We start from the raw sequence: 62,682 nt of genomic DNA on the forward strand, positions 1-62,682 counted from the left end.
ATATTATTTTAAATATTATATTATATTTTATCTTATCTTTGGTTTAGGTATTTTAGTTTAAATAGTTTTAAGTATTTTAATTAGGATTTTATTCTTTAATATAGGATTTATCTTTACCTTGTTTTTAGGATTTTGAAGGCTAAAAATACCCTCTCAAGGTAAGCCTAGAAACATATCTCTCCACAACTGAAAATTTACTCTTCTTCTTCTCTATAGCTTTATAAAATTCTCTCTTTATTTCCTTTCAAGTTTTTGACCTTTTATTTTTATTTAAAAGTTTTGTTTTCAAATATGCTAAGTATAACTTTGGTCATGCTTAGCTAATTTTCTTTTAAGCTGAAGAGTAAAGTGATGACTCCATTCCAAACGTGAGAATTATAAGGCACTTAAATCACTTCGGATATCTCTCTCTGTTTTCTGGGCTTATTTTCAAATCAAAACGATTTTCAAAACCAAAAGCCTGCGTTTGTCTGGATGTTGTTATGGTTAATATGGGAGGAAGAATCGGCTTATTGAAGCACATTCGACTTCCTGTGAACACACTTAGCAAAATTGTTTGCTAAGAGGAAACTGAGATATGGATCAGTTATTGTTGAAACAACATAATCCGAGTCGGCAGCTTTTCGAACTTCAACGTTTTAAGATCTACAACATTGTTGTTGCTTAGATCAACTCACAAACTAAAATTAAAGATTGCACTTGGATATTCGATATAAAAAGCATAGTCATAAGGATTCGTCCCTGTAGACAAGTAGCCGATGTGAATCTTGAAGTAAAGATCTATTTCGATGATCTAAGGAATTTGAGGCAAAGCTGAAGCCTGAGGCTGTTTTTACCATAAGTTTTCTTTATCTCAATTTATTTTAATTTTTTATTTAATCTTTATCTCATTTTATTTCTTTAAAAAATTTAAAAACTCTCCCCATTTTATCTTTATCCTTATATTATAATTATTTAATTATTTATTTTTATTATTTTATTCTTATCTTTTTATCTTTATCTGAAATTTTATCTTCTTCTAAAAAAAAAGTCCACTAAATCAGAAACACCAGAGTCCCTGTAGATCGATCCTGCTTCTCTATTCTACTCACTTTTTACTTATTAAGATGACAAAATTATTTTGATAGCAAAACGACAGTTATCAATTTGGCGTTGTTGCCGGGGACTAACGACAAGTACTGTTTTATTTATTTATTACCAGAAGAAACCCAAGCAAATTAATAGATCTTGACATGGAGATCGAAGCACGAGCACAAAGAATCCACGCACAAACGCTTCGAGAAAAAAGAAAAAGATAAGAAGAATAGGAGCAGAGTTCAGAAACAGAATCAAATCCGAAGAAAAACTCTGAAACAGACGTATAAAATGAAGATCAAATCCCAATGGCAGAATAAGAATAACAAACGATCCGAGAGCTAGCCGCAGCTCCTGTCACTCAGACGCCATTATGCATCATTTTTCCTAATGGCAGGACTCCATTTCAGTTAAAGATGGGACTTCTTCCCACTTTCTACGGACTTCCCAGTGAAGATCTGCATAAATACTTGTTGGAGTTCTACGTGGTTTACACTAGTATGAAACCACAGGGAGTTACCGAACATCAAATTAAATTGAGGGCTTTCCATTTCTCTTTAGCCAACTTGGCAAAAGATTGGTTATTTTATTTACCTTCGAATTTAGTTAATTCATGAGCTGACATGATTCAAAAATTTCTTAATCGGTTCTTCCCATCGGCTAAAGCAAGAGAGTTACGAATGAGCATTATTTCCATTCAGTAAAAGAGAGAAGAAAGTCTTTATGACTATTGAGAACGCTTTAAAAAACTTTACGCACGTTGTCCGCAACACGGATTAAGTGAGCAAACATTACTTCAATACTTTTATGAAGGTTTTTTACCAATGGAAATGAAAACTGTAGATGCTGCCAGCGGAGGAGCATTAGTTAACATGACCCCAACAACAGCAAGAGAATTGATTTCAACCATGACAACCAACTCTCAATAGTTTTCAAGTAAACCCAACCGACGGGTTCACAAGATAAGTACATTTTCCATTGAAAATAAATAAGATAAATTAACTGAAATAGTTAATTCACTTGTTGCAGGAAAATCTCGGGTAACAAGAGCATGTGGGATATGCACGAAGCTGGACCATCCGACAGACTGCTGCCCGATGATACAAGAATGAGGCAATGCAGAAATTAATGGCGTAGGAAACTTTCCAGGTCCTCCACAGAGACCATACAACCCATATAGTAATACTTATAATACGGGATGGCGAGACCCCCCAAATCTCAACTATGCGTCAAATCAAATGCCAACTTTTCAACCAAGACCTCCTCCTCAACAACAAATATGAAAGACATCATTGGAAGAAATAATGGAAAAGTTAGCGATTTACCAAGAAAATCTGGTTACATCTCAGGAAAAATTTCAAAGTCGAACCGAAACACATCTTCAAGAGTTGGATAAACAAGTGAGTCGACTGGATCAAATTGTGGGGAAATTAGAATCACAATGAAGACTACCTTCTCAAACAGAGTTAAATTCGATAGAGAATGTTAGTGCCATCACACTCCGAAGTGGAACATTCATCTCACCCGAAGCTCTAGAAGAAAAAGCTGCACATCAAGAAGAACAAGAAGAAATGCCACCTCCAGATATACAAGATATGTCTAACGCACATCCACTTCCTTTTTCTTATTCTCATGAAATCGCACCACCCTTCCCATTAAGATTGTTAAAGTGTTATAAAAGAGCTGAAGAAATGGAGATCTTAGAGGTGTTTAGAAAAGTTCAAGTTAACATACATCTTCTTGAAATAATTCGACAAGTACCGAGGTATGCTCGATATTTAAAGGAGCTTTGCACTACAAAAGAAAATTAATGGGGCACGAAAAGGTAAATTTGGGAGAACATATTTATGTAATTTTTCAACGAAATCTCCTATCAAAGATGAAGGATCAAGGTATGTTCGCTATACCTTGTAAAATATGCAATTTTAAAATTAAACGTGCAATGTGTGACTTAGAGGCTTCAATTAACGTTATGCCATTTTCTATTTATAAAATGATTACTAATGAGCCTTTGAAGGAAACAGGAATAATCGTGCAGTTGGTTGATCGATCCGTGATCTATCTAGTTGGAGTGATGAAAAATGTCCTAATAAAGGTCAATGTATTATTTTTTCCTGCAGATTTTTATGTCATTGACATGAAACATGATAGGTCAGATTCTTATTCTGAAGTACTATTAGGCCGACCCTTCTTAAGCATTGCACATACAAAGATCGATGTTAGAAGTGGTATACTAACAATGAAATTTGATGGTAAGATCGTTGAATTTGATGTTTACAAAGCAATGAAATACCCAGATAGAGTTGAAAGAATTAATTATGTTAATATTTTAGATCCTTTAATTAATGAATATATTGAATCAATTTTTTTATAATCTTTCCAAGGATCTTGAACTTTACCACAAAGAGGAAAAAATGAGTTTGAAAATATTTATTCAATTAATTCTGATTTACTTTTACCTTCCTCTAAAACTAAAATTTTACCTTCTGTTTTGCAGGCACCTGAGGTAGAATTAAAGATGTTACCAGAACACTTGAAATATGCATTTTTAGGCGAAAGTAGAACCTTACCGGTGATCATCTCAAGTAAATTATCCGAAGGAGAAGAGGAAGCTTTGGTAACGACGTTGCGTACGCACAAATAAGCCATATGATGGACCATTGCCGACATTAAAGGATTAAGTCCCTCGACTTGCATGCACAAGATCAAAATTGAAGAAGAAACAAAGTCATCGTGAGAATGACAACGTCGATTAAATCCACCGATGATGGAAGTGGTAAAGAAGGAAATTCAGAAACTCCTTGATACTGACATAATCTATTCGATATCGGATAGTAATTGGGTAAGTCCGATTCATGTGATTCCCAAGAAAATGGGAGTCACAGTGGTCGAAAATCAAGAAGGGGAGTTAGTGCCAACAAGAGTTTAAAATGGATGGTGAGTCTGCATTACAGGAAATTGAACTCTTTTACACGAAAAGATCATTTTCCTTTTCCCTTTATAGATCAAATGATTAAAAGATTAGCTGGGAAAACTCATTACTGTTGCCTTGATGGTTTTTTAGGTTTTTTCCAAATCCCAGTAGCGCCCGAGGATTAAGAAAAAAAAGACTTTTACTTATCCCCTCAGTACATTTGCATATAGATGAATGCCCTTTGGTCTTTGTAACACACTGGCCACCTTCCAAAGATGCATGTTGAGTATAATTTTCAACTATGGGGAGAAGGGTTTCAAAGTCTTTATGGATGACTTCACGGTTTATGGTATTTATTTTAATGAATGTCTTGATAATTTAACTAATGTGCTTAAAAGATGCTTAGAATATAGCTTGTTTTAAACTATGAAAAATGCTATTTTATGGTTGATAAAGGGTTAATTCTAGGCCATATTGTTTCCTCAAAAGGGATTTCGGTTGATAAAGCTAAAACAGATATTATACGCTCACTTATTTACCCCACAACTGTAAGAAAAATTCGTTCTTTTCTTGGCCATATAGGATTTTACTGCAGGTTTATTAAAGACTTCTCGAAGATAACACAACCTTTATGCAATCTTCTTCAAAATGATCAAGACTTTGATTTTGATTCAAAATGCAATGCGTCTTTCAATTCATTAAAGGAAAATCTCATTTCATCCCCAATTGTTCAGCCACCATATTGGAATTACCCCATTGAACTTATATGTGATGCATCGGATACTAGCGTTGGAGCCTTTCTTGGCCAAAAAATAGGCAAAGAGCCACATGTCATAGCTTATGCATCCCGAACTTTGGACTCGGCTCAGAAAATTATTCAACTACATAAAAAAACTTTTTTTCTATAATTTTTGCTTTAGAAAAATTTAGATCTTATTTGCTTGACACTAAAATTATTGTTTATTCCGATCATGCAGCTTTAAGATATTTGATGAGAAAAAAGGAGGCAAAACCAAGGCTTATCCGATGGATCTTGCTTTTACAGGAGAAAAAATGGACAGGACAAAGTATCAAATTAGGAAATTAAAACAATTCTTGAAAAAATTGTTAAACTAGACCGAACGGTTTGGAGTTTATAATTAACTGATGCAATTTGGGCATATCGAACCGCTTATAAAGGACCCATTGGGATGTCACCATACCGGCTTGTTTTTCAATAAACCATATCATTTATCGGTTAAGTTAGAACATCGGGTTTATTGGGCCATTAAACAGTGTAACATGGACATGGATGCGGTTGGTGAAGCTCAGAAATTACACATTCAAGAACTTGAGGAAATCCAAAAAAATGCCTACGAAAGTGCTCGAATATTTAAAGAAAAAACAAAAGAATTTCATGATAATCAAATTTCTTTTAAAACATTTTTTTCGGTCAAAAAGTTAAATTTAAACTTTTTGCTGGGAAACTCAAATAAAAATGGCTCGGACCATTTACAGTGACTCAAGTATTTTTCTCACGGCTCTGTTGAAGTTGAAAATAACTCAAGAGTTTGATTTAAAGTTAATTGTCAAAGATTGAAGCCGTATTATGAAAATGCTCTGCTTGGTCTAATAGAAGAAATCAATTTAGAGGAACACACAGTATGAAAAATCAGGTCGTCGAGCTAACGACGTTAAACAAAAGCGCTTGATGGGAGACAACCCATTTCATTTTATTTTCGTTTTAATTTTTTTAGCAAACTTTATTTTATTCCATTTATTTTATTTTATCAGATGCTCAATTTTATTTTATTTTTCTTTGAACATGTTCAAATTCCAATCGAATATATAATGAAGGAGCAGTGTCTCACGTAAAGAAACAAGAAATATGAGCACGTTAGCATAGCCCAATCATATGTGGCGTACGTTAGCATTCCCTAAGTTAAATTTTTTGGTTCACTCTTCTGCCGAAAATTTCAAATTCTGGGGAGTTAATTTTTGTTTCAAAATTTTTGGTGGGCCCTACCTTATCTATCACTATATTCACCTTTACAATTTTAAACCAATCCCAACACATCCATATCTTTCCATTCTACATTTTTAGTTTGACTCAAAGTCAAACTCTCCTTTTTTTCTCTTTTTATTTCCTACGTGACCTAGCCCCACTAAATAAACTCAACAATTTTTCTCTCTTCAATCCTTCCAGCCACACGCCCCTCCTTCTTTCTTTATTTCTTTTCCGATCGGCCACCTCACCATAAACCATAAATTGGCACCGGTTATGCCAAGTTTATACTTCGACCGACGCTCATCGCCTCCTCCACACGTCGACTACTCTCTTTCTTTTCACCATGGTACGAACACGCAACCAAGAAAACCAAGGGGTTCTGTTGCCGCTCAACCTTGGAGAACGCCGCCGCCACGCCGCTCCGACTATCATCGACGTTACAAGTGATTTCGACCCACTTCCCGCTCCAACTCTATAACATCCGCAATACCGGGTTAGTGACCAAATTGTAAAATTTCAGAATTTGGTGACTAAAGTAGAAGAATAAAATAGTTCAATGATTATTGGATATATATGATGAAGGTTATTTAGTAATTATTAAAGGAAATAAAGGGCAAAAAGGTTAATTGACCAAGAAATGAATTAAAAATGGGATTGGTAAGGATAAATACACATGGAAAGGGAGAGAATTCTCCAGAGTTCTCTTCTCCTTTCTTCTTCTTCTTTACGTGGAAGCCAAGAGCAAAGGTAAGTTTGATTTAGCTTTTGATTTCTTGAAAGTTTTAAGTTGGATTTGAGTCTTTGGGGGTTATATAAGCTTAAGGAAAGCTTATATAAGTTTAAAACACCAAATAGAGAGAATTAGAAATGAATTTCTATTAAGGGTTTATAAATGAACTTTTGTTATAGAAAGGTTTTTGAAGTTCTAAAGTTGGATTTGACTTGTCAAGGGTCTAATTAAGAAGTTAGAAGCAATTGAATGGAATTTGGAACATGTTAGAAATTGAGTATGATTCTTGAATTTCATAAGGAAGATAGGATTTTAAGGTTAAAGATGATTTACAATGGATATAAGTTGGTTTAAGTAATGGTAGTTGAGTTTTATGACATATTAGAGGCTTAAAATAGAAGAATTAAGGGAAGAGTTGATGATTTTCGTGCTAAAATGCAAATTCTGGGCAAGGTGTATCGATGCATATTCAATGTGCATCGATGCACTCTTTAAAGAAGAAACATCAAATGCAATTGATGCATAGATGCATAAGGAGTGCATCGATGCATCCCCTTAAAATGAAAACATCGAAGGTAATTTGTGTATCGATGCATTGGTAGTGCGTCGATGCACATGTTAAAGAATGTATCGATGCACTGTAGAATGCATCGATGCACTTCAAGAGGAAATTGAAATAGACATTTCTTTTGGTCTAAGAAATGATAGATTAGAGTATATCAATTGGATACTGATATGTATCAATATGTGATTATGTAGATATCGAACACGAACAAGTTTCGGAACGATCATCAAGTTAAGATTCGATCGAAAGAAATGAAAAATCATAAAAGTGTATTTGAACTTAGTGAGGCTCAGGTGAGTGCATATTAATTCGTTTATGGTGCTAAATGGAAACAAGACTTGTGACAAGTCTATTTCCTATGTTGAATGCATGAATATATGATTATATGTATATCCATGACATAAATTGTATGTATACATGATTATATGTGTTAACATGCTTTTGAATGAATGATATGAAAAGTGAGATAAACAAAGTATGGTTGATATAGAGTAATATAAGAATAGCTCATAGGTTATATGATAAAGATGGAACCATATAAGAACATTAATTGAGTACTTGATAATAAGTCATAAGGTTATATGCATAGGTAATATAAGTTATAAGATGAGAATATATAGGAATATCAAATAAGTTATGAGATAAGTTATGTGACATGATATATATGGTTACACATACATGTGGTATTTGATAGAAGAGAAATAACAAGTGATATTAAATGTTATAAATGATAATGCCTATGTTATGTGATATGAGAGCTAGGGTATAGTTGGCATGCCAAGAGTCGAGGGTTTACCTATGTCTTTCGAGACATATGGACAGTTTACCTAGGTTCTTAGGGACCTATGGACAGTTACCGAGGATCTTTATGACCTCTGGATAGTTACCGAGGATCTTTATGACCTCTGGATAGTTACTGGGGTCTTTGTGACCTCTGGATAGGTCCTTCGGGACATTTATATGAGTTGTGGTGACAGCATAGTGGTGCACAACCTCAATAGACTCACATATCTATAGTTCTCATAGGTGCACATGAGCTAATAAGAGATAACATGGAATGTAATGTATATGATATATGTGTGTTAGTGATTATTTTATATGCTATAAGATATATGATATGAGCTTAATTGATCATATAAACAAGAGAATAGAAATATGAAAGGTGATAATATGATAATGATAGGAAAGAAGATAATTATATGTATGCGTGGATATATATATATAGATGAACATATGAAAGGTGCATAGTAGGAATTATTATATGTATATGTGGGTGTGATGCTTGCATGTGATATGTTAGTAGAAATTGTTCAAGCATGATTACGAGTTAGAGTTTTATTATATGTTTTATGCCTCACTAAGTCAACGACTTAGCGTGTGATTATTTCACACGTAGGTTACAGAAGTGAGAAGAGTAAAGAGCTAAGAGGAGCAAGACAGGTCAGCATTTTCCTTACAAAGTTTCAGATCAGAAAATAGATGATTTAAATGTGTATGGTTAATCTGAATATAGTTGGCATGTACTAATTGATTGAGCTGAACATGCTCTGATCGATTTTGGTTATTTTGGTCAATTTATGTAAATACACAGTTTTTATTTTAATGAAAGTTTTAAATTTTCTTTGAATTTTGTCAAGAGTCAAAGTTTGAAAAGTCAATGTGACACCCCAAACTCGTATTCGGGTCGGATACGGGTTGAGGGTGTTACAAACTCCTCGTCGTCGTGGTGGACACTGACCGCAAGGATCTCCACCAAGAATTCCAGTGCCCACGTATGAAACCGCCGCCTCTCCTCCGTTCATTAGCCGTTCTACCCCTTTCCACCATCACGCTGTCGAACCAAGCAATACACGACCGTCTAGGCCTTCATCACCAGTGACCCCAACGTTTTACTCCATACCGTCGGGCTCGGGAACGCGTTCCACACCAGATGTCGAGTTCCCGTCGTTTGCTACACCTGAACAACCTGAGGTAAATTTTGAACCTATCAATATTGAACCGTTACTAATGTGGCACCCTATTTTTGGCTATTCTGAAGATTTTAGGAACGGATTCAATTTCCTGGGTGGTGTACCACCACAACCGAGCCCTGCGTCCTCACATGAACCTGCGCCTTCCTCGCCGCTCATCTAGGAAGCCTCAACTTTTGTCCTTTGACGCATGCTCGGATGAAACTGAAGGGTCACTAGACAAAACATTCGATCCTTTCGATGAAAAGAATCGAAGAGGATGAACCTTTTCTGTACCACCCGAGGAGCTGCTGCAAGGTTACTTCGATTTTGATGGTAACGACGCAAGGAGTTTTGATAGTATTTGTCACCATAGGTTTCAAAGTTTGTAAGTATATTTCATCTCGTACACTGGACACTTTATATTTATGTGATGTTGTGATGCATTATTTTGATGCTATTGGTTAGACTCTCTATTCAAATATTAGATGTGATACTTATTACGAGTTAGTCTTTGAGTTCTATACCACTTTTATTTTTCTGCAGCGTTGTGCCATTTCTATGAATACACCTGATATTATTGCTTTTCGACTGCTAGGACAATATTTGAGGATGTCGTTAAATGATTTCAACTTCTCTATGGAGTTTGTGATTGATGTCGCAGACCATGATTAACTGAAATCTTTACGTGAGATTCCGTAGGACTTCGATACTGATATGGCTTATGAAGCACTTACAGGATTGCCAGGCGTTCAATTCGATGCACGTATTACAAATGCGTGGCACATTCACAACCCCACTCTCCATTATATACATCGGTTCCTTGCTTACAACTATTCCGATTGTAATGATACTACATCTTGTTTAAGTAAGGTTGAATTGTTTTTCCTATGGTGTATGCAAACTGGTACGAAGGTAAATTTAGGATATTGGTTCGCTCAAGCCTTCACGCAAGTTATACGAACCAATCGACCCTTAATCCTTAGACCTTATATTACACATTTAGCATCCCTTCTATTACACATTTACCATCCCTTGTATTTTCATTGACCTTTGACACTGTAAATTTCATTCATGCTTTTGCCATGGATCCAATTGATGGTAGGTGTTTGGACTCAATGGGACTTCTCGTAGGCACTCTCGTTGCCCCTCACATTATACCTCCCATCACCATTACACCTCGTAATGAGTGTGTTTACATGAGGATGACTGAACCACCTCTGACAAGAAACTCCTAATCGGATATGCGAGTAAAGATGCAAAGCGTGTCTGTCACTTTGACACTATTGAAGTCAACCTTGCCGAGGTTCTTTCTTACCTTCGCCCGAGCTCGTCTCGATATGGTTGTGGCCGTGATCGCCACTAGATTAGGTAGTATTATTTTTCCCTCTCTATGTTTTTAAATTTGATATACATTTTGGGACAAAACAAATTAAGTGAGTAGGAGAATGATAAGCATGTCAAAAAATTTCCTTGACTTGTTTAATTGTTTGAAATTGAGTTATTCTGATATTGATGTGTTGGGATTGTTGGTTGCTATTCTTAAACTTCACTTTATACTCTTACTTCCTTTTGGATTGTGACCATGTTTTGATTGAATTTAATTTGCATGATGGTGATTGGTATAGTTAGTGAATTTTTTTGTTGAGTATAGTTGTTTCATGCTTTTGTTGATAGAGATGAACTTGACTCAGTGCATATACACTTTTGTTGTAAGATTCAAGCCTAAACGAGCATACATTTTCTTTCTTACTCATTGTTTGATTTGAGTGTGTCGGACTAATTAGGATATTCTAGAACTTGTAATCACAATGCATATTGAGACTACATGTTGAACGTAATGTTTTAAGGTGATAGGGCACCTATGATAAACCCACTTTTCCAAAAAGCCTACCCATTTATATATCCACTAGTGAACCACATTTGAGCCTATTTCCCTCTTTTTGTTTTACACATCATAATTAAACTCGAAGCCTTTCTTTATATTTTTCCTCTCTTCTCACACCCTTACTGAGACTTGAGATCTTGTAACACTCTTATTCCACACAAAAAGGAAATGAAAGAAAATTTTGAAAAAAAAACAAAGTTGTTCACTGTTTCGAACAGTAGAAAAAAAGAGGGAAAAAAAGAAAAACATACATTTCTTTCGAAAAAAGAAGAAAAAATGATCGTTTCAACTGCCTTTCATATATTCTTTTTCCTTATTTTGGTATTCATTGTGCTTCATGTTAATTCATGGATTGTTCTTTATTATTTTGATCTCTTGTTTTGGTATTTTAAACATTTCTTTTTGACCTTTTCCCTACCCTAACCTAAACCCCGTTACACCTTATTTAATACCCCTTGATTATTGCATTAATTTCATTTTTAGTAGTGGAGACTTGATTGGATTCCAAGCCTATGGTAATAATTTGGTTAGTTTCAGTTTGAATAATTTCATTTACCCTAAACACTTTGAGTGAATATGTGTGACTCTATGTGAGATATTGTTGGGATTTTTGGAAGATCGAATCGACAATCAGAACGGTTTGCAAAGAGGGGTCAGAACGGTTTTGTGTTTAGGGAGTAAGGAGATTGAAAGATAGAGAATTGCACATCGATTTATAGTGGTTCGACTTTCTTAACCAAAGTCTATGTCCACTACTTTAGCTATCCACAATAAGGATTTTCCAACAAATTCACTAATTTGTTCTTTCTTTTGAGGATAAAGAGTAACCTTACAAACTCCCTAGTTTTTCCGGGCTAAACTAGAACCATTCCCTAGCTTTTACACGGGCTAAGCTAGAACCTTTCCCTTTTACAAAAGGAAAAAAGATATAAACAAGAAAACCTCTCTAAGGTAGGTGTTTACAAGATTGAGCTCACAAGAACAAAATATTTACAAGAGAAAGATGAAATAAGAATGAAAAACTCTTCTCTTGTGTTTGATTGCTTGGATAGTTCTTCTTCTTATTCTTCAAGAGTCCTCAGCTTGTATTTATAGCTTGAAATGAGTTTGAAGTCGTATATAGCCGTTGGGGATGTTTTGGAGCCGTTTGGGGATGATTTTTCTACTCAAAAAGGCTACCCACGATAGGGGGTATCGGTACCCCTTCATAGGGTATCAGTACTCCATAAAATTCAAATTAAACTAGCCGTTGCAGCCAGGGGGTAAATAGGGGGTATAGATACCATCCGAGCAATCTGGAATTTGAGCCTTCAGGGGGGTATGGATACCCCTTCAGGGGGTATTGGTACCCCATAACATTTTTTTCTCAAATTCGAATTCTAATGGACTTTGAATTATTTTTGAAACCTTTTAAAACTTCAATTTAAGTCCAAAAACATTTTGTAAATTCAATTCAAGTCCAAAAACATTTTTCCTTAAATTATTATATCAAAACATAGTTCAACAATCTCCCCATTTTTGATATAACAAAACATTTGAAAATTTGTTTTTGGAAAAAATCCCCCTTAATAAATTGTTTAATGAAAAAGATATCAATTGTTACAAAAGGATACTAGTTGTTAAAAAGATAACCAATTGTTACCAATTGTTAGAAAATATATGAAAATGTTAAGCTCCTCCTTTTTCATTAAGAAATTGAATTTTTCAAACCAAAACTTCTCACCATTTTTGTTATATCAAAAATAATTCAATCTTTGAAGTTCAAAATAACTTTGGAGAGTAAGTGGTAAATTTGACATTTAAAAATCATTTGAAAAATCAAAGCTCCCCCTCAATAAATGCATTCCAAACAAAATCAAGCTTTTAGGATCATGACACTTAAACAAAATTGAATTTCAATATAGAATAACAAACATGTTAGTAGTACATGAAATTCAATGTATCCAAGACTAAAATACTTTATGCAATTCCAATTGTTGAAATTTGATATCAATACCAATTGTTAAAATTAAGTGCGTATGCGTAAAGTTTTCTAAAAATGTTATGCATTTTAAAAATTTTGATATCAATTGTTAGAGAGATATCATTTTCATTTAAACCACATGCATAAACATTCAAATTTAGGTCAAAAATTTTAAAATTTGTAAAATCAAAGTATTTGAAAAATTGATATCAATTGCATTAAAACCAATTTTGACCAAAATTTTATTATGATGAACTAAAAATTCTTAAAAATTAATATAACTTTAAAATGTTCATTATAATCATCTTTTCAACATACATGAGATTAAAAACAATGATGCATAATCATTTAAAACCAAAACTCATGCATGCTTAAAATCAAATGAGCAACCAAATAACCAAAATTAAAAGTATTAAGCTTAGAGGTTACCCATTCCTTTTTCATGTGTGGCTATAACATCTTGAATATCATATTGAATATCACCATTGCTCCCACACACCTACAAGAGGCATTTAAGACAAGTATGTTCATTATGACCATGATAATGACAATGTGAGCATATTGTCATTATTGAACTAAATGAATTATTTAAAATGATTTTTTTTCTTTTGTTAAGCATTCAAGCTTAACTTTTAAATCAGAATTTTCTTTTTCAAAACTTTCAATTTTTATTTTTGAAAGCTCTAAATCTTTTTTCAAAATTTCATTTTGGCTTTCAAAATATATTTTTGTTTTCAAAAGAAAATCGTTTTCGATTTTAAATTTTGAAATCATTTTCTTATATTTGGAGTTCATGGTCTCAAACTCCAAATATAACCTATTAAAAGTATCTTGTAACTCATCAAACGTATATGAATTAAATTCATTTGAGTTAGAATATACCTCGGGCTCTTCACGAGCCATTAGAGACATCACCTTTGTTGGTTCTTCTTTCTTGTTTCCATGGATTTCCTCAAGCTTATTCTAAAGCTCTTTGGCACTTGAACATGAAGAAACCCCTTCATAGATTTCATGACCAAATGCACAAAACAATATGTGCATGGCATTGGCATTAAGTTGAGCTTTCTTCCGTTCTTTGTCACTCCTCTTTTTCTCCTTCTTCTTTGGAGAAGAGTAGCCGTTCTCAATTATCTCCCATGCATCAAGATCATTGGATTGGATGAATACCTTCATTAATTTCTTTCAATGATTATAGTTAACTCCATTGAAGTATGGAGGTTTTTCGGTTGGTAGGGAGTCTTCCATGTGGAACGAGCCGGAGGTGGAAGCCATCTTCTCGGTTGTGTCGGGAATTGGTAGAGCTTCTTCTAGGATCGTCTCAAGGTGATTAAATCTTCTTAACGAGTTAAGCTCTGATGCCAATTGTAACCTTAGCTATCCACACTAAGGATTTTTCAAAAAAATTCACTAATTTGTTCTTTCTTTTGAGGATAAAGAGTAACCTTACAAACTCCCTAGTTTTTCCGGGCTAAACTAAAACCTTTCCCTAGCTTTTACACGGGCTAAGCTAGAACATTTCCCCTTTACAAAAGGATAAAATATGTAAACAAGAAAACCTCTCTAAGGTAGGTGTTTACAATATTGAGCTCACAAGAACAAAATATTTACAAGAGAAAGATGAAATAAGAATGAAAAACTCATCTCTTGTGTTTGATTGCTTGGATAGTTGTTCTCCTTAATCTTCAAGTGTCCTTAGCTTGTATTTATATCTTGAAATGAGTTTGAAGTCGTATATATAGTCGTTGGGGATGTTTTGGAGCCATTTGGGGGTGATTTTTCTGCTCAAAAAGGCTGCTCACGATAGGGGGTATCGATACCCCTTCATAGGGTATCGGTACCCCTTCATAAAATTCAAATTAAACTAACCGTTGCAGCCAGGGGGTATAGATACCCTGGGGGTATTGATACCATGGGGGTATAGATACCATCCGAGCAATCTGGAATTTGAGCCTTTAGGGGGTATGGATACCCCTGTAGGGGGTATCGGTACCCCATAACATTTTTGCTCAAATTCGAATTCTAATGGACTTCGAATTATTTTTAAAACATTTTAAAACTTAAATTTAAGTCTAAAAACATTTTGTAAATTCAATTCAAGTCCAAAAACATTTTACCTTAAATTGTTATATCAAAACATAGTTCAACAAATATTGAGTCATGTTTCATTGAAGTTGAGAATTAATTGGGATATCTTGCTTGCTTTAAATTTTATTAGTTGTGTCTTTGCTTGATTGTAACTTGAATCCGGCAATTGTCATGGACTTAGTTCAATTGGAAGTTTAAGGAATAAATTGAAATTGAAGATGGCAACTTGTGATTTTGATGTGTTAATTGATGAATGCTTGAGGACAAGCATTGAATAAGTGAGGGAAAATTTGATAAGTGTTTTATTTGGTTAATATTTTTCTTTTAAATTACCCCTTAATCATTGGTTTTTGTAGCTTATTTGTTAATTTTGATTCATTTTCTGTGCAGGACACAAAATTCTGGAAATTGCACTAAAATGACAGAATTCTGCAGTTTTTTTTTATTTTTGGAATCAAAGCTGGATTAGTGGGCATGACTTTGGCCATGAAGAATCTGGCATGGAGATAACGTCAACACCTTCTAGAAGTTCCAATCAAAACTTCTAGAAGAACGAATGGATCAGCTGCACGTTTCTGCAATTCAGATTTGAATTAAACTCATCTTTTAGGATATTATTTTAAATATTATATTTTATCTTATCTTTGTTTTAGGTATTTTAGTTTAAATAGTTTTAAGTATTTTAATTAGGATTTTCTTCTTTAATTTAGGGTTTATCTTTACCTTGTTTTTAGGATTTTAAAGGCTAGAAATACCCTTTCAGGGTAAGCCTAGAAATATATCTCTCAACAACTGAGAATTTACTCTTCTTCCTCTCTATCGCTTTATAAAATTCTCTCTTTATTTCCTTTCAAGTTTTTGATTTTTATTTTATTTTTATTTTAAAGTTTTGTTTTCAAATATGTTAAGTATGACTTTGGTCATGCTTAGCTAATTTTCTTTTAAGCCGAAGGGTAAAGCGATTGTTCAATTCCAAACGTGAGAATTGTAAGGCACTTAAATCGCTTCAGATATCTCTCTCTGTTTTCTGGGCTTATTTTCAAATCAAAATGATTTTTAAAACCAAAAGCCGATGTTGGTATGGATGTTGTTATGGTTAATGTGGGAGGGAGAATCGACTTATTGAAGCACATTCGACTTCCTGTGAACACACTTAGCAAAATTGTTTGCTAAGAGTAAACTGAGATTGGAATCAATTATTGTTGAAACAACATAATCTGAGTCGACAGCTTTTCGAACTTCAACATTTTAAGATCTACAACATTGTTGTTGATTAGATCAACTCACAAACCGAAATTAAAAATTGCACTTGGATATTCGGTATACAAAGCATAGTCACAAGGATTTGTCCTTGTAGACAAGTAGCCGACGTGAATCTTAAAGTAAAGATCTATTTCGATGATCCGACGAATTTGAGGCAAAGCTGAAGCCTGAGGCTATTTTTACCATAAGTTTTCTTTATCTCAATTTATTTTATTTATTTATTTGTTTATTTAATATTTATCTCAATTTATTTCTTTAAACAATTTAAAAACTCCCCTATTTTATCTTTAACCTTATCTTTTAATTATTTATTTTATTATTTTATTCTTAACTTTTTATCTTTATCTGAAATTTTATCTTTTTTTAAATCAAAAAATCCACTAAATCATAAACACCAGAGTCCATGTGGATCGACCCTGCTTCTCTATTCTACTCTCACTTTTTTACTTATTAAGAAGTCGAAATTATTTTGATTGCAAAACGACAGTTATCATTCACTTACCTCCTATGGATCATTATTCTTTTGGGTTTTATAACTAGTGACCTCTTTTGCTTTTTCCTCTTTCCCAGCTTTTTCTTTTCTTTTCTTTTCTTTCCCTACCTCCTCACAAATTCTCATTTGATCTTTAGGGGCTGGAAGTGTGTCATTCTTTGCTGGTCGTTATTTTTCCTTGTCGGGTTTGTCATCTCTCAACTTTTTTAGAGAAGATGGAGTAGGAGATGAGGAAGAATTTGAAGGATTACCTTGGTAGGAGGATAAAGTACCTTGGTAATGTTCTCTGAATCGGAATCTCCTTTGGATTTGTGTTTCGATTGTTATTGGCTTCTTTAGTGTATCTTCAAGGTTTTCGTACCTATGGAGGTCAAGAAGATCAATGATGTTTGAGTTCAAGCCGACGACGAATCTTGACACGATGTCCTCTTATTCTTCGGTTATGTTAGTCCTATAGGGTAAGGACTGCATCTCTTTGTTGTAGTCTTCAACTGAACTTCTACCTTGTCGAAGTCGGTGTAGTCATATTTTAACTTCTCGTGCATAATGTGGCAGTAGGAATCGGTTCCTCATGGTTTGTTTGAGGTCGGTCCAAGAAGTGATTGCTTGAATTTGGAAGTTCTCAATCTTTTATTTATTTGCATCCATCAAGTGTAAGCATATTCTTTGAATTCCATGGTGATGAGGGGAACTTGTTCAGCTTGGGGACAGTCATGGTATGCGAACATGAGATCAACTTTTCCTTACCAATCAATATACTTGTTCAGATCGTAGTCTCATTTGAAAGACGAGATCGTGAAGTTTGGTTTTGCAAAGAGTTTAGGTGCTTGGAACCGTGGTTGTGCATGCCTGGGGACCAAAAGTTCAACATTGTTTGATCTTAGATTCTGGTTTGGTAGATCCAATTGTGGTTCTTGTTGTTCTCTTACGATATTGTTAAGTTCATCAAATCTTGTTTCAAATTGAGTTGTGAGTCGTTCAAGTACGGATAAGATAGCCGTAAGTGTGTCGTTGTTATTGTCATCCATCTTGAAATCACAACACTCAACGAAACATTTAAAGTAAAATAAAAATAAAAGAAAGAAAATTCAACAAAGCAATAAATCTCACAAGTCACTCCAAGAAAGTAACACAACGAGAGGCAAGTAATTCAATCTTGTACTTTTTAAAACTTACTTTACCAAGTAGTCTTCCACAATTCGTATCAGAGTTTGACTACTAGCAAAGGTGATAAGAAAACCTAAAAGCTCTAAGAGGTCAAACAAGGGTTAGACTCCAAGAGAATGAGAATGCAAAGAAGGAAAAAATATGCAAACTCTTTTGTCCTACTACCGCAATGAAGATAATGTGTTAGATAATGTAAAATAAAAATAAAAAAGGGAAAACAAAATAACTTAAAGCACTAATGTCAGAAAAAATAACAAAATCATAAATCTGGAAAACGTTGGGTCAACTTGAGAAACGTTTTTAGGGGGTTACCAGTGTCAATATAATGTGTTAGATAATGTAAAATAAAAATAAAAAGGGAAAACAAAATAACTTAAAGCACTAATGTCAGAAAAAATAACAAAATCATAAATCTGGAAAACGTTGGGTCAACTTGAGAAACATTTTTTTAGGGGGTTACCAGTGTCAAAATATTTTGGAAAATTCTTGAATTTCGTTCGATGTGTGTAGAAACCACCTGTAAATTTTAGAACCAAATACCTTCAGTAGTATTCAGTAGATGATTGGGTGATAATGATTACCTTTCGGGGCCTGTCCATTCACCCAAATGTGTGGGATGTGAGCAATCTTATGCCAATCGACACCAATGTCCTTCCTACATCTTTCCTCCAACTGGGGCACTTCTATTATATCTAAATATTCCAAACTGGTTAGGCCATGCATCTCGTCCAGAAGCAATGTTAAATTTGGCAAATCTACTAGATGAAGCACTTTCAGATATGTTAGATGTTGAAGCCACTCCGGAAGGTGCCGACACTTTGGAATCTTTCCAAGTTGTAGAGACCATAGGCGTGTATAATCTTGGAATATTTGGATGTCATCTGCAGATAGCTCAAGCTCCGTGCAGTTGAATATTCGAAGCATTTCAAGGGAAGTGAGATGTTGGAATCCAGGAAATAGTGACCTCAATCCACTACAATTCTTGATTTCTAGTTTTTTCAACTGAACAAGATTTTGAAGGCAAAGGGGGAAGAGACGCCAGCTGTGGAAGTTCAATAATCTCCAGATGCTCAAGAGAAGTCATCTTTTACAGGAATTCGTTTAGCATGTCGTAGTCCAGTTCTTCATGAATATTCCCTACTTCGAAAGATTTCAATTTGGAGAGAGGGAGAGATAAGGTCGACGGTGTAGTGTCGCTCATTTGAATGGTATTGTCACGGACTAAACTTTTGGGTCCATGGGCATTGGCGTAAAGGTTCACAGAAGGGGTTCAATTGCGCAGACTTTGGGCTTGTTGGGCATGGCGAGTTGGCCTGGTTCTTGGAGAATGCTTGCGGGTCCGTAAAGGCTCAAGTTCGTGAAGGATCAAGTCCGAGGCATCCGAGAGAGACGACGAGGGTGTTACATGTTCGATGGGGGAAATTTTGTCGAGGCTCGTGGATTCGGACCGAGACATGTGTGCGCAGATTTCTGTAGAAGAATAATACAGAGTGTTGGGCTTGCTCAGAACCATCAGACCTGGCCCGTTCCTTGGAAGATTCCAGAAAGAATATTATTATCCAATAATTAAGGATTTAATTATAGATAATGTTTTATTTGAATTCAAATACCTTAGAGATAGAGTTCTGTTAAGGTAGGATTCAATGTAAGCCGTCGATGTACTTTGATCTAGACCGTTGGATCTTGAGGGCCTCAACTATAAATAGAGAGCTCCTCCCCTCATTTGTAATGATTCACTTCATTCATTCTCTTCAGAGTAATAAAACTCAGGCATTTACTCTTACTCTCTCTGAGTTCTTTCTTTCTAGCTTTCTAGCTTGCCGCTTTCTAGCCTTATCGACTTGATCTCCTTTGTGCTTAAGCCTTTGTGGCTTGTGTTACCGATCGGGAGGGCTGAGATAGCCTCGGGAGTGTTCTTTTCCGAGTTCTTTCAAAGTGCCAAAGTGATTCAAGTCTTGGTGACTTAGAAAGTTCCCACAGCGCATGTGCTTCAGAGATCCGCTTCAACCCAGGTGGCTTGGATTAGCCCCGATTAAGTGTTATTTCTGCATTGTTGTTTAACCCTTGAGGGTTTGTTCGTCGCTTAGTGAGCCAAAGACTCACAAGGACGTGGATAAGGCTGACTTAGACGCCATTTCGACCTGGAAATCGTCTAAGTGCCGCACGAATCGTCTAGCAGAAGTCTAGCCCCGTGACAGGTGGTATCAGAGCGTTGTTGTAGCTGTATCCCCGACACAAGTGGTGTCAGAACGAGTTGTCGGTGTAAGTAGTTTACCCATCTGACTTAGTGGCAAGCAGTGACAGAGCGAGTCGTTGCTAGCAAACAATGATCATTTTGTACGTGGTTGGGGGAAGCGAGTCAAAGCAAGTCGGAGTGTAGGTGTTATGGATTCAACAGTGATCCGAGCTTGTCTTGTGACAAGAAGTATTTTAGCGAGGTGATGGAAGCCGTTGTGGATTCAACGAGTGTTCCAGACAGGTTGTGGAAAGGAAACGAGATGGCACAACAAAAAAGAGTTGTTCTCACAGAGGATGGCGTGGAGAGCCGTGGTGTTGGGATTGAGCTAGAGAAACAAAGTGTGGGAGTTACCCCAGGATCATTGGAGGTGAGAATCAAGAACCTTGAGAGCTTCACGGAAGAAGCCAAGGAGGTCCAAGGAGTTGTGGAGTCCCGTCTTGAACAGTTAGAATCCATGAGGGATGGGTTCAAGGATGTGGTGCAACAGAGTCTCCATAGGTGGACGTTGATAGAGATGAGTAATGCGCTCAGGGTCGAGTTGATGGCCTTGAGGGAAGAGATGGATGGGCTCAAGAGTGAGATACTCATGCGCAAAATAGTAATGAGTTATGGTGGTGCATGCAATACCTTCATCGAAGGACTTAGACCAGGGGTGATGCTTGTCAGTGAGCAAGGTGATACCCAGAGTTATTCGGAAGCCGGAGCTGTAGCCGAGTCAAGGTGCGAGCTTGCAGGAGCCAAGCCAATCGAAGATGAGTCATCCAAACCCATGCCCGAAGATAGTGGTGAAAATGGGGGAGACCATGACAAGGGACAGTGGATAGATGGTAGAGAAAACTCTTCGAGTAGTCAAGAAGTGGCATCGACTAATCGTGGTCGGATAAAGCCATCGGGGAATCATGGCAAGGCCAAGTCCGTATCAAAGAAGAAGGTGAGTAACAAGCCTCTTAAATGCTACTTCTGTGATGGTCCTCACATGATAAGAGGATGTCCCGAGAAGAATCGCCTTGCTGCCATTGTCAAAGGAGAAGACAAGTCAGAAGGGGAAGTAGCCAACGATAGTGCGACTGCGGGAGTCAAAGCAGTCAAGCCAGGAGCAAGGCTCGGCACGAATGATAGTGGTGTAGGAAAACTGAGGGTAAACAAGCGAGATCCACTGAAGTGTTTCCTATGTCAAGGAGCACATAGGGCCAGGAGTTGCCCAAATACAGAAAAGCTCGGTGCCAATGCAAGTGGCGAAGCTGGGAAGCCGAGGGTAAAGAAGCGAGAGCCGTTGAAGTGTTTCCAGTGTGGAGGAAAACATAAGGTACGAAATTGCACCAATGAAGTAAAGCTCGGTGCGAAAGCCAAGGGCCAAGCAAGAAAGCCGAGGGTAAAGAAACAAGAGCAACTGGAGTGTTTCCGGTGCAAAGGTCCACACATAGTGCGGGAATGCCCAAACCGAATCAAGCAGTCCAAGGGAAAGGACAAGGTCGAGAGTAGCGAGCCTGCCAAGCTTGGTTCAATGGTGTTTACTTCTGCCAAGGTTAGTCAGAACCATAAGCAAAACGGGTTGCCCAAACCCAACTTTGCCAAGGAGCTTTCCAAGGATACCGAGGAGGTAGCCGTTGCTGTTGAAGCTGGAGTTGGCAAATGACCAAAAGAGTCCGAGACCTTTCAAGAGCAATCGAGCTCAGTGCATTCCGAGAGTGAGGCATGGTCTAAGTTGATGAATCTTAGACATGATGGGACGTTGAAGGAGTATGTGAGAGAGTTTGAGGAACTCATGCTCCAAGTCCCAGAGTTGACTGAAGAAGATGCATTCTTCACATTCACAGATGGATTGAAGCCATGGGCAAAGGCAATGATGGAGAGAAGGGGAATCAAAGAGTTGTCTAAAGCCTTGATAGCCACCGAGTCCATCATAGAACTTGGAGTCAAGAAGACATCCAAGACAAAGTTGAAAGCCGAGGGTAATGGCGAAAGTATTCAAGATGAGGGTCAGTCCAACAATGATGAGGAGCAAGGCTCTTCGAGTGAAGCTTGTTCGAGTGAAGTTTGTTCAAATGGTGAGCATTTGAGCATTGATCGTTCAAGTGGTGAGCACATGTCAAGAAAAGACATGTATGATGTTGGCACAAGTAAAGCGAACAAGTGCCTTACACCGAGGGTAAGAAATGAGCAGACGAAGGGTCACCGAAGTAAGGGGCCACAAGAGTTGCAAGCTTGCCGGGATAAAGCCGAGTGGTCCGAGAGGATGGAGAAGCCCAGGATCGAGTTACCCAAGGACATGGGTAAAGATAAGGTTAGCGAGGTTGCGAGACTTGGCTCAATGAACTTGAGTTCTGCCAAGGCAAGTAGAGGCCGAAAGCAGAATGGGTTGATGTGTGCGAACATCAACGTTGCCGAACCATCGGGAGTTGCCTTAGTAGACACGGGGGCAACTGATCCATTCATGTCAAAGAAGGATGCCGACAATCTTGGTTTAAAAGCCGAACCATCGAAGGGGGCAATCAAGACTGTCAATTCTGAAGAAGTTCCAATGGAGCGGAATGTTGTTTTAGGGACTACCATCGAAGAGACAACTGAGAAGTGGTTGATGGAGTCTAAGCCTTCAAGAGACATGATGGGCGAGAACTTGCCACCCAGGTAAGAGGGTGGAAGTCGCCCCGGACTTCAAAGGAGGAAGTGCCGATGCGAGTAGAAACACCAGACTTCCGGATAGAAGTGTTGGTGTGTGGAGTGCCAGACTTCATGGAGTAAGAAGGGCTGACACGTAGAGTAAATGTGCTGGGGGAAATCGAGGGACATCTCAAACACATTCCAAGTGTTGAGTTTGATTCACCATCGTTGATGAGCATAGGTCGAGGACCTAACCATCATTTTACGGAGTTATCAAAGGTTGAAAGGGACATCTGAGACTTTCAGAGTTCTTAGGGACAAGCGAGTGTTGCCGATGAATCTGAGTTGTCGTGTTGTATGTTGCCGGAGTATCCAATTCTTTGCCGCTGGATAAAAAAATATCCTTGTTTGGGTGAATGCAAACGGGTAGGATGGATTTCCTACGTTCGAGATGAATGCCACAGTGTGCTAGATGGTGATAAAACATGACGGTGTTAACCAAGGCGAGGAAGCCAAGGTGTTTATTAAAGCGTCCAAGGTGATCAAGACCAAGTGTTCTCACCTAGCGACGAGGGCGTCACTAGATCAAGTGGGGGAGATTGTCACGGACTAAACTTTTGGGTCCATGGGCATTGGCGTAAAGGTTCACAGAAGGGGTTCAATTGCGCAGACTTTGGGCTTGTTGGGCATGGCGAGTTGGCTTGGTTCTTGGAGAATGCTTACGGGTCCGTAAAGGCTCAAGTTCGTGAAGGATCAAGTCTGAGGCGTCCGAGAGAGGCGACGAGGGTGTTACATGTTCGATGGGGGAAATTTTGTCGAGGCTCGTGGATTCGGACCGAGACATGTGTGCGCAGATTTCTGTAGAAGAATAATACAAAGTGTTGGGCTTGCCCAGAACCATCAGACCTGGCCCGTTCCTTGGAAGATTCCAGAAAGAATATTATTATCCAATAATTAAGGATTTAATTAAGGATAATGTTTTATTTGAATTCAAATACCTTAGAGATAGAGTTCTGTTAAGGTAGGATTCAATGTAAGCCGTCGATGTACTTTGATCTAGACCGTTGGATCTTGAGGGCCTCAACTATAAATAGAGAGCTCCTCCCCTCATTTGTAATGATTCACTTCATTCATTCTCTTCAGAGTAATAAAACTCAGGCATTTACTCTTACTCTCTCTGAGTTCTTTCTTTCTAGCTTTCTAGCTTGCCGTTTTCTAGCCTTATCGGCTTGATCTCCTTTGTGCTTAAGCCTTTGTGGCTTGTGTTACCGATCGGGAGGGCTGAGATAGCCTCGGGAGTGTTCTTTTCCGAGTTCTTTCAAAGTGCCAAAGTGATTCAAGTCTTGGTGACTTAGAAAGTTCCCACAGCGCACGTGCTTCAGAGATTCGCTTCAACCCAGGTGGCTTGGATTAGCCCCGATTAAGTGTTATTTCCGCATTGTTGTTTAACCCTTGAGGGTTTGTTCGTCGCTTAGTGAGCCAAAGACTCACAAGGATGTGGATAAGGCTGACTTAGACGCCATTTCGACCTGGAAATCGTCTAAGTGCCGCACAAATCGTCTAGCAGAAGTCTAGCCCCGTGACAGTATGCTTTAATGGCCTTGAACTGGTGTTTACCAAGATTAGCTCATCTTCGACTGATGGATACAATGGCCTTTAGCCTCACCACTTACATACAGCATGGTATTGCAAACTTCAGTTGTATAACTAAAACCTTCTCTAACCTTCACCCAGTTGAAGAATCTAAAAGCTAAATGAGGCACCTTAAATTACCTTTTCAACACTTTCTCAACAATTTCCGGTTCAAAAGAAAACCCTGATTTATCTAATTGTTCCTCCATGGAAATCAAGGCGTTTCCAGCTCTAACTATCTTAGTTATCTCATGAACCACTGGGCTAACATCGACTGAATTCCCCATCCGGATATCATCCAAAACCGTTACATTCTCCTCTGTTCCCACCAATTCACTCTGCTCCTGGGCATTTTGATAAACATCTGGCCTGCCAGACGACGATTGTTTTATAAACTCAGACTCCCATGCATTGGTTCGTGGGGTAACTGAAAACCCAGATGGGATTTCACCTGATGTTACTTTAACAGCTCCAAAAATTTCAGTTATTTCATTTCGCTCCTTTTCCACCAATTCACTCTTCTGCTGGGCATTTTGAGAAACACCCGGCCTTCTAGACAACGATTGTTCTATAAACTCCAGCTCACTGGCTGTGTTTCGTGGATTTATTGAAAACCCAGATTTTGTTTCATATGGAGTTACATTAACAGATCCTAAAATATCAGTTATTTCCTGTAAGAGTGATGGGATTCTACAAGTTTCAGCTTGTTGGGCTTTCTTCGTTTGTTTTGATGATTTGGAGAGTGATGAAAAATGAAGAGCGAGAGGCTTATTTCTAGAGAAATGGAGGAGAATCCCAGATTGTGAATGAGAGTGATGGAATCTAACCAAGTACTTCATATTCAAGCAAATCTTTTGATCTACACTACCTTTGTTGTTGCCGATGTTCAGTTTCTTCGGAAAAATCGAACAAGGCAGGGTGGTTTTGGGAATCTACATGTTTAATGTTCAGGGTAAATTACATTTGTAACCACTTTACTAACTGAGAATTATAATCTGACCATAAATCTTTTAATTTGATTAATTAGATCATTTAATTATTTCAAAGATGCTAATCAAAGCCCTACTATTAACATTTTACGAAGTAATTGACATAACAGTTAACAGGACATGGAACATTGAGTTTTGATTGATCAAACGTGAGGCAAACGAAGCATATAAGTTTCTCTTACCATCTTTTTTCAGTTTTTACTCTCTAGTTGTTCTATCGTTTATCTTAGTAACAGAGCTTAGAGCGTTGAGTGTCAATTAATCATACGTGAGGTAAACGAAGCTGCCAACTTCATGACTATATCATATGATGTTTCCCTCTTGATTTTGGATTACCTTCGGATATTTTGATCTATATTTTGGACAAAGACATTCATGAATCTCCCCATATTCGTGTAAGGGTTAATGTTCTGACTTCCATCTCATTATTACATTAAAAAATAATAATTACATTTTTATAAAATTATAATTTATTGTAATTACATGAAAAAATAATAATATTATACTTTCATGAAATTACATTATGGTGTTCAAATGCACCCTTAATACAAAAACACAACATGAATCCCATCCAAAAATAAAAAACAAAAGACAAAAATGTAAATTCAAATTGCAATGTATAACAAAGAGAATATATATTTTCTCTCTTTTCAAAGGGTTTTACATTGAGGAATCCCCCCTATACAAAACCTGCCTATTGAGAGGTATTTGAAGAAGCTGTCGTCTATCAGCATCATCAACACCAACCTTAACCTGATTTGCAATGGCCGCAACACCCTGATATCTCCTCCTGTATTCATTGTTATTCGACGACGGTTCCCTCACGTCATCGGCAAAAGGAACCCTTTTCTTCACTTGACATTTCCCATTCCCTAAAAAAAAACCCAGAATTCCATTCATGCTGCAATGTTAAAATAACCTAAACAAGAACATCAAGAAATAACATGCATGCACGTATGCATACGTCTAAGTATGCATGCGTGCATGTGTGTATGTATATATTACCAGCCAATTCAAACTCGATCTTCTACAAGAAATCAGAGAGGAGGCGTTTATGGATTTCATTTTCAATGAAAACTATACTCCCAGAAACTGCAAAGACTGCCATGAGCCCTAGCCTTAAAGATCCGGTCTCCATTTCATTTTTCCTTAATTTTCAAAATATTTTTTGTTTTACGGATCAAATGGATCCACTGAGAAATGATGACGAAACAAAAGAGGCATCTTGAAGAAGAGAAGGATGAAGAGAAGAAGTAAGTGGATGGATGGTTTTTATATGTGAAGATGATGAAACAAAGAGGATGAAGAGGATATTTATTAACTAATATTACACAACATATTGCCTTGTATGCCTAATTTTGACTTATCCTCGAAATAAATTCTCTAAATATTCAACTCAATTTTGGTGGTTATTTTTAGATAATACTAAAACAACAAAAGGATGACAATTAATGTTCGAAAGCAACACAAGTAACATCCTAAAATGATCCAACAAGCAAATTCACAAGAAGCAAGCAGAGGCTTTCATGGTGAATTAAAGGAAGATGAACAGAACATGACTAAAATGGGAGTCACTATCATGGTAAATCAAAACATCAAATTCATAATATTTAATTCTTCATATCTATTCCACCTAATAATATTATTTTCAAAGTTTAAATTTAAATCCGTTGATTAAAAATACTATATATCTTACCATTTTAACTGATAATTTAATACAATGTATCTTACTATTTTATCCTATATGGTTACTTCTAAATGAAGAACTTACTCTGTCGATGTTTTTTCACAGTTTCTTACTGGTAGTTTACATGAATTTTGGTTCTTTTGCTGATATAAAGTTCATGATACATAGTTTTCGGAGGATCTTTTAATGCATTTCTTCATCTTTCAGTGTGTGATCAGATGTTCTTCGCTGAATTGATGAGGGAAGCAACAGATATAGACGGATGCTTTAGTTCCCGAGTCCGACATCTCCTCCATCTTCACGTCCCCACCGGTATGCACCGGTACGTGTTGCGGTTGCGCCAATGCTTCAAGAACGACCAACAAGCATTGGAGGAGGAAGGGCGGATTTTAATCAAGTATATCACGATGAACACGATCGCGATACGTAAATCCTCTAGAAATATGATAAAATATGCATCCATTATACTGTTTTATTCTCAATCTTTGTATTAGACGAAGTTATAATTGGTTTCCAATGGGCTTTAGGTACATGGCTCGTTCAGTTTTCATGCGACCTCGATGTGACGCAACCAGTGATGACATTGATGCTTCCGCATTCAATAAAGCTTGAATACAACATACATACATATATGTATATATATGTTCAGGACTGAAACTCGAGCCGAATCTTTTTGAAAAGAAATACAGGCCTCGTTAAAACCCCCCACTTAACTCAATTGAGCCGAAACTCAATCAAGACAGCGGAAGGGGAAAAGAGTACCCAATTATTTTATTAAATAACATCAGTGCATAACAGGAACATCCATTAATCTGTACAATCTATTCACCAATCAGAAAACCTGCCTAAAACAATTAACCAACATCCACGACCCCTTCCAACTCGTATAGGAACCAACTATGGACCCCTTCCATGGTTGCACTCGACCGATTCCTCCCTTAGCCAATCTATCCGTCTCTGTGTTGATATCTCTGGAAATGAGATGTATTATCACATAAATCTGCCTAATTGCTATGCCAATGATTACTTAACAGTTGAGTACGATGGTTTAATTGAAATCAAATTGAAAGTGTAGTGTCTTAATTGATGAAATTATTTATCCAATGATCAAAATAGAATCGAATCAATAATCTAAAGACCTTAAAGATAATTTACCCTTAAATTCAATATAGCCATTAGCCTACATCAAATTAATAGTCGACTCAAATAGCATGATTAATTCAATATAGCCATTAGCCTACATCAAATTAATAGTCGACTCAAGTTTGGGACTGATTTTCAAGTTTTGAAATTAAGGGGGTCTTTTTAAAACTTATTCTTTGATGAAATAAGATGTTACGAACCTCGAAGAAAGATGGTAATTGCATGACGAGAACATCTTCTCAAATTTCCTGCAAATAGAATGTGGTGATGATGTGATACATAGTTTTGGGTTATGAAAAGTAGAGCATTGGGTGATAATGATTACCTTTGAGGGCCTATGCTTCAGTGACGAAAATTGGGAGTAGAATGCTGAGGAATGTATGTCTTTCATGCTGACAAAAAGGAGCATTCATTATTTGATGATTGCAGTTAATTATTATGCTTTAAACGTTTAAAAAGCAATTTGATGAACTACCTCCTGTTTCTCTGCATATAAATTCACATAAATACTCAACTGCCCTTCGGTAGGTTTTGCACCGGAAACTGAAGATAGAAAACAAGTAAGAGATATAATCGCAGCTTGATGATAGAAAACACAATATATTGTTGTAAAAGTGGATGAATGATTCAAAGGATTGGAGGGCACCTACCCTATTCAACCGAATGCGTGGGATGTGAGCAATCTTATGCCAATCGGCACCAATGTCCTTCCTACATCTTTCCTCCAACTGGGGCACTCTTATTATATTTAAATATTCCAAACTGGTTAGGCCATGCATCTCGTCCGGAATCGATGTTAAATTGGGCAAATCTACTAGATCTAGCTCTTTCAGATTTGTTAGATGTTGAAGCCACTCCGGAAGGTGCCGACACTTTGGAATATTTTTGAGATGGAGATACCGTAGGCTCGTATAATCTTGGAATATTTGGATGCCATCTGCAGATAGCTCAAGCTCCGTGCAGTCGATTATTCGAAGCATTTCAAGGGAAGTGAGATGTTGGAATCCAGGAGAGAGTGACCTCAATCCACTGCAATTCTCTATATGCAACGATTTCAAGTGAACAAGATGTTGAAGCCACTCCGGAAGATGCCGACATTTTGGAATATTTTCGAGTAGTAGATACCGTAGGCTCGTATAATCTTGGAATATTTGGATGCCCTCTTCAGATAGCTCGAGCTCCTTGCAGTGACTAATAGAAAGACTTTCAAGGGAAGTTAGATGTTGGAACACAGGAAAGAGTGACCTCAATCCACTGCAATTCTTGATTTCTAGTTCTTTCAACTGAACAAGATGCTGAAGGCAAAGGGGAAGAGACGCCAGCTGTGGAAGTTCAATAATCTTCAGATACTCGAGAGAAGTCATCTTTTGCAGGAATTCGTTCAGCATGTCGCAGTCCAGTTCTTCATGAATATTCCCCACTTTGAAATATTTCAATTTGGAGAGAGGGAGAGATGAGGTTGACGGTGTAGTGTCGCTCATTTGAATGGTATGCTTTAATGGCCTTGAACTGGTATTCACCAAGATTAGCTCACCTTCGACTGATGGATACAACGGCATAGAACTCAAAGGGCAATTTTCAATGCATAAATAGGAGAGACAAGGAAATGCCATGGTTGATGCTCTTCTATCCTTGTCGCCATCCTTATCATCGTCGATCGGGCTTTTCCTCCACCAACTCTGCATATTTGGGCATTCCTGGAGGTAAAGAAGCTTAAGCGATGGGAAGAATGATTCTGATTCACCTTGTCCTCCACTGGTCTCACTGCCGTCCATGTACTCCAGCTCAGAAAGATCACAAATGCTAAGCCGTTGAAGATGTGGCAATCGAGCAAAGGAAGGGAGATGTTTGAATTTGCTGGGACCCCATATTTTAATACCCACCAGATGCGTGAGCAAAGAAATCCAACTTGGGAACTTGGCATCGCCCCTCCATCCTATCACTTGGAGCTCCCTCAGATTAGGATGGGGCTGGAGGTCTTCAAGTGACTTCTCTTCATCTTCACTATCTCCGCTCCATTCTAAAACCAGTTCTCGTAGATGTTGCTTCCCTTTCAAATTAGCAGCTTTAAACTTCTCTCTTGCATTTCTCACGAATCCCAAATTTGTTATTTTTAGCTCTCCCCTCAGGTTGTTGAGCTGACTCAATTCACTTAGATCCGCAACAGCAGCACCATGGGAACCGTCTTTATCCACAACAAACATGCTTAACGTCTGAAGCGAAGTCAGCTTCCCTATTCCACGTGGCATATGAGTTAAGGCACAACTAACACACGGAAGATGGGTAAGATTCACCAATTTTTCAATCTTCTTTGGCAATTCTTTAAGCTGATAACAATACTCAACTTTCAGCACTTGCAAATTTTGCATCTTACAAATACTCTTTGGGAGGATCTTAAGATCATTCCGAGAAAGATCAAGGTACCTCAAATGTTTCAGCTTATGAATGGAGCCTGGAACTGTATCAAGTACTAATCCATCTAATTCTAAAACACGCAAGCATCTACAATTTGAAATTATTAAATCCCAATTTGCATCATTCATACATTCATATCTGCTTGAAAATTTTAACAAACTCCGCAATTTCTTTCCCTTGAGCAAATGAATCAATGAAAAATCAATCGATACATGACGACATTTCTCATCAATCCCACTTGTAATTGAATTTGAATCTAGAATGCAGCTCTCCTTCCCTGCTACCGATTCAGCAAGATCATGCATCAAATCATGCATTTTACATGTTACACCCCGACGTTCATTTTCTTCTACCTCTTGAAAGAAACTTCTTTCAACCAGACATTTAAAATACTCGAACCCAATCTCTTCAAGAGATTCACTCGGATTTGATTGTTTTACAAACCCTTGTGCAATCCAAAATCGAACAAGTTTTTGCACATCAAATACATGATCTTTTGGGTACAGTCTGCAATAAGCAAAGCAATGCTTCAAATGAGATGGGAGATGATCATAACTCAACCTAAGTGTAGGCAAAATCTCACCGTCTCTTTGAGATATTCTAGCTAGTTCATTATCTTTGAAAGAAAGCCACTCAGTTTCAGTTTCTTTAAAAGATAAGGTACTAGCTATTGTCCTTATAACCAAGGGAACTCCATGACACCTTTCCAAAATCTGCTTTCCTATTTCCACAAAGCCTGAATTTGTCGAATCTTCACATCTTTGTTCAAAAGCTATTTCTTTGAACAAAAACCATGCATCATCATCAGACAAGCCTCTCAGAACATGTGGCTGACATTTACTAGTAACCTTAGCTACCCTCGTAGAGCGAGTAGTTACGATTATCCTACTTCCTTTGGCTCCACCCATCAGTAACTTCTTTAAGCTAATCCATAGTTCCCTCTCCTCATTCCAAATGTCATCTAAGACAAGCAAATATTTTTTACCGTCAATTTTGTCCCGAAGTTGTTTCTGCAGTTGATCCATTTCGAGATTTTTACCAGGTTCTTGATCAGTTACAGATTTAATGATGTTTTCCACAATTGTTCTCACATAAAAAACATCAGAAACACAGACCCAAATCCTTAACTCGAAGTGGTTTTTAACCATTTCGTCGTTATAGACCAACTGCGCCAACGCAGTCTTGCCTAAGCCTCCGATCCCCACAATCGGAATGACATAAACATTCTCTTCACTTTGAAACTCCAACAAGAGTCTTAGAAGAGCTGCTTTGTCATCGTCCCTCCCAATAATTTCGCCTTTCGAAACAAAAGAGTGCGATTGCTGCCTCCTTTTGTCCATGAAAGAGGTTTCCACAGGATGGTCACGCTGAACCAAGTTCAACATGTTAGCCTGACTTTGAATGGAAGTAAATCTGGCCTTGATGGCCTTGATTTTTCGTCCCATTTTGAGACCATAAGTAAACGGGTTCGATCTCGAGAAGCAAACGCGTACCTCTTTGGTGAACTTGTTCCCACTCATCAGATTCTTCCGCAAGGCTTCGGTACGGACATCATCCAGCAAGTCTTCCACGTCGTACATAGCATCTTTCAGCTTTGCAAGCCAATCTTTGACGAGTTCGCTGGTCACGGACTGCTTTTCCGCGTCGAGAAGCACGGCTTTGATTGCGGAGATGGTGCTTTTGAGGTCGTCGAGGTCGTCTTTGAAATTCCACCACAAGCCAAGTTGCTCCATAACATGGGAGCTCAGTTCAGAAATGAGCCATCCGGCGATCTCAAAGGCGATTCCTTCGGCCATTGCTGGTTGAAACACAAACGAAGGCTAAAGTGTTTGATTACTTGCAAGAGGAGATGAGATGAAATGAAAATGCAGGTGTTAATACAAGTGGAGTGTGTAGTATTTTATAGATACAACTCCACTAAAAAAGTTGTTTAATATTAAAAAATGCTAAACTATATATTTAGTCACCCAACTATCACTCTTGTTCTTTTTTAGTCAATCAACTATATTTTTTAAAAATAATCACTAACGTTACATTTTGGTCTCATTTACGTCACTCACCATTAAAAAATTAACAGTAACTTTGACATGTCATATAATTCCATTTAATCATTATAAAAAAGAAGAAGATAAATTACACAAATGATTCCGACTATAAGATATTACTTTATTGAGTCCTTAGACTATTAAAATTTATAAAATGATCCATCAACTATGGGGAGTTACTTTGTTGAGTCTCTCAATTATTAAAAGTTACAAAATGATCTTATTATGTTATACACTCGTCCTTTTTCATTCAAAAGTTAACAGTCATATGAGTTTGACGTTAATATGTTAACTATGATATGATTCGATTTTGTCTTATCTCAATTAGTAAGTTAACATATGGCTCAGACCGTCGTCAAACTTTTAACCGAAAAAGATAAATTTGGAACATAATAAATAGTTGGTTGACCATTTTATAACTTTTAATAGTCAATGATTCAACAATATGACCAATTGATTGATCATATTTATCAGCAATTAGAGCATGTGTTATATTGTTCTATTTTTATAAATATTTTACATTTATGATTGAAAATATTGTAAATATTTTCAATAATTCAAGCAAGTGGCTCGATGATTAAAGCAAAGTAGGGTCTTCGGCCTGAGAAGAAGACATAAAAGTAGGCCCTTTGGTCTCAAAAGTAGAAAAGGAATTAATGAAAAATCAAAATATATGTGGCCACATTTATGGGTACAGGTTGCCAATGTGTCGGCACTCTGTTCATGTTTTTTTTATTTTTTTCTTTAAATTATATTATTTTAAAAAATTACATAAAAATATATAATTGAAATTTTAAAAGTCTATATATATTCCTCCCATAAAATTTAAAAATTCAAATTACATAATTAAAATATAAAAATATAACAATGAGTGATTAGTGATAATTATAAATATTATGTGGAATAATACTATATATACGTTTAAGACAATTATAAATAAAATATAACAATGAGTGATTAGTGACAGTATGATAAATAAAAACTTTAATAGTTAAGGTAACGAAGTATAGAAAGATTACTTCGAAATCCTTAAACATCAATCATATAAGAAAACTTAAACAATATTTAAAATAGACAATCAACTCTTCTTTAATAGTATTCTCATCCAATAAAATATCATATATAATAATTATTTGAAATCATGAATTTATGTATTGGATTGGATGAATATTAGGGACGGAGCTACTTTAGGGTTCAAGAGGGCTCGGTCATTGTTAAAAATTTTATATTTGATATAATTTTGGTTTAATAATATTTTGGTTCATATAAAAATAAATATTTAAATTTAAAAAATATAAAAACTTATTAAATATTTAATCATGTAGTAGTTGAACTAAAGAATGATAAGTACGAGTTCTCAAATTTTTAGTCTAATTACAATTTAGGTAATTGCAAGTTTAAATTTTAGACAAATTATAAGTTATCTCGTGAATTTTGAGTTTTTTATTATAAATTTAAGGTAAATATAAGGTAATATATGTATAAAGTCTTTTAATTATTTAACAATGAACGCTTATATCCCTACATACACAGTGCTTAAACTCGAGACCTCAAGAATAACAACAAACTCTTTAATCACTAAGATCACTTGTTTATGTTGAATTTTAAATTTAAATATCTAATAAGTCTTTATATTTTTTTTAATAGTATTACATTTCTATCACTATTAATATTTAATTTTAAATGGACACGAAATAGTCTTTTCACCAACCAAACCAATATCTCTGGCTGGTTTCGTACAATAATAAAACAAAGGTCAAGAAGACGACATAATAAGCTTTAAAAGAAACTCAATCAAGACAGCGGAAGGGGAAAAGAGTACCCAATTATTTTATTAAATAACATCAGTACATAACAGGAACATCCATTAACCTGTACAATCTATTCACCAATCAGAAAACCTGCCTAAAGCAATTAACCAGCATCCACGACCCCTTCCAACTCGTATAAGAACCAACTATGGACCCCTGCCATGGTTGCACTCAACCGATTCCTCCCTCAGCCAATCTATTCGTCTCTGTGTTGATATCTCTGGAAATGAGATGTATTATCACATAAATCTGCCTAATTGCTATGTCAATGATTACTTAACAGTTGAGTTTGATGGTTTAATTGAAATCAAATTGAAAGTGTAGTGTCTTAATTGATGAAATTATTTATCCAATGATCAAAATAGAATCGAATCAATAATCTAAAGACCTTAAAGATAATTTACCCTTAAATTCAATAAAGCCATTAGCCTACATCAAATTAACAGTCGACTCAAATAGCATGATTAATTTAAAATTAAAAGATTAATTTTTCTTGTAAAATCGAGTTTTGTTCATTCTTCTCAAATTTCCTGCAAATAGAATGTGGTGACGATGAAACAAGTAGTGATACTTAGTTTTGGGTTATGAAAAGTAGAGGATTGGGTGATAATGATTACCTTTGAGGGCCTGTGCTTCAGTGACGAAAATTGGGAGTAGAATGCTGAGGAATGTATTATCTTTCATGCTGACAAAAAGGAGCATTCATTATTAGATGATTGCAGTTAATTATTATGCTTTAAACGTTTAAAAAGCAATTTGATGAACTACCTCCTGTTTCTCTGCTTATAAATTCACATAAATACTCAACTGCCCTCCAGTAGGTCTTGCACCGTAACCTGAAGATAGAAAACAAGTAAGAGATATAATCGCAGCTTGATGATAGAAAACACAATATATTGTTGTAAAAGTGGATGAATGATTCAAAGGATTGGAGGGCACCTACCCAATTCACCTCAATGTGTGGGATGTGAGCAATCTTATGCCAATCGGCACCAATGTCCTTCCTACATCTTTCCTCCAACTGGGGCACATTTAGTATATCCAACTCTTCCAAACTGGTTAGGCCATGCATCTCGTCCGGAAGCGATGTTAAATTCGGCAAACATACTAGACGAAGCTTTTTTAGATTTGTTAGATGTTGAATCCACTCCGGAAGATGCTGACACTTTGGAATGTTTACCAGATGGAGATGCCGTAGGCTCGTATAATCTTGGAATATTTGGATGCCATCTGCAGATAGCTCAAGCTCCGTGCAGTCGTATATTCGAAGACTTTCAAGAGAATTGAGATGTTGGAATCCAGGAAAGAGTGACCTCAATCCACTGCAATTCTTGATTTCTAGTTCTTTCAACTGAACAAGATGCTGAAGGCAAAGGGGAAGAGACGCCAGCTGTGGAAGTTCAATAATCTCCAGATGCTCAAGAGAAGTCATCTTTTGCAGGAATTCGTTTAGCATGTCGTAGTCCAGTTCTTCATGAATATTCCCCACTTTGAAAGATTTCAATTTGGAGAGAGGGAGAGATGAGGTTGACGGTGTAGTGTCGCTCATTTGAATGGTATGCTTTAATGGCCTTGAACTGGTATTCACCAATATTAGCTCATCTTCGACTGATGGATACAACGGCATTGAACTCAAAGGGCAATTTTCAATGCGTAAATAGGAGAGACAAGGAAATGCCATGGTTGATGCTCTTCTATCCTTGTCTTCATCCTTATCATCGTCGATCGGGCTTTTCCTCCACCAACTCTGTATATTTGGGCAGATGCTGAGCGTGAGAAATGCAAGCGATGGGAAGAATGATTCTGATTCACCTTGTCCTCCACTGGGCTCACTGTCGTCCATGTACTCCAGCTCAGATAGATTACAACAAACATGCTTAACGTCTGAAGCGAAGTCAGCTTCCCTATTCCACGTGGCATATGAGTTAAGGCACAACCATCAAGCGGAAGATGGGTAAGGTTCACCAATTTTTCAATCTTCTTTGGCAATTCTTCAAGTCGGCGACAAAAATCAAGTTTCAGCACTTGCAAATTTTGCATCTTGCAAATACTCTTTGGAAGGATCTTAAGATGATTCCAAGAAAGATCAAGGTACCTCAAATGTTTCAACTTATGAATGGAACGTGGGACTGTATCAAGTTCTAATTCACGTAATTCTCAAACACGCAAGCATCTACAATTTGAAATTATTAAATCCCAATTTGCATCATTCATACATTCATATCTGCTTGAAAATTTTAACAAACTCCGCAATTTCTTTCCCTTGAGCAAATGAATCAATGAAAAATCAATCGATATGTGACGACATTTCTCATCAATCTCACTTGTAATTGAATCTAGAATGCAGCTCTCCATCCCTGCTACCGATTCAGCAAGATCATGCATCAAATCATGCATTTTACATGTTACACCCCAAAATTCATGTTCTTCTACCTCTTGAAAGAAACTTCTTTCAACCAGACATTTAAAATACTCGAACCCAATCTCTTCAAGAGATTCACTCGGATTTGATTGTTTTACAAACCCTTGTGCAATCCAGATTCGAACAAGTGTTTGCACAACAAATTTATGATCTTTTGGGTACAGTCTGCAATAAGCAAAGCAATGCTTCAAATGAGATGGGAGATGATCATAACTCAACCTAAGTGTAGGCAAAATCTCACCGCCGCTTTGAGATATTCTAGCAAGTTTATCTTTGAAAGAAAGCCACTCAGTTACAGTTTTTTTAGAAGATAAGGTACTAGCTATTGTCCTTATGACCAAGGGAACTCCATGACACCTTTCCAAAACCTGCTTTCCTATGTCCACAAAGCCTGAATTTGTCGAATCTGCATATCTTTGTTCAAAAGCTATTTTTTTGAACAAAAACCATGCATCATCACCAGACAAGCCACTTAGAAAATGTGGCCGACAATTACTAGTGACATTAGCTACCTTCTCAGAGCGAGTAGTTACGATTATCCTACTCCCTTTGGCTCCACCCATCAGTAACTTCTTTAAGCTAATCCATAGGTCCCAGTTCTCATTCCAAATGTCATCTAAGACAAGCAAATATTTTTTCCCGTCAATTTTGTCCCGAAGTTGTTTTTGCAGTTGATCCATTTCGAGATTTTGATCGGGTGCTTGATGAGTTACAGATTTAATGATGTTTTCTACAATTGTTTTCTCATCAAAAACATCAGAAACACAGACCCACATCCTTAACTCGAAGTGGTTTTCAACCATTTCGTCGTTATAGACAAACTGCGCCAACGCAGTCTTGCCTAAGCCTCCGATCCCCACAATCGGAATGACATAAACATTCTCTTCACTTTGAAACTCCAACAAGAGTCTTAGAAGAGCTGTTTTGTCATCGTCCCTCCCTATGATTTCACCTTTCGACACAAAAGAGTGCGTCTGCCTCCTTTTGGCCATGAAAGAGGTTTCCACAGGATGGTCACGCTGAACCAAGTTCAACATGTTGGCCTGACTTTGAATGGAAGTAAATCTGGCCTTGATGGCCTTGATTTTTCGTCCCATTTTGAGACCATAAGTAAACGGGTTCGATCTCGAGAAGCAAACGCGTACCTCTTTGGTGAACTTGTTCCCACTCATCAGATTCTTCCGCAAGGCTTCGGTACGGACATCATCCAGCAAGTCTTCCACGTCGTACATAGCATCTTTCAGCTTTGCAAGCCATTTTCTGACGAGTTCGCTGGTCACGGACTGCTTTTCCGCGTCGAGAAGCACGGCTTCGATATCGGAGATGGTGCTTTCGAGGTCGTCGAGGTCGTCTTTGAAATTCCACCACAAGCCAAGTTGCTCCATAACATGGGAGCTCAGTTCAGAAATGAGCCATCCGGCGATGTCAAAGGCGATTCCTTCGGCCATTGCTGGTTGAAACACAAACGAAGGCTAAAGTGTTTGACTACTTGCAAGAGGAAATGAAATGAAATGAAATGAAATTTAACAGAAACGAAGGCTAAAGTTGTTCTTTTTAGTCATTCAATTATATTTTTTAAATGATCACTAACGTTACATTTTAGTTTCATTTACGTCACATACCCTTAAAAATTTAACAGTAACGTTGACATGTAAGATAATTCCATTTAATCATTGAAAAAAAAGGATAAAGTACATAAATGATTCCGACTATAAGATACTACTTTATTAAAAGTTATAAAATGGTCTATCAACTATGGGGAGTTACTTTGTTGAGTCTCTCATCTATTAAAAGTTACAAAATGGTCACTCGAATGTTCATTATGTTTTACACTCGTCCTTCTCCATTAAAAAGTTAACAGTCATATGAGTTTGACGTTAACATGTTAACTAAGATATGATCAGATTTTATCTTATCTCAGTCAGCCGGTTAACGTACAGCTCAGAATGTCATCAAATTTTTAACTGAAAATAACGAGTTTGAAACATAATAAATAGTCGGTTGACCATTTTAAAACTTTTAATAGTTAAGGATTCAACAATATCACCAATTGATTTATCATATTTATCAGCAATTAGAGCATATGTTATACAGTTCTATTTCTTGTCTCTCCTTCCTATCATGTTGAAGAAGCTTATGAACAAATTTCGTGATGGCATTTCTATAAATATTTTACATTTACGAATGAAAATATTGTAAATATTTTCAATAATTCAAGCAAGTGGGTGGATGACTAAAGCAAAGTAGGGTGACATAAAAGCTTTCAACGATAGGAGCAAAGTCTCTTATTAGATCAAAGTGGGCCCTTTGGTCTCAAAAGTCGAAATTGGCCTAACGAGGAAGATACTTCTCATCAACGACTTTTATTATTCGATTAAATTTGAATAATTACAATCTACTTAAATTTTATAAATTTGATTTGTCTTCTAATAAAATTTGAATAATAAAATTGAATTCATCGAGTTAATTAACTCATAAAATTTATTTAACTCGATTCGATTAAATAATCATTATTGATATAAACTTTGTTTGAAAGCTTTTCAATGGAGCCTCTGACATATTTTAAACTTTCTTGTTTGAGATTTTAAACAAAGTTCGCAACTTGTTTCAGTTCTGCAAAGGAATTAATGTGTCGTAACCGTCTTTCGGTTGGGCCCCGGAATTGGGCTTCGACTTAGAAAAATTGATTGGAGTCGCCACCGATTATTTATCTAAAAATAAATAGGTTAATCGGATACCTTATATCTTACCTGATCTGCATCTTACCAAAGATATGTCGGATTCGGGAGTCGGTTACAGCTAAGGAAGGATTAGCACCCTTAAACTGCCCTTTCGGTACTATGTAATTTCCAGTTGTCTTTAATTAAGAAAGTTGTAGATTTAAATTAAAATGTAAAATGACGATCCAAATTACTTACCTTAGATTGCTTAAATTGTACCCTTAAAAGATCGAGACATATATTAGATAAGGAATGCAAATAAAACACCTAAGGTAAAATGGAAAACTAATAAGATGAGGAAAATATAGAATATAAAAATGATGGTAATAATAATAAAGATATATAAAAAAACATATATAATAGTAATAATGAAAAAAACTAAAATAAATAAATAACTATAATCAAATATGTGCAAATAAAATAAAAAGGAATAAATAAATAAATAAAACATAATAAAGGTGAAATAAAATAACATACAAATTTAAAGTGATAAGAATTAAATAAAATGTCCATATGTATATAAAAATGTAAAATAATAGCGTATAAGGTAAAGTTAATAAAAAAACATATAATAAAATTAATTCCATATATATAATAACTGAATATGAGAAAAAAAATCTATATAATAGTAACGGAAAAACTAAATAATGAAGATAAATATAATAAGAAAAAGAGTAAAGAAATAATAAGATAAAATACAAAATGTATACACATATAAATAAATAAAAAATACATAAAATAATAGCCTGTATTAGATAAAACAAATAACTAGGAGCATATAAATATATTTAATAATAATAATAATACTAAATAATCAAATATTAGGAAAAAAATATTAATAATAGTAGAAAAAACAGAATAATAAAAACATAATATAATAATAATAAAAAAAAGGTAAAAACGGAAAGGAAATGTAAATATATACATATATACATAATATACCATAATAATAATAAAAAAATAAACGTAATATATTAAATAATAAGAAGCAAATGGATAAATGAAATTAAAAACTAAAACGTTACTTGATCTTAATCAGGGGTTAAATTGAAAAGAATGACAAATCCAGTGGCCAAATTAAAAGAAAAATCAGGGTTCAAATTCAATTCTGGGATCAAAATGGAAGTTTTGAAAGAAAGCGAACAAAAACGCGATTCACCCCCTTTTCATCAAAACGCACCGGTTTGAAGGAGATTGGGTCGGGTTCCAGGGTTGGTTTCACGGGTTGTATATATGTAAATAAACGTTTTTTTTCAAAACATTTCTCTTCTTCTCTCGCCGAGCCCTTCCCCATTTCTCTCTTTTCCTCTGCCTGGTTCATGTGTTCTTGATGAACACATGAACGCCGCCGTAGTCCCCAGACTCCGGCCACCGTTGTTGGCGCCGACCGCCGTTCATCGGCGACAAAATATAAAAAAGTTTCGATTTTTTAAGAGCCCTTTGCCTCCTTTTTCCGAATATCCGAATACTTTCTTTTCAAAACAAGCCTCGGAGTGTAAATCTAAGATCGAAGGTTCAAAAGATCCACTCCTTTGTCATCGGCCAAAACGTTTTTCTTTGGTGATTTCAAGCACAAAACGCGAGTAACTACGCATGCGAGTAGCCAAGAACGAACAAAATAAGGTAAAAATGCTACCTTTATTTCCTTTCAAAACGTTGTACAAAGATTCGGCTTGCTTCTCTATGTTTGCTATAGATGCGTGGTTGTTTCCGTATTTTTTTGTGTATCCCCCCCCAAATACAATGGGGTTACATCTTATTTATAGTACAAGAAATAAACTGTCCTTAGAGATTGAATCCGAGTAAGACTCGGTTTGGTTGTTTGGAGTCCTACTAATGCACGTTGCTTTGCTTTTGTTTCACGTGCTTACGTTTGTTGGTGTTGAGGATTTCATGGCGCCGAGAAGATCGGCTGAGGGAAGCGTGGGTGGCGAGGACTCGTGAGGCAAGGATTGCGGCGCTAAGGAGGGAAACTGCTAGGGTTTCTGGAAACTTGGGTTTGGTCCACTGTTGGGCCCTGAGAAGAAAAAGAAAGAAAAAGAAATGTAAATATAATATAATTTATAATATAAATATATATATTGTATAATATAAGGACGAAATTAGTGTATTCAGCTGCCCCTCTTTGCTCATTGTCGTGTAACGAAGATAGAGCAAAGATTAAAAGACATAAATTTCGTCCATATCGAATATCCTCTGTCGTAGAGTTGAAATTCGATGTTGAGACTGTTTTTTTTTTAAAACACGAGATGACTCCCTCGTCGTGAGGTTGAGTTAAAAACTGGAAGATTCTGAGCCTGAATCCTTCGTCGTGAAATTGAAATCAAACTTGTGAAGCTGAAATCGAACTCAGAGTTCTAGAGGTAGCTCATGGATCGTCTTCTAGCCAAAGATACTCCGTTGTGGAGCTGAAATTGGGAAATTGTTTATTGACAACCAGCGGTCCCTTCGCCATGAAGTTGAACTTGCGTTGTCTGGAGTCCAATATCCTTCGTTGTGAAGTTGAAATTGGCTCTGAATTTGAGAAATGTTTGTTGACAACCAGCGGTCCCTTCGTCGTGAAGTTGAACTTGCGTTGTCCGGAGTCCAATATCCTTCGTTGAAATTGGCTCTTGAAATTGAGAAATGTTTGTTGACAACCAGCGGTCCCTTCGTCGTGAAGTTGAACTTACGTTGTCTGGAATCCAATATCCTTCGTTGTGAAGTTGAAATTGGCTCTGAAATTGAGAAATGTTTGTTGACAACCAGCGGTCCCTTCGTCGTGAAGTTGAACTTACGTTGTCTGGAGTCCAATACCCTTCGTTGTGAAGTTGAAATTGGCTCTGAAATTGAGAAATGTTTGTTGACAACCAGCGGTCCCTTCGTCGTGAAGTTGAACTTACGTTGTCTGGAGTCCAATATCCTTCGTTGTGAAGTTTGAAATTGGCTCTGAAATTGAGAAATGTTTGTTGACAACCAGCGGTCCCTTCGTCGTGAAGTTGAACTTACGTTGTCTGGAGTCCAATATCCTTCGTTGTGAAGTTGAAATTGGCTCTGAAATTGAGAAATGTTTATTGACAACCAGCGGTCCCTTCGTCGTGAAGTTGAACTTACGTTGTCTGGAGTCCAATATCCTTCGTTGTGAAGTTTGAAATTGGCTCTGAAATTGAGAAATGTTTGTTGACAACCAGCGGTCCCTTCGTCGTGAAGTTGAACTTGCGTTGTCCGGAGTCCAATATCCTTCGTTGAAGTTGAAATTGGCTCTGGGTAAAACCTGCAAAGATATGCATATATGTGATGTTATGGATGTCATGCTCTTAGGTATGCCTAAAATGCATATGCAACATGTGTTATTCTGAGCTCTTGAGAGTAATCTCGATCTCCAGTGGCCTGTCGTTGTTGACTCTTGAGCTTGAAGTTCCGATCTCTGATCTTGAATCCTTCCAATATTTGATGATGAAATTTTTTTTTTTTTTTTTTCGAAGATGCTCCTCAACCATCTCAAGCATGTGCATGAGCCTTGATCGGCTTCTGGGTACCTGTACTTTTCAATGAATCTTTGTACAGTAATATGCGATTATCTTTCATAAAAATAAATAAATCATTAGGTTTAAATCTAATTCAAGATGCTCAAAAGGAATTGGAGGAAAGATGGTCTTTATTCATAAGGGAGGAGAAGAACAAATAATACATGGCAAACATTCTAGAAAACGAATACACAATGATGTGTAATTGAATGTCTTAGATCTCGATAACATGGGCACTTCTGAGTTGAAAAGCCTTTTGGTGACTTTGAATGCAGCCTTTGCCAAAGGATCTTTGAAAATGCGACAACGTTTGGGAGGGTGCAACATTTCTCTGATTTGTTGAGTTCGTAGAAGATTCATGTGCCGGGATGTTTCCACCGTTGATATCCAAATCGCCCTTTCCGGGTTTTCAACTTGGACCCATCCTTAGTTGCAAGACGCCCTTTTGCGGGTTTTCATCTTGAACCCACCTTATTTTCTCTTCTTTTTCCTCTTTTTTCTTTTTCAATTCAGGGCGCCCTTTCGGGTTTTCACCCCAAACGTTTTTTTCCTCTTTTTTCTCCTTTTTTTTTTTTTTCAACTTAGGACGCCCTCTCGGGTTTTCATCCTAAGCGAAGTATTTCTTAACTGCGTCCGAGTTAATGGGATGTGGCAGTTCAGGTCCGTCCATTTCAGCCAGGATAAGGGCTCCTCCGGAGAAAGCCTTCTTCACGACGTAAGGTCCTTCCCAATTTGGCGTCCATTTTCCTCGGAAATCTTTCTGGACTGGCCAAATTCTTTTTAGCACTAGATCCCCTTCACGGAATATTCTTGGGCGCACCTTTTTGTCGTGTGCTCGGATCATTCGTTTCTGATAGATTTGACCATGATGAATGGCTCTCAGTCTTTTTTCATCTATCAGATTAAGCTGATCATATCTGGATTGTGCCCACTCTGCATCATCTAGTTTGACTTCTGATAAGACCCTGAGAGACGGAATCTCGACTTCAATGGGTAGCACTGCTTCCATTCCATAGGCTAGTGAAAATGGGGTTGCCCCAGTCGATGTACGTACCGAGGTTCGATAAGCGAACAAAGCGAAAGGCAACTTCTCATGCCAGTCTTTGTAGGTTTCAGTTGTTTTCTCCACTATCTTCTTAATATTTTTGTTTGCTGCTTCTACTGCTCCGTTCATCTTTGGTCTGTAAACAGTGGAATTGTGATGTTTTATGTTGAACTGTTCGCAAGCAGCACTCATCATTTTGTTGTTCAAGTTTGTTGCGTTATCGGTGATAATCCTTTCGGGTAGACCATACCGACATATAATTTCTTTCTTCAGAAACTTGCAAATAGTGGATTGAGTGACACTGGCGTATGATGCAGCCTCTACCCATTTCGTGAAATAATCAATTGCTACGAGAATGAAACGGTGACCATTCGAAGCCTTCGGATGGATTTGCCCGATAACGTCCATGCCCCACACAGAGAAAGGCCATGGTGACGTCATTACATGAAGCGGATGGGGTGGAACATTTATCTTGTCTCCATAAATCTGACATTTATGACATCTCCTAGCATAGTTGATGCAATCACTTTCCAGTGTGGACCAAAAATATCCGCATCTCATTATTTGTCTTGACATCATATGTCCATTTGCATGTGCTCCACAAACCCCATCATGTACTTCTTCCACTATCATTTTTGCCTCTTCAGCATCGACGCACCTTAACAGAACTTGGTTATGGCTTTTCTTGTATAAAACCTCTCTGTCAAGGACATATCCCGCTGCCAACCTTCTAAGGGTTCTCTTATCGGTTTCGGTGGCTTTTTCTGGATAACTCCGATGCTTGATATACTGCAGAATGTCGTAGTACCAAGGTTTAGTATCTTTCACTTCTTCAATTTGGTAACAATGAGCTGGATACTCATACGACTGCATGTTAATTGGCATCATTTCAGACTCCCCGCCAGCCTTGAATGTGGCTGCCAAGGTAGCTAAAGCGTCAGCCATTTGATTTTCTTCTCTAGGCACGTAGTGGAAGGTGACTTCGTCGAACTCTTCGAGCAGATCCAACACTAGTTTTCGGTACTCTAACAGCTTTATATCCTTGGTTTCCCACTCTCCTCGGAGCTGATAGATTACTAAGGCTGAGTCTCCATACACCCGCAAAGTCCTTATATTTTGCCCCAGTGCAGCCCGAATTCCCAAGACACAGGCTTCATATTCTGCCATGTTATTAGTACAATCAAAGTTCAGTCTGCTGGTAAATGGGTAGTGACTCCCTTCTGGGGAGACTAGAATTGCCCCGATGCCATGTCCTAGTGCATTTGATGCCCCATCGAAGTGCATTCTCCAGGAACCGTCCGTTGAAATGCTTGCTTCCTCTAAAGATATGGCCATTAAGTCTTCGTCTGGGAAATCAAAGTCCAGCGGCTCATAGCTCTCATCAGTTCTGCTTGCCAAAAAATCGGATATGGCGCTGCCTTTTACTGCTTTTTGGCTCACGTATTCAATGTCAAATTCAGACAAAAGCATCTGCCATCGGGCTAACCTTCCGGATAGAGCAGGTACACCCATCATGTATTTTAGTGGGTCTAACTTGGAAATCAGCCAAGTGGTGTGATACAACATGTATTGTCGAAGTCTTTTTGTAGCCCATACCAGGGCACAACAAACCTTCTCAATAGGAGGATATCGGACCTCGCAATCGGTGAACTTCTTGCTTAAGTAGTAGATGGCTCTTTCCTTCTTCCCAGACTCGTCGTGTTGACCCAGAACACACCCCATGGAGTTCTCGAATATGGAGAGATACAAAAACAGAGGTTTTCCTGGGATAGGGGACATCAGGACAGGAGTGTGAGACAAGTACTCTTTTACCTTCTCAAATGCAATCTGACAGTTTTTATCCCATGCTCCAGGGCTATTCTTTCGGAGGAGACGAAAGATGGGGTCACATTTGTCGGTTAACTGAGAGATGAACCGAGCTATGTAGTTTAGTCTGCCCAGAAAACCTCGGACTTCTTTTTGGGTTCGTGGAGGAGGTAGACTCTGGATGGCCTTAACCTTATCCGGATCAACCTCAATGCCTTTTCTGCTGACTATAAAGCCTAATAGTTTCCCGGATGTCACCCCGAAGGTACACTTGCTAGGGTTCAGTCGTAACCGGAATTTCCTCAATCTTTGGAAGAGCTTCCTCAGATTCTTGATATGTTCACTCTCGGTCTGTGCCTTGACGATCATGTCATCGACATAAACCTCGATCTCTTGGTGCATCATGTCGTGGAACAAGGTAACCATAGCTCTCTGATATGTTGCCCCAGCATTCTTTAATCCGAAAGGCATCACTTTGTAACAGAAAGTTCCCCACATTGTGACGAAAGTGGTCTTCTCCATGTCTTCGGGATGCATCTTGATCTGATTGTACCCCGAAAATCCATCCATGAATGAAAAGTAGGCGTTCCCGGCCGTATTGTCCACCAAAGTGTCTATGTGTGGCAGAGGAAAGTTGTCCTTGGGACTGGCCTTATTAAGGTCCCGGTAATCGACACACATGCGTACTTTCCCGTCCTTTTTCGGCACCGGCACTATGTTGGCTACCCACTCAGGGTATTTGGCCACTTCGAGAAAACCGGCATCAAATTGCTTCTTGACTTCCTCCTTGATCTTAAGGAGCATTTCTGGTCGCATTCTTCTCAGTTTTTGCTGCACAGGTTTGAATTCTGGTTTGATTGGCAGTTTGTGAACTACCATATCTGTGTCTAGTCCTGGCATGTCTTGATACGACCAAGCAAACACATCCTCGTACTCCTGAAGTAAGGCTATCAGGTTTTTTCTTGCTTCAGTCGAAAGAGTTGTGCCGATTTTAACCTCCTTTCGATATTCCTCAGTGCCCAAATTTAAGATTTCGATCGCCTCCTCATGCGGCAGTATTTGCTTTTCTTCTTTTTCTATCATTCTCAACAATTCGGTAGGTAAGTTGTACTCTTCTTCATTATCGCATTCTTCAAATTCCCCAAGACAAATGGTTGATTCAAAATCCACCTCCGGATCAGGATCATTAGTACCCCCATTATCGTTATCTGAGAACCTGAAAGGAAGAAAATATGCATGTGTGAGAGGATAATATCCCACACGGAACGGTCAAGAACTAACTTTGAGAGTAACTGGAAATGAAGTACTGGAATGACGGAGATAGAGAATGAATTCAAAAATAAAATAAAAGTTTGTTTGCCATGGAAAAGAAAAATGCATCTTTTATTAAACTTAAACGAAATATTTATTCACCCTTACAAAAGATCACCTATTGCCCCGGGTATAGGCAAATAGGGATAGTTCGAATATTACTCTGAAAGATTCTTGTAAACCACAGGTAATTCTTCCACCGACCAACTGCTAGGCACGAACCCATGTGGCAGAAGGCATATCCCGGATCTATCTCCGTTGTCAACATCTTCTGTGGTCACGGTATTAATGTTCAGATCTTCCAGAGCCGTTTCTAACTCGGATGTGGTGGTCTCAAACACATAACCACCTGACTTGAATGTTCTGAAAAGCGGCGGGAATGTCATGGGCTTCCTTTGAAATTCGTTCCCAGTCAATCTGGCTAATCTTCTCTCCCGGTTCTTTTGGATCTCCTTTCTCTTTTCATGATAACTGGGCTGAAAACCGAGCCCAAATTGGTCTAACTTTGGGATAGGACGGACAGGGTTGATCATTCCTTGCAAATATTTCCCAAAACCTCTCCCGGTTCTTGCGCCTCGGCCTAGGGTTTGCTTGATCTCCATCCTTGTGCATTTGGAGAGTCGAGGTCTTGGGATTCTTTTTCCTTCTGCCACGAATGTGGCATTCACAAACTCCAAGGAGCGGAACGAACATTCTACCGTTTCCTCATCTACTTCGATGTATGGAGCCTCTGTGGTCACGCTTGCCACGATATCTTCCTCAGCGTTGATAATTACCAAGGCCCCGTCAATGACAAATTTAACTTTCTGGTGCAACGTGGAGGGTACTGCACCTGCTTGATGAATCCACGGCCTTCCCAAAAGACAGCTATAGGACGGCATGATATCCATCACAAGGAACTCAACATCATAGGTGGCTGGTCCGATGGTCAATGGTACCTCAATCTTTCCGATTACCTCTCTTTTGGTCCCATCAAATGCTCGGACCACATTCTGACAAGCTCTCATATGAGAGGTATCTATTGGTAGCCTCTTCAATGTAATCGAAGGCATCACGTTCAGGGCTGAACCATTATCGATTAAGACACTTGGTAAAGCGTGCCCCTTACAGTAGGTAGTAATATGTAACGCCTTTGTTCGGCCTCTTCCTCCGGATGGAATCTCATCATCTGAAAACGAGATGAGATTATCAGCTTGAATATTGTTCACCAGTCGATCCATCTTGCTGACTGGTATGTCTTGTGGCACGAACGTTTGATTAAGGACATTTAACAACGCTTCACGGTGTGCTTCCGAGCTTAAAAATAGTGCTAGCATTGAAGTACGTGTAGGTAAGTTGTGAAGCTGTTCTACAATGTTGTATTCGCTGTGCTTCAAGATCTTGAGGAACTCTTTAGCTTCTTCCTCCTTTATAGGTTCATTGACAACTAGCACATCTTCCTGGAACGGCTCCAGTGGTCTTTGCCCCACTTTACTATTACCTCCTCCGGAAGTACTCACCTGACACTCGTACTTCCATGGCACTTGCCGATTGTCCTTATATTGAAAAGGGCGAGGCGCGGAGATTACCACCTTGGCTGGTGTCGTTATTGTCATGCTTGCCTTAGGGGTAATTATCAAAGGACTACCCCTACCAAATTTTTTATCTGATGATTCTCCGGTGGCACAAACATCTGCTTCCCAAGAATCTTGAATTTCCTCGTAGAATTCCAACTCCTTTCGATCCATCATGAGCTGGACTAACAATCTGAACTCTGGGCAATCTTGCACTTTATGCCCTTCTTTGTTGTGGTAACAACAATGGTTACCATCTTCATTTTCTATCGTATCTGAACATGGTGCAAGAAATCCTGCTTTTACCATTTGGCTCCATACCCAAGCCAAAGGAGATTCAATTTCCGAAACCCTTGATTTAATTCTCCTTCCTCCTTCAGTAGTAATGGCATTAATTCCTGTCTCCTGATGATTGGGCAAGGGATTCTGGGCGACGTTTGGTGCCCCGGAATTGAAAGTGATCCAATTCTTGTTTCTCATTCGTTGCACAAGTCTTTTGAATGCGAGACAGCTTTCAATCGAATGCCCCTGCACACCGCCATGGTATTCACAGTGAGCGCTCTCGTCATACCATTTCGGGTAAGGAGGATTTATTGGATTCATAGGATAAGGCGACACTGCATGAGTGTCGAAGAGCTGTTGGTATAATTCTTTATACGTCATGGGAATGGGGTCAAACTGTTCCCTTTCCCTTTCTCTTCTTGGTTCTCTCTGGTTCTGTCTAGAAGTACCGGATGGTACAGCTGCTGTGGAATTTGAGCTTGAGATCGTAACCCCCTTATTGACGTTGTAGGTGTTCACATTGTTGATCTCTCGCTCCTTGTTTTTCGTGGGAGGCTTTTTACTGGAGTCTCCTCCCTCAATCTTTCCTTGTTTAATGGCCAACTCGATCATTTCGCCGGCCATGACTAAATCTGAAAAACTCCCCGACGTGATTGCTACCAAATGCCCGAAGTAAGGTGCCCTCAGGGTCTGTACAAACAGCTTTCTAGTTTCCTTTTCATCCAAAGGTGGATGAACTTGCACAGATAAGTCCCTCCATCTCTGTGCGTATTGTCGGAAACTCTCATTGTGTTTCTTCTCCAGGCTTTGTAACATGACCCGGTCTGGTCTCATATCGTTGATATGCTTATACTGCTCCAGGAAAGACTTGGCTAAGTCTTTCCACGTCTTGATATGAGTTCGGCTAAGCTGGTTGTACCACCGAATAGCTGAACCGGATAGGCTCTCCTGAAAACAATGGATCAGGAGTTGATCATTCCCTCCATATCCTGTCATCTTTCGACAGAACATAGTGATATGGGCTGAAGGGCAGCTGTTCCCGTCGAACTTCTCAAACTCAGGAATTTTAAACTTTGGTGGAAGCACCAAGTCTGGAACTAGGCTTAGCTCCATTGCGTCCACTCCATAATAATCATGGTCTCCCTGGACCATCTTTATTTGATCTTCTAACATTTTTATCTTTTCTTCCATCTTTTTGGCTTTATCTTCCTCGTCAAAGTCTGGGACATTATCATCATCCGGATGATCATCAGGGATGATTGTAGAAGTTTGTATCTTCTCAGCAGGTGCAACTTTCGCTTTGGTAGCGAATGAGTCCCCGGGTAGTGCTGCTTTCCCTTTAGTAGCAGATGCGTCCCCGGGCAATATTCCGGGTAAGAGAACCACTTGCGGGGTTGGTGGTATGGCCACCCCCTCGGAAGAGATGCCCCCTGATGCACTAGCTTGCTGTAGACCTGACAACTTGGCTACGATTTGGTCGACTAAGGACTCCTGATTTTTCTTGATGGACTCAAGAGTACTTTCACTGTTCTGAGCCATCTTATCTTCTAGCTCCTTTTGAAGTCTTGCCATGTGCTCTTCGATCTTTTCCATTCTGGCTTCCATTTGTCTCTTTTTTGCTCGAGTATTGTGCGGGTGATGTGTATCTGATGCTTGCGGTGGTAAGCTCGGTGTCTGAGACATGTTCTGTTAGTTAATACGAATGTAAAAACATGGAAAGAATATAAAATAACAGACATGAAATATAAAATGCAAGAAATGCAATGCATGATGTATGCAATTGGAGGCATTGATCCAGAAAAGTGTTCATTATTATAAATAACCCTTGTTCAGACAAAAATGTCTTATCTTTTAAGAGACATAAAAACAGATTAAAGGTACATTCGGACTAAGTCCTCTAGACCCCGAACAGCTTCCAGTAGGTTGACAAGTCTTCTGCCTTCCTCTGTCACTGGTAGGATGCCTTGTCGAACCACACCAGCTTCCCTTGCTAGGCCGTGAAGATGACGGGCTGCTTTTTGCACTTGATCCAGGAAATCTCTGATGGTTGCGTCTCGGGCCCTCACCCTTCGCTGTGCTTGTTCCCAACGGAAACGCCATTGTAATCCTCCGTCGAAAGGCACTATCTGAAGCTCGTTTGCTTGCCTCTTGAACCCATCTATAATAGCTTCTAACTCAGCTATTGTCTTGTCATCTTTCTCATGTCTTTTTTCTAAGTCAGCTATCCGAACTCTCAAGCGCTGGTTCTGATATTGACTATCTGCCAAGCGTCTTTGGGCAGTCTTCATCTGTTCCTTCCAAGCTTTCTCATCAGGCCCCTCAAACTTCCTTTTCAGGCTATGAGCCTCGTCTTTCCAGTATTCAGAGGTTACCTTCAACTTGGAGTTATCTTTGACCTTATCTTGATACCCCTTTCTCAAGTCTTCGAGCTCAAAACGGACTCTTTTTTGTTCTTTTTCTAGTTTTTCTGCCCGATCTTTCTGAGAGTCAGCATCAAGCTTCCACTGATAACGTTCAGCTTCAAGTTCCTTTATTCTTTGCTTCAGCTCATTATTCACAGCTTCAAACTCGGTCTTGGCTATCTCGAGTTCAGAAGGGACATGCCTGAGATGTTCTTCCATGGTCCGGGTGTCATCACAGTCTGGCACCGGGACATTGTCATTCTTTCTCAATCTTCGCCACTCCATATAATCTGGAGTGAGCATGCTTCTGGCAGCTACAACATCCATTCGGAATACTTTCCTCCACGAATCGGCTGCTTCTTTGATCATCTTCTTATAGCTGTCGCCGTGATACTCAAACTCTGACCTAGCTAAACCGCATGTTGCTGGGACAAACTGACGTGCTCCATACTGTCTAAGTGCTAATAGCGGAGCATACCCGACTGCTCCCCAAAGTCCAAGTAAGGTCACAGTGTCGGAGTCACCACACCGAAAAAGAACATCACTGAGGAATAACCAAGGGGCTCTCCAGACAATATCTCGGTCTTGAAGATGCGTAAAGACCTTCATCCATTTTCTTTTGAAGCGCCTTCATGCCATTTTAAGGTAATAAATTCACCTAGAGGTGAATAGGTGGTGCTGAAACGGCGGTAGGCAACCCCGTCAGTCTTCCAGAAGTGGCTGTGAATCCAGACCTGAAGGAGCTGAATGCACCCGGTGAATCTTCCTCCGCCAGTTCTTCGGCAATGGTTGAGCGATCGAAAGGTCTCAGCCAAGATGGCTGGTGCTGGGTTAACTCGTTTAGAAAGTTGCTCAAATAATTCCACCACGGCAGCGTCAATGCACCCCAAAGCCTTCGGAAATGATTAAACCGTACAGACCCAGTGCAAAAAGGTCTATAGTCTTCCACTCATCAGGGTGGTTTTTCATTAGTTGCTTTATATGGATCCACTCGATTCCTTCCCCGCTACCTTTGTGCCGGAGTCGATCAGTCACCCACTTTTCATCAACCCCTGCAATCTTGGCCAGTCCGTTCTTGAAGGGCTGACTCTTGATATGTTTAATATATGCCCTCTCTAGTTTGATGCTTTCGCAATGCAATAGAGTAGTATACTCTTCGATAGTAGGCACCATGTCTTCCTGGTTAAAGGTGAAACAACTATATCCCGGGTTCCAGAATTGAATTAATGCTCGGAGCAAGGGCTCATCAGTTTTGATATGGAGCAAGAGGGCGATATCACCATATCGTTGGCTGAACTTCTGCTTTCTGTCATTCTTCCAACTGTCCCAAATGTTTCGCAGCTCTTGGACATTATTCTGTTTTAGGCTGACAGCGGCATAACTAACCAGTTCTGACACATAGTTTCCCTGAAGACTGTCTCCCTTCTCCTTCTGAGCCTTCTCGGACCATAGTCGTGCCTCAGCGTTTTCAATCTCTTGTATTACAACACCTTTGTCCATTAATTCGAATTATTTTGTGTATAACAAACGCTTTTTAGGGATCAATAGCCTCTTGTAATGATGCAAATGCTAGAAAACAAAACACAAAGGCAAAAACGTTAGTAAAATAAGAATACAAATAAAAAATGACGGAAGGAAAAAAAAACGCAACAAAAACATGGTTAGGGTAAAAAATCCTAAGTTTTGGAACGTGGTTTCGGGGTAGGCTCTAATTCTTCATGGTCTCCCGGTTTAGGTTTTAAAAAACGGTACCCGAGTTTTCCTTGTCGGTGCCCCCTTGGGCTTGCCAGACCCTTAGTCCTAAACCCATCACAGGCTTGTATGGACTAAGTTAAACTCGAGGGGACACATTCCCTTATGCCCGCACGGTGAATAAATTCACACGAAGACATAAGGTATATGAATCCCGAAGGCTACTTGCTAGGCCCGCACGGTGAATAAATTCACACGAAGGCGTCGCTTTCACCCCCACTTAAAATAGGGTTCGGAGCTCGGGTTTAGAGCCTTAGATGAAAATGTTTGGAAAGCTGAAATCATTAGAAAACGGTCAGTCCAACTATTTACTCGAAAAATATAATCAAAAATAAGTAATAAGGATCGAAATATTACCTTAAAATTTAAACTTACCCTTTTCGTTAAAAAGACAACTGGAAATTACCTTAGCCTGACTCACTTACCTGTGTCCCCAGCGGAGTCGCCAAGCTGTCGTAACCGTCTTTCGGTTGGGCCCCGGAATTGGGCTTCGACTTAGAAAAAATTGATTGGAGTCGCCACCGATTATTTATCTAAAAATAAATAGGTTAATCGGATACCTTATATCTTACCTGATCTGCATCTTACCAAAGATATGTCGGATTTGGGAGTCGGTTACAGCTAAGGAAGGATTAGCACCCTTAAACTGCCCTTTCGGTACTATGTAATTTCCAGTTGTCTTTAATTAAGAAAGTTGTAGATTTAAATTAAAATGTAAAATGACGATCCAAATTACTTACCTTAGATTGCTTAAATTGTACCCTTAAAAGATCGAGACATATATTAGATAAGGAATGCAAATAAAACACCTAAGGTAAAATGGAAAACTAATAAGATGAGGAAAATATAGAATATAAAAATGATGGTAATAATAATAAAGATATATATAAAAAAACATATATAATAGTAATAATGAAAAAAACTAAAATAAATAAATAACTATAATCAAATATGTGCAAATAAAATAAAAAAGGAATAAATAAATAAATAAAACATAATAAAGGTGAAATAAAATAACATACAAATTTAAAGTGATAAGAATTAAATAAAATGTCCATATGTATATAAAAATGTAAAATAATAGCGTATAAGGTAAAGTTAATAAAAAAACATATAATAAAATTAATTCCATATATATAATAACTGAATATGAGAAAAAAAATCTATATAATAGTAACGGAAAAACTAAATAATGAAGATAAATATAATAAGAAAAAGAGTAAAGAAATAATAAGATAAAATACAAAATGTATACACATATAAATAAATAAAAAATACATAAAATAATAGCCTGTATTAGATAAAACAAATAACTAGGAGCATATAAATATATTTAATAATAATAATAATACTAAATAATCAAATATTAGGAAAAAATATTAATAATAGTAGAAAAAACAGAATAATAAAAACATAATATAATAATAATAAAAAAAAGGTAAAAACGGAAAGGAAATGTAAATATATACATATATACATAATATACCATAATAATAATAAAAAAATAAACGTAATATATTAAATAATAAGAAGCAAATGGATAAATGAAATTAAAAACTAAAACGTTACTTGATCTTAATCAGGGGTTAAATTGAAAAGAATGACAAATCCAGTGGCCAAATTAAAAGAAAAATCAGGGTTCAAATTCAATTCTGGGATCAAAATGGAAGTTTTGAAAGAAAGCGAACAAAAACGCGATTCACCCCCTTTTCATCAAAACGCACCGGTTTGAAGGAGATTGGGTCGGGTTCCAGGGTTGGTTTCACGGGTTGTATATATGTAAATAAACGTTTTTTTCAAAACATTTCTCTTCTTCTCTCGCCGAGCCCTTCCCCATTTCTCTCTTTTCCTCTGCCTGGTTCATGTGTTCTTGATGAACACATGAACGCCGCCGTAGTCCCCAGACTCCGGCCACCGTTGTTGGCGCCGACCGCCGTTCATCGGCGACAAAATATAAAAAAGTTTCGATTTTTTAAGAGCCCTTTGCCTCCTTTTTCCGAATATCCGAATACTTTCTTTTCAAAACAAGCCTCGGAGTGTAAATCTAAGATCGAAGGTTCAAAAGATCCACTCCTTTGTCATCGGCCAAAACGTTTTTCTTTGGTGATTTCAAGCACAAAACGCGAGTAACTACGCATGCGAGTAGCCAAGAACGAACAAAATAAGGTAAAAATGCTACCTTTATTTCCTTTCAAAACGTTGTACAAAGATTCGGCTTGCTTCTCTATGTTTGCTATAGATGCGTGGTTGTTTCCGTATTTTTTTGTGTATCCCCCCCCAAATACAATGGGGTTACATCTTATTTATAGTACAAGAAATAAACTGTCCTTAGAGATTGAATCCGAGTAAGACTCGGTTTGGTTGTTTGGAGTCCTACTAATGCACGTTGCTTTGCTTTTGTTTCACGTGCTTACGTTTGTTGGTGTTGAGGATTTCATGGCGCCGAGAAGATCGGCTGAGGGAAGCGTGGGTGGCGAGGACTCGTGAGGCAAGGATTGCGGCGCTAAGGAGGGAAACTGCTAGGGTTTCTGGAAACTTGGGTTTGGTCCACTGTTGGGCCCTGAGAAGAAAAAGAAAGAAAAAGAAATGTAAATATAATATAATTTATAATATAAATATATATATTGTATAATATAAGGACGAAATTAGTGTATTCATAATGAAAAATCAAAATATAGGTGGCCACATTTCTGGGTACAGGTTGCCCAAGTACCCGTAAGTCTGGTACTCGTAAATCTAAGTACCTGCATTTTCATATCATCGGTACTCTGTTCATATTTTTTTTATTTTTTCTTTAAATTATATTACTTTAAAAAAATTACATACATAAAAATATATAATTTAAATTTTAAAAGTCTATAATACATAATCCTCCCGTAAAATTTAAAAATTCAAATTACATAATTAAAATATAAAACTTATTAAAAATAAAATTAATGGAATACATTAAATATAAAATATTTTAAAGTTAAAATAAATAACTTAAGAAATAATTTAGATTGTTACAGTGAAATAATATATGTGATGATTATAAAATAATATATATTTAGAATTTTTGTAGTCTGTTGACAACGCACACGTTATGTAGGTTTAATTGTTTGAATTTGAATTCTCTAAGAAAAACAACATTTATTTTTACTACTGATATCACTTAACGTGTTCATATCAATCAAATTTAATTCACGTATTCTCGTTATGTTTTACATTAGATCTAAATTAATGTCCAAATTAATGATTAAACTAATTAAAAAAAACTTGATTGAAATAATATTAATGATTTAAATACTTGATTAGAATGACTATAATTTGCTGACCAATATAGAATCCAAATGTTAATTTAAAGACGTATAATGAATTAACTCAATTAATTTTTGGCGAGAAGTGCTTTCCATCGGTGGTGTGGGTTATTGCCACGTGTTACACCAACGCTTGGGTTGATTAGCTAATCATCAATTTTTTGACTAAAAACCCAAACTTTTTGACTAATCAAGCATCATTAATCTGTAAAATTTCTTTTAATGAAAATGATATCACCTTCTCTCTTTCACACCTTCAAAAAAATATTTTCTTTTTAAAAAAATTATCATTATTTAATATTTTAATAATAAAATAAATAATTTTATATATATATATTTTTTATGAAAACATATGATATTATTTAAAATCCATTTGTATAAAATTAAATTTCACTGATAGTGTATAAAATAACTATCTATATCAAATTCTTGAAAATATTTTTAAATAAAAACAAGCATGATAAATAAATTAAATTAATTTTCTTTTTGTATAAAATATTTTCTCCCATTTACCTTGATCAAACTATAACCCAGCGGCTTTAACAACCTTTTCCTTCATCATCTGTCTCATAGTTTCAACATCTTCCCACTTGTAATTTGTACGTGCATAAATGTTCGAAAGCAACACAAATAACATCCTAAAATGATCCAACAAGCAAATTCACAAGCAAGCAGAGGCTTTCATGGTGATGAAAGGAAGATGAACAGAACATGACTAAAATGGGAATCACTATCATGGTAAATCAAAACATCAAATTCATAATATTTAATTCTTTATATCTATTCCACCTAATAATATTATTTTCAAAGTTTAAATTTAAATCCGTTGATTAAAAATACAATAGATCTTACCATTTTAACTGATAATTTAATACAATGTATCTTACTATTCTATCCTATATGGTTACTTCTAAATGAAGAACTTAACTCTGTGGATGTTTTTTCACTGTTTCTTACTGGTAGTTTACATGAACAATTAAGTTGGTGGTTGCATTTTTTTAAGAATTTTGGTTATTTTGCTGATATAAAGTTCATGATACATAGCTTTCGGAGGATCTTTTAATGCATTTCTTCATCTTTCAGTGTGTGATCTGGTGTTCTTAGCTGAATTGATGAGGGAAGCAACGGATATATACGGATGCTTTAGTTCCCGAGTCCGACATCTCCTCCATCTTCACGTCCCCACCGGTATGCACCGGTACGTGTTGCGGTTGCGTCAATGCTTCAAGAACGACCAACAAGCATTGGCGGAGGAAGGGCGGATTTTAATCGAGTATATCACGACGAACGCGATCGCGATACGTAAATCCTCGAGAAATACGATAAAATATGCATCCATTATACTGTTTTATTCTCAATCTTTGTATTAGAAGAAGTTATAATTGGCTTCCAATCGGCTTTAGGTACATGGCTCGTTCAGTTTTCATGCGACCTCGATGCGACGAAACCAGTGATGACATTGATGCTTCCGCATTCAATAAAGCTTGAATACAACATACATTCATATATGTATATATATGTTCAGGGCTGAAACTCGAGCTGAATCTTTTTGAAAAGAAATACAGGCCTCGTTAAAACCCCCCACTTAACTCAATTGAGCCGAAACTCAATCAAGACAGCAGAAGGGGAAAAGAGTACCCAATTATTTTATTAAATAACATCAGTGCATAACAGGAACATCCATTAATCTGTACAATCTATTTACCAATCAGAAAATCTGCCTAAAGCAATTAACCAACATCCACGACCCCTTCCAACTCGTATAGGAACCAACTATGGACCCCTTCCATGGTTGCACTCGACCGATTCCTCCCTTAGCCAATCTATCCGTCTCTGTGTTGATATCTCTGGAAATGAGATGTATTATCACATAAATCTGCCTAACTGCTATGTCAATGATTACTTAACAGTTGAGTTTGATGGTTTAATTGAAATCAAATTGAAAGTGTAGTGTCTTAATTGATGAAATTATTTATCCAATGATCAAAATAGAATAGAATCAATAATCTAAAGACATTGAAGATAATTTACCCTTAAATTCAATATAGCCATTAGCCTACATCAAATTAATAGTCGACTCAAATAGCCTGATTAATTTAAAATTAAAAGATTAATTCTTCTTGTAAAATCGAGTTTTGTTCATTCTTCTCAAATTTCCTTCAAATAGAATGTGGTGATGATGTGATAATAGTTTTGGATTATGAGAAGTAGAGGATTGGGTGATGATGATTACCTTTGAGGGCCTGTGCTTCAGTGACGAAAATTGGGAGTAGAATGCTGAGGAATGTATATCTTTCATGCTGACAAAAAGGAGCATTCATTATTAGATGATTGCAGTTAATTATTATGCTTTAAACGTTTAAAAAGCAATTTGATGAACTACCTCCTCTTTCTCTGCTTATAAATTCACATAAATACTCAACTGCCCTTCCGTAGGTCTTGCACCAGAACCTGAAGATAGAAAACAAGTAAGAGATATAATCGCAGCTTGATGATAGAAAACACAATATATTGTTGTAAAAGTGGATGAATGATTCAAAGGATTGGAGGGCACCTACCCCATTCGCCCGAATGTGTGGGATGTGAGCAATCTTATGCCAATCGGCACCAATGTCCTTCCCACATCTTTCCTCCAACTGGTTAGGCCATGCATCTCGTCCGGAAGCAGTGTTAAATTGGGCAAATCTACTAGATCAAGCTCTTTCAGATTTGTTAGATGTTGAATCCACTCCGGAAGATGCCGACACTTTGGAATGTTTCTCAGACGGAGATACCGTAGGCTCGTATAATCACTAAAAAAGTTGTTTAATATTAAAAAATGCTAAACTATATATTTAGTCACCCAACTATCACTCTTGTTCTGTTTTAGTCAATCAACTATATTTTTTAAAAATAATCACTAACGTTACATTTTGGTCTCATTTACGTCACTCACCATTAAAAAATCAACAGTCACTTTGACATGTCATATAATTCCATTTAATCATTATAAAAAAGAAGAAGATAAATTACACAAATGATTCCGACTATAAGATATTACTTTTTTGAGTCCTTAGACTATTAAAATTTATAAAATGGTCCATCAACTATGGGGAGTTACTTTGTTGAGTCTCTCAATTATTAAAAGTTACAAAATGATCTTATTATGTTATACACTCGTCCTTTTTCATTCAAAAGTTAACAGTCATATGAGTTTGACGTTAATATGTTAACTATGATATGATTCGATTTTGTCTTATCTCAATTAGTAAGTTAACATATGGCTCAGACCGTCGTCAAACTTTTAACCGAAAAAAATAAATTTGGAACATAATAAATAATCGGTTGACCATTTTATAACTTTTAATAGTCAATGATTCAACAATATGACCAATTGATTGATCATATTTATCAGCAATTAGAGCATGTGTTATATTGTTCTATTTTTATAAATATTTTACATTTATGATTGAAAATATTGTAAATATTTTCAATAATTCAAGCAAGTGGCTGGATGATTAAAGCAAAGAAGGGTCTTCGGCCTGAGAAGAAGACATAAAAGTAGGCCCTTTGGTCTCAAAAGTAGAAAAGGAATTAATGAAAAATCAAAATATATGTGGCCACATTTATGGGTACAGGTTGCCAAAGTGTCGGCACTCTGTTCATATTTTTTTTTATTTTTTTCTTTAAATTATATTATTTTAAAAAATTACATAAAAATATATAATTGAAATTTTAAAAGTCTATAATACATATTCCTCCCATAAAATTTAAAAATTCAAATTACATAATTAAAATATAAAAATATAACAATGAGTAATTAGTGACAATTATAAATATTATGTGGAATAATACTATATATACGTTTAAGACAATTATAAATAAAATATAACAATGGGTGATTAGTGACAGTATGATAAATAAAAACTTTAATAGTTAAGGTAACGAAGTACAGAAAGATTACTTCAAAATCCTTAAACATCAATCATATAAGAAAACTTAAAGAATATTTAAAATAGACGAATGAAAAATCAACTCTTCTTTAATAGTATTCTCATCCAATAAAATATCATATATAATAATTATTTGAAATCATGAATTTATGTATTGGATTGGATGAATATCAGGGACGGAGTTCTCAAGAGGGCTCGGTCATTGTTAAAAATTTTATATTTGATATAATTTTGGTTTAATAATATTTTGGTTTATATAAAAATAAATATTTAAATTTAAAAAATATAAAAACTTATTAAATATTTAATCATGTAATAGTTGAACTAAAGAATGATAAGTACGAGTTCTCAAATTTTTAGTCTAATTACAATTTAGGTAATTGCAAGTTTAAATATTAGACAAATTATAAGTTATCTCGTGAATTTTGAGTTTTTTATTATAAATTTAAGGTAAATATAAGGTAATATATGTATAAAGTCTTTTAATTATTTAACAATGAACGCTTATATCCCTACATACACAGTGCTTAAACTCGAGACCTCAAGAATAACAACAAACTCTTTAATCACTAAGATCACTTGTTTATGTTGAATTTTAAATTTAAATATCTAATAAGTCATTATATTTTTTTTAATAGTATTACATTTCTATCACTATTAATATTTAATTTTAAATGGAAACGAAATAGTCATTTCACCAACCAAACCAATATCTCTGGCTGGTTTCGTACAATAATAAAAACAAAGGTCAAGAAGACGACATAATAAGCTTTAAAAGAAACTCAATCAAGACTGCGGAAGGGGAAAAGAGTACCCAATTATTTTAATAAATAACATCAGTACATAACAGGAACATCCATTAACCTGTACAATCTATTCACCAATCAGAAAACCTGCCTAAAGCAATTAACCAGCATCCACGACCCCTTCCAACTCGTATAAGAACCAACTATGGACCCCTTCCATGGTTGCACTCAACCGATTCCTCCCTTAGCCAATCTATTCGTCTCTGTGTTGATATCTCTGGAAATGAGATGTATTATCACATAAATCTGCCTAATTGCTATGTCAATGATTACTTAACAGTTGAGTTTGATAGTTTAATTGAAATCAAATTGAAAGTGTAGTGTCTTAATTGATGAAATTATTTATCCAATGATCAAAATAGAATCGAATCAATAATCAAAAGAACTTAAAGATAATTTACCCTTAAATTCAATAAAGCCATTAGCCTACATCAAATTAATAGTCGACTCAAATAGTATGATTAATTCAAAATTAATGGGTTTTTTTTGTCGGTGTTAATGGTTGAATAGAATAACTTTGATATTAAAAACTCCGGTTACTATTATGAGTAGTTTTGTTGAATTAAAGCCTTGGAGTCCCTCACAAAGTTTGGGACTGATTTTCAAGTTTTAAAATTAAGGGGGTCTTTTTAAAATTTATTCTTTGATGCAATAAGATGTTACGAACCTCCAAGAAAGAAGGTAATTGCATGACGAGAACATCTTCTCAAATTTCCTGCAAATAGAATGTGGTGATGATGTGATACATAGTTTTGGATTATGAAAAGTAGAGGATTGGGTGATAATGATTACCTTTGAGGGCCTGTGCTTCAGTGACGAAAATTGGGAGTAGAATGCTGAGGAATGTATATCTTTCATGCTGACAAAAAGGAGCATTCATTATTAGATGATTGCAGTTAATTATTATGCTTTAAACGTTTAAAAAGCAATTTGATGAACTACCTCCTCTTTCTCTGCTTATAAATTCACATAAATACTCAACTGCCCTCCAGTAGGTCTTGCACCAGAACCTGAAGATAGAAAACAAGTAAGAGATATAATCGCAGCTTGATGATAGAAAACACAATATATTGTTGTAAAAGTGGATGAATGATTCAAAGGATTGGAGGGCACCTACCAAACCCGCCCGAATGCGTGGGATGTGAGCAATCTTATGCCAATCGGCACCAATGTCCTTCCTACATCTTTCCTCCAACTGGGGCACATTTA

The 62,682-nt window shown here is 37.0% G+C and overlaps 1 protein-coding gene and 2 long non-coding RNA genes across 3 annotated transcripts; all 3 read right to left on the reverse strand.

Moving 5' to 3' along the window:
• Nucleotides 1-18,630: 18,630 nt before the first annotated feature.
• Nucleotides 18,631-38,510, reverse strand: LOC120183881 (putative disease resistance protein RGA4). The gene is made up of 4 exons (XM_039188475.1): nt 37,686-38,510; nt 31,900-31,906; nt 29,214-31,745; nt 18,631-19,091 (listed from the first exon to the last, which is right to left on the reverse strand). The coding sequence occupies exons 1-4, from the start codon at nt 38,508-38,510 to the stop codon at nt 18,631-18,633; spliced, it is 3,825 nt and encodes a 1,274-aa protein (XP_039044406.1).
• LOC120183895 lies at nt 34,654-35,923 on the reverse strand. The gene is made up of 4 exons (XR_005521975.1): nt 35,584-35,923; nt 35,409-35,476; nt 35,258-35,325; nt 34,654-34,860 (listed from the first exon to the last, which is right to left on the reverse strand). It is a non-coding gene; the product is annotated as an uncharacterized LOC120183895 (long non-coding RNA).
• Nucleotides 38,511-58,460: 19,950 nt separating the features above from the next.
• On the reverse strand, nt 58,461-62,322 carry LOC120183897. Its single transcript, XR_005521977.1, has 3 exons — nt 62,266-62,322; nt 62,141-62,188; nt 58,461-58,582 (listed from the first exon to the last, which is right to left on the reverse strand). It is a non-coding gene; the product is annotated as an uncharacterized LOC120183897 (long non-coding RNA).
• Nucleotides 62,323-62,682: the final 360 nt, after the last annotated feature.

Source organism: Hibiscus syriacus, unplaced genomic scaffold (assembly GCF_006381635.1).
Source record: "Hibiscus syriacus cultivar Baekdansim isolate YM2019G1 unplaced genomic scaffold, ASM638163v2 tig00112852_pilon, whole genome shotgun sequence".
NCBI lineage: Eukaryota > Viridiplantae > Streptophyta > Magnoliopsida > Malvales > Malvaceae > Hibiscus > Hibiscus syriacus.

Excerpts from the sequence above, each read along its gene's own strand:
- LOC120183881 (XM_039188475.1), bottom strand. The coding sequence starts at position 38,510 with ATGGCCGAAGGAATCGCCTTTGACATCGCCGGATGGCTCATTTCTGAA. Across the intron at positions 19,092-29,213 it reads CCTTCCGGAGTGGCTTCAAC|ATCTTGTTCAGTTGAAAAAA; the intron begins ATCTAACAAATC and ends TTTGCCTTCAAA.